This window comes from Amia ocellicauda, unplaced genomic scaffold, assembly GCF_036373705.1.
Source record: "Amia ocellicauda isolate fAmiCal2 unplaced genomic scaffold, fAmiCal2.hap1 HAP1_SCAFFOLD_38, whole genome shotgun sequence".
Lineage (NCBI taxonomy): Eukaryota > Metazoa > Chordata > Actinopteri > Amiiformes > Amiidae > Amia > Amia ocellicauda.
In genome coordinates, this window is record NW_027102952.1 from 498,325 (window position 1) to 570,413 (window position 72,089).

The following is a 72,089-nucleotide window of genomic DNA, read 5'->3' on the forward strand; positions in this document are numbered from 1 at the left end:
GGGAGCGGGAGGAGGAGCGGGGCGACGCGGGGAGGAATAGAGACACCGGCCCGCAGCCACAGATGCAGCGGGCAGACAGAGATCGAGCCCCGGCGGAGGAGACAGTCGCCGGTCGGACCGATGGTACCACTGATGCCGTGACGGGGGAAGAGCTGCCCGGAGGCGATGACGCACAGCTGGGGGACGGGGTCGAGGCAGCGGGGGATAGTGACGACCGAGACGCCGGGGGGAGATGGTGTTGAGGCGGTGCACGGGGCGCTGGTTAGTGACGAGGAACAACCTCAGCAGCCAGCAGACGGGCGGACAGACACACAGGGTGTAGCCGAGGAGGAGGCAGGGCCAGGCTCGGCGGTACAAGCCGAGGCGCCGGGTGGAAAAAACGCACTAAGAAGGTGCTGGGAGGGAGCACGGACGGTGTTGGTAAATAGTGGCAGTAAAAGAAGTGGTGGCACAGTAGTGAAGCTGGGGTAGCGAGCGGCTTGGTGGGGAAAGGTCCGGCTACACGCTGGAGCATCGCGGCTCGGAGTGACAGTGAGGGCGGCTTCACGGATTCCTCTCTCGCCTCCTCGTCCTCGGTGAGTCAGAGCTGCAGTGAAGGATATCAGGAGGTTTTTAGAGAAAAGGAAGGGAAAGAGGTCTGTTGTAGTGGAGCAGTTTTTCCCAGATCGTGCACGCCTGCTGGCCTCTATTAAGTTTTTACAGAAACCCTGACCTATCAATTTGTACAACACTCACTGAAAACCATGGTTGGGGTCAATTCCTGTTTTTCAATTCCAATTCCTCCTACAAATCAATTCAAAATTGCAATTACTTTTTGCATTCACAGAATATTCTTTATTGGAATTGAATTGAAAAGGGAATTAAAAATTGAATTGGAATTGACCCCAACCCTGTTGAAAACAAAACAAAAAATACAGATCTGGTTCTTCAAATCTTCACTCTGGTTTCATTCTGTGTCGTAGTTCATTTATCTTGCTGTTAATTGCACCACCAATTACACTCTTTGGGGTACTGGGCAATTTTTTCAAGGTAGCCCCTAAAAAACATGTATCACATAGATTTAATGACTTGCACATAGATATATAAAAATCTTTTAATAAACATACCACATATCTTTGAGAAGGGTTCATTAGTTACATATTGCCACAGTAAATCAACATTTTTGTGTGTGGGTGTATTTAAACGTTTTGGTGTATGCTCTTAAACTTGTCTTACACTAGTTCATAGTAAAATCTGTACTTGGCGAAGCAGCTATGCAAAGGCAGTCTTTTCTCCATTAATACCTTGCTTAAGCATTACATTGATGTGGCACAACTGGACTGAAATGTGAAGTATTTGCTCAAAAGTCAAATTTAAATGAGACATGAAAGTTTATATTGTCAAGGATCCCATGGCACTATTCATTATTATTATGTATTAATATGTCTGAAGCATTAATCCAAGGTGATTTACAAGGTGTTGTTGAAAGAGTGACGTGGCTGAATTCTAAGTCAGGCTTCCCTCAATCAGGTCCAACAAATTTGTTATGACTCCACCTTTACTGCTGTGTAGTAATCTGCTGGTACAAAATGGCTGCACCCCAGAGGGTGGTGGGTGAAGTGAGTCTGTAGAGCACTTTGGGATCTTTCCAGCTGCTACATGTAAGGTATTATTATTTATTAATAAATTAACTCTAGTCTCTGAAACTAAAACAAAGGCCAAAGGAACATTTCAAATGCTAACCCTTTGTGTTCTATACAGTTAAAAAGGAGAGTTAGAAATTTTGTACAACAGCATTTACATACCATATATGGCTTCCACCTTTAAGCGATCCAGAGGTGTCTTTTTCTCCGAAGTTGGATCTCTCTTGCTGCCACCACCACGAAGATTGCTCTTTAATAATGTTGGAAAGTCAAAGACAGCAACCGTCAGGGTTCTTGCATATGACGTATTCGTGCTGCACCTCTCTGCAAGGATCCAGGACAGTTTGTCAATGTAAACTCCAGTGCCTGGGAATATTTCCACCTAAAAGACAATGGTAAATAAAAAACAAGTTTATCCCCAAACTATTCTTATATTATGTTAAGTGGAATACATTATCAGTAAGGCTGTGATTTTGTTACAGAAATGTGTTATTAAAGACCACAGTATGTCTCAATTCTAAGTTTATTAATTTACAGACATAATAAAGTGAATCTGTGACACCCATAATTCAATTACATTCTTATTATCAACTATAACTATGAATATAACTGATAATGTAGCATCATTAGATTGTTTACAACCAATATTTGTTTTCAATATATATATTTTTACCTTGTCTTTGTAATATTGTAGACCAAGAGTGTTATACCTGTTTTGGTGATTCTTTGTCAGATTCAGAACAATTTGCTGTGGGGCTGTCAGAACCACTTGATGGTGACACACTTTTGTCTTCATTGCTGATCAATGTGGCTTTTGTTACAATTTTTTTCAGATTGTCCAAAAGGTCTGGAATCTCTGGAGAAAAAAACCTTAGTATTAAATGATAATCATTTCTAGTAATATATTTAATGCAAAGTGAAAACAAAACCATCAATGCCTGCAATTATACTTGAGAGACTTGCTCTATGTTATTGGCAAACTGACCTTTTTGTGGGTCATTAACATTAGCTACGAAAAAAATAAAAAAGATAAAATACAAGAATTTCCAGGTCTAATGTAATGCATATAGTCATTAATGTAGGATTATGAAGTTATGTTGAAAAACTTTATTTAATAATCAGTATTATTAAACTATTAGACAGTGCACATTAAGAGTCTGTATTGTGGTTCTAGATTACTTCAGTATGATCAACTATAATACATTACTCTGGAATCTAAATTACTGAAGAATAACATTTATCAAGGTAAGGAATTATTTGCTATAAATAAAAAAACTTACCATCAACCATACGGTTTCGAAGACATTGGTTTTCATTTTTAAGTCTTGTGTTTTCCTTTTCGAGCTGCTTAACGTTTTGCTGTAGCTCAACTTCACTGGACTCTTTAAATGTCTGTAGAATATGACGGGATCTAATTCTTGAAGCTCCATCGGTTTTCTTTCTTATTTTGTGCTGTATTCAGAGAGGAAAAGAGTTTAAAATGAAAATATATATATATATATATATGAATATGATTAAAAAAAAACAATCCTGCAATACATTTATTTAATATTTGCAGTAATTATCTCACCGGTAACTGTGGTTCATCAAGGTCACTATCATCTGAAATTTGAAGTTTTTTGTTTGGTTTAGGTACTCTCTTCATTTTAGGACAGGGCATTTTTGTTAGGTCATTAAGTTTTCTTCTTAGTTCGCCTTCTTTTCCTAAAATAAAAATAAAATAAATAAAACCCTGCATTATGTCCACAGATATTTGGGGATTATATTTATTTGTCATAAAAATACTGTGCTTTGACCATACAAATTAAGATGAACAGCCAACACTGAATCAAAACTGAAGTTAAATTATATCTGGTTTAATTTATTTTGTGATTTGGGGGATTTTATTGTAAAGCACAACACACAATAAATCGTTCTTACAAATGCCAGTCAAGTATGACGAGTTTTTAGCGCCCTCACCACCACCTACCATGTTATAAGAGTATGTTAGACGTACAACACATTAATAACTTAAACATTCATTTCAAATATACTGTGATTGTATATATCAAATAGCATGTAAAGACTTTAATGTTTTTTTTTTTAAATAAACATTGTTACCAGTCATAATGATCTGCGCTTCATGGACAGGCCATCCACCTTTTGGAGGTTTGTTCGTGTCTCTCCACTCTGCTCTGAAGTTTCGAGTCGTCTCTTCGTCATCATCAGCAATGCTGAATAAATCAAAATTGCGAAAGCAAGCAGTGGGAATCACGCTGTAAGAGTCTTTGTCGACCCCGCTTTCCCACTTCACCAACGCGTGCATCACCGCCATACTACCTTCACCTTCTCGTCCGTTTTTTCTGCGCCTTTTTCCCCCGACAAGTCACGGCACAAAAAACAGTCCCGCTCTGCATTCTGGTACTTGGCGTTCTTAATAACACCAACAGGGTGTAATCGCATAGACCACTCGAGTATAAAGTACTACATATCCCATCTGTTACAGTTTTTTTTCTTCTTCTGAAACTGCAAGCGCACTACATAAAGTTTGGCAAATGAAGAAATTTGGATGATGAGTTTACAATCTTATAAACAGTATTTAAGTAAACCTAGATATGCAATTCCAAAAAGAACAGCATCGAGATGGAGAAACAGGATACAAAAATAATAATACAATGTTTATACTTTTTGTATTTTAATTACAGTATGTAATTATTGCCTTTTGATTTACATTTACAGAAAAAGAACGGCGGCAAACGTGGACTACCCAACAAGAAGCAACAAAGTTACTAAAATATCAGATTCTCAGGTAAGCTTCATGCAGCCATACATGTATAATTATAAAATCAATCCAAAAAATAGACCTTGTTTACCCTACAACTGATTTGAGTGTTAATTCTATTTAAGATATAAAAAAATATTTTATTTTCTGAACTAATAATCTGTGAACATTCTATTATCTCTATAATTTTAATTAATACATTTATTTTATTATTGGTGGAACATTATGTTTTTCAGCTCAGATGATTTCACGTACCATCAATTTTTCTGTTAATAAATGTGCAAAAACAAATCAGATGGATAGGCCCCTACATATGAACATTAAGTTAAAGGCCTAGAGTGAGTGTTCTTCACTTCCAGTCATGGCGGGCCACAATCCAGCTCTTTGTAACTCATCAACAACCAAAGACCTGGGAAAAGGGTTAAATGGCTTCAGTTAAGCCAATTAGGTAATTAAGAGCTCAACTGGAAAAAAAACAGCAGGCATAGGGGTACTTTAGGACCACAGTCACTGATATAACCTACAATGTTGTTGTAATGAAAATCAGCAGACAGTGGGCCTCCTCCAGGACTAAGGTTGAGAAGCACTGGTCTTGAAGACCACAATAACAATCGACCTCAAGGGCTAGGGATATTCGAGGTGATGCTAAACCAGTCCTGAATGTTTAAATATAATGTTATTTTCTTGTAGTGTGCCGTTGCTGTTAATGCAACCAGTTATATTGAGCCATCAAATACAGAAGCTGACGAAAGACATCAACATGTAAATTTAGTTGTAAATTTAAAGTGTGTGTGAAAAGTATTTTGTATATGGAGATTAACCCATAGTTTCACAGATAAATTGTGGACCAGTGATATTCAGGATCTTCAAAACAAGTCCTGAATGCTCAAACTTAACACTTCTTTTTTTAGAGTGTCGTTGCTGTCAATCCAGCCAGTGATGTGGAGCCATCAGATACAGAAGCTGATGAAAAACAACATGTAAATTTCCTAAATTAATATGGTGCATCAAAATACTTATTTAGCACTTTCAACTGTTTCTTTGTGATTCCTAAAATTACTTTACAGGCTGGGGCTGGGGGAAGACACTGCGCCCGCCTGGAGAAGCCTGTACAAGCCCCCCTCAATAAGAGAGCTGGCAATCTGCAGTGGAGGGTGTTACACACCATTATTGCTGTCAATTCTTTTATTACTGTTCTTAACCCTGCTGTGTCCGACGCCTGCCCATTCTGTGCTCAGAGAGAGACCGTGTTTCACTGTTTCAGCACTTGCTCTCGGTTGTCACCCATTTTTAGTCTTTTAACTCGTCTTTTTACTGATCTTAACCTGATTTTTAACACAAAGGTTTTTATTTTAGGGGCGCGATACACCAGAAAGACCAAACATGTGGACCAGCTGGTAAACTTCTTGCTGGGCCAGGCTAAAATGGCCGTCTATAAGACTAGGAAGAACAGAGTGTGTGGGGAGGGCAGTGAGGATGCAGTGAGAGTGTTTGCCATGCTGGTCAAGTGCAGAGTCAGACTAGAGTTTAACTATTACAGGCTGATGAATGATTTGGAGAGTTTTGAACAGGTCTGGTGTATTAATGATGCCCTTTGTGAATTGTATGACGGGGAGTTGGTTTTTATTATGTAATTCATTTATAGGGTTTAGTATTTGATGGTTGTTTTGTTGTGTGTATTGGGTTGCTTTCTTTAAAAGTGTACAGATCAGTGGCGGAGTTAATGCTTGTTGGGGGGAGACAAACAAAGGGGAACACTATTTTTTATTTATTTATTTATTTTCTTTTGTATGAATTATTGCATGTTGCAAACAGGCAATGAAGTCTGATAAAAGTCAAAAAGTCTCTCTCTCTCTCACACACACACACACACAGCCAGCAAGACACACAGAGCCAGCCAGCTCAGCGATGACATCACAAACATCTCTCTCAGGTGACTCCTATGACATCACAGAGCACGTACATTCCGTTGCTTGCCGTCTGTCAACCACTCAGTCACTGCCAGCCAGACTGGCTGGCTGACTGGATGGTGGGGCTGCTTGCTGCTGCTGCGTACCTTAGCTAGCTTATTTGCTTGACCGGCCTTCCTCCTCCGCCCACATGCCCACCTATGTCCGATCTGCTGTTCACCTGGATCACAGCTCCGCCCCAACAAGGCAGAGCCTCCCAAGAATGGTACAAACTCACCCACGATCCCCTCCACGGAAAGCTATAGCAAAAGGCAAAAGCATTATACGTAATGAAGAGGAACCCGAGTCCAAGACGCATCCGACCAGCCATACATATTTGTGTGTATTAAAGATCACATTTTATTACATTTAGATTTTCTGTACTTTATTACATCTTTTTGTGATTTTTAAATGTATTGTTTCTTTTCCTTATATATGTATGTATGTATGTATGTATGTGTGTGTGTGTCTGTGTGAAAGTGTATGTGTTTGTGTGTCTCTGTGTGAAAGTGAGTGTGTGTGTGTCTGTCTCTGTGTTTGTGTGTCTGTCTCTGTGTGAAAGTGAGTGTGTGTGCGTGTGTCTGTCTGTGAAAGTGTGTGTGTGTGTGTGGGTGTGACAGTGTGTATGAGTGTCTGTCTGTCATGTAACTCGCACATCTGTGAGGGCACCATTTTTGCAGAAAGAGATGTACACATTTTGGAGCAACATATGCTGCCATCCAGACATCGTCTTTTCCAGGGACATCCCTGCATTTTTCAGCAGGATAACGCCAAACCACATTCTGCCCAGATTACAAGCGCATGGTTGCGTAGGCAGAGAGTGCGGGTGCTAGCATGGCCTGCCTGCAGTCCTGACCTGTCTCCGAATTGAGAATGTGTGGCGCACTATGAAGTGCAAATTAAGACAACGAAGGCCCTGTGCAGTTGCGCAGCTGAGGAAATGCATAATGGATGAATGGGGGGAAATCCCACTTGCTAAACTTAACCAAGTGGTGTCTTCAGTGCCCAAGTGCTTAATAAGTGTTATTAAAAGAAAAGGTGATGTTACATAGTGGTAAACAGTCGACTGTCCCAACTTTCTTGGTTTCTTTTCACTGCTAATGAGATGCTGTAGAGTGAGTTAGTTATATTGCTTTCAGGAGCTCTAATCGTATTGATGAGTTCATGCAGCATTTGTAATTGAATTTCAAAAAGAAATCCTTGCTGTCTGGCCTGTGTGTATGAGATGTACTCTGTCAATCTTTGGCTAACAACTGAAACATTGGTAGAACAGAAATGGCAACATAAAAAAGAAAAGTACATTTTAAAAGAGCACATTAAATAGGATGAATATACAGTTTTTTACAATCACTTTGTCACTAATTTCAGAACCTTGATGTCATTTTTCAAAACTCTAGACACAAAACTCAAAACGGTCATCACTTGTAACACAGGCTGTCCAATGTTCAAAACATTGCATTGTGCATTCATATCTTTAAAGAAACCTTGCACTTGCAGACTTGTTGGTTCAAATAATTCATTTATCATGAAATACCATAGTAACATTTATTTAGATCACCCACACAGAAGATACCGATAGTTTCACTGTGTAGTTGTTCGTACAATCATTAAATATTGTAGTACAAAATATGTGATACATGTTTCATTATGGTACTACACATAAATACATCACTGTAAAAGGACTAGTAGAGAGAATACTACAGACACAGTGGAATCATTGAACAAAATCTGAAATGTATTGATGCAATACAATCAAATCACACCATAGGTTTCTTTGAAGCCATGCAACAATAATTAGCTACAAAAAAGAACAAAACTACAGTAAAATGTCAACTGCAGTGTTCCTCACCTGGCTTAGTGTAAAACAAAGGATTGATTACTGTACTTCTGAATTTCCATCAGCCCTGTGTTCAGGTTCAGGTTCTCACAACCATTTTTCACAAGAGGCATCTTGAAACTGAACATACCTGAACATACTCAGTCATCAGCTGCTTCACTCTGTCTGCATTTCTTTCAAAAGGCACACTATACTCTGTGCTACACATTGGTATGCAGTATACAGTCATTTGACAATTGAGAGTAGCCTAATGTTTAGTGCATGCTGAAGACTTGCCGCTTCTCAGTACGGAAATTTCTGATGATTGAGGCCACAGTTGATCCTGAGTTGATTCTGAGGTTTGATTGAATCATTGTAGCTGCCTCAGTCATGGTCATGCCATGATTTACAACATGCTCTACAACTATTTCTCGGATTTCACTGGACACTATTTGCTGTTGCTGCCGCTGTCTGGTCCGTGGCCTTGTCCTCTACCACGTTCCCCCAACACCTCTCAAATGAGGCCCATGGCTGCCTCTCTGGTGAGGCCTAAGCCCTCCTCTATGACGAGGCCCACGACCACCTCTCAGAAGGGGTGCATGTCCCCTTCCATTCCTTTGACCACCACGTCTTCCTCCTCCCACTGCTTGACCTCTATTGTGACCTGGATGACTTGCCGGCTCCATGTTATCACTGTGTTGCTGGGGTGGATAGCACTCATTTCACTCGATACTCGTACCACAATGTGAAATCAATCATCAATAACCAGTTGGCAGTATTGGAAAAGCAATTACAAGGGCCTGCATACATACAGTAATGTCAAATCTGATGTGGAAGAACAATCATCTTCAACCAGGTTGGAGCGTTAGTTGCAATGCCTTTAATACACGCAGCGTGGAGAGGAACAGTGACTCAAGTAGATCCCAAAGTCGCTCTGCCTTCATTTTAACAGTCAGAGCTTTTATACACAAAAATCAAAGAGCTGGTTATAATCAGAAAGTCATTACTATGTTATCTTAAAAGTTAGCTAAGCAGAATTTATATCATTATAGGACAGAGTTCATAGATCAACACATGGATTAGGGAGCAGGCACTTCAATCATACTGTTTGACATTGTCTCCAAGATTCTCATCGTAAATAACAAGCAGAAATCAAACTACCTTCTGGCCTGACCTTCTAGCTTGACCTTATCTTTCTTAAGTATACAAGAGAGAAAAACAGGTATTAGAGAAAAAATTTCTAACTTTCCTTCCACACTGCAAACATGGTGTGGAAAAGTGCTACATGATGATGAATGATGATGAAATATTACATCCATAGATAATGTAGTCCAACTGGTTCATGCTCCTCGTTTATTGATGTCAATGGATCTCATTATCCTGAAACTTTCATGATCGAAACATGGAATATTGTTTGTCAGTTTCCATAAAATTATGCATTAAGAGTAATGCAACAGTCACTTATCATTTTGAGCAGCTGTATCAATTGATAGTTAGATCTTTGTAATGAAATGAATAGACAGTGATCTCAGATGTAATGTGTGAATTGCATTTTGAAATGGTAATACTTTGATGTTAAGTTGTGTCATTTTAGTTCAATGAACAAATGATCTGAGGTTGATGTGTATTGTATCCAAGCAATTGTAAAAAAGTGTTAGAGTTTTGAAAAATGTGCATTTTGATCATCGGGTGTGAGTTTAGTGTCTAGAGTTTTGAAAAATGACATCAAGGTTCTGAAATGAGTGCCAAAGTGATTGTAAAAAAGTGTAATATCAGGGGACAGTGGCTATTAGAGATCTGGCCTCTGTATTAATGTAACAGGTCACATTGTATGTGTACACTGATACTTGATAGTATAATATAGTACAAGTAAAAAACATACATAGGTATCATAGAAGTATTTTGCAGAAATGATTATGGATAGTTATCAAAATGGAGAGGAAATGCTAAATCCAGTCTCCCCAGGCTGAGCTTCTATTGCTGCACCTGCTGGCCCCACTATATGGATAGAGCCACACCAAGTACAAGAGTCTCCCCATTGCTATTTATATCTCCCTATCCAGTCTTCTATAAGTGTCAGGGTGGGTGCCTATTCCCCTGCATGCTTTGAAACCTATAGCACCTGGGACGCACACTTGGGATCCGGTTCCTCTGCCCCTCACATACACATGAGGAATCCCAGGTGCTCAATACGTCATACTGTCTCTTTCATCTCATGTGTAAACTATGGACAAATACATGACTAAACGTGTTTAGTTGCTTTTCCCAGAATGCTTTGCGATATGCAAATAACGGGGACTATGATTGGCTCCCTGACATTACCCACACTGCGACTGATGCTACCCATTTCACTACCCAACAAAGACCCATAATATGTGTGTGTCTGTCTGTCTGTCTGTCAAAGTATGTGTGTGTGTGTCTGTGTGTGTCTGTGTCTGTCTGTCTGTGTGTGAAAGTGTGTGTGTGTCTGTCTGTCTGTCTGTCATGTAACTTGCACATCTGTGAGGGCACCACTAATGCAGAAAGAGATGTACACATATTGTTTATTTTCCATATATATGTATGTATGTATGTATGCATGTCCAATTGCTTTGACAATACAAATGAATTGAATTGAGAGGGAGAGAGAGAGAGTAAGAGAGAGAGAGAGACAGACAGACAGACAGACAGAGAGACACACACACACACACACACACACACACAGAGAGCCAGCCAGCCAGCTCAGCGATGACATGACGAGCCTCTCTCAGCTTACTGCTATGACATCACAGAGCACGTACATTCCGTTTAACAAATCGTTAAACAAAAAAGGTTATAAACACATTGACTACAATACCGGTTAGTAAGACGAAGGTGAGTCTCTCGTTAGTATTGTTAGTCAGACATTAAATAACTACGCAGGTTAGTATTTATGTCAGGTAACTTCTCGTTATATATATATCAGTCTCATTTACGTTTAGGCGCCGAGAAAGATCCTATTTGTTACCACAATTTCCCTTAACTGATTATTATTCAATGATTAAGGATAGGCAGGGCCACCAATAATCTAATGTCTATTAACTTGTGTCAATTTCAGACTAAACAGTTAAACAGGAATGAGAAGATATTTCTCGGCGTTGACAGATTTTATTTCTAAAATTATCAACAAAACAGTTTAATGCAACTCACATTTATATTTAAGAAAACTAAATGATATTACACATTCTAGAGTTATGAATCACAGATTAACATTTCTAATTGATTTCTCAAATGTCATGAATCACAAACTCCAAACTGTTAAACTTATGTGAACTTCGTCGCAGAGAGGCCTGTCTGGCTTCGGGCTCAGATAACAGCACACGGCACGAGGTCCGTGTGGTTTGGAACAAAGGCAGTCCGGTTCGGCTTTGTCCAAGAACTTCCACTCAGTCGATGCACCTGGAAGTTGGGGTTTCGCGAATGTAGAGTCTTTTCCAAACAGATTTTCCATTGGTTTGAAGGCTCCAAGGTTGTGCACAAAATCTTCTTTGTAAGCATGGTTCCACCGTAGTTACTTGAAGACGAAGTCTTTGAGGAAAGCAGGGCCCTGTTTGTTCCAAGGGTCAAGTTTCTTAAGACTCAAATAGCTATTTAAGTGACTGACACTTTCGTATTCAGTCGACTTAGTCAATTGTCCAGCTGTAAAACTCCACTGATCAGGTGGGTCTGTGAAGTTATTTATTTAATAAAGTCCTTTAAAAGTATTCTTCGTACGGCTCAATCTCCTTCTCCCAGTTTAACTCTTCTGTTGCCGGCAAAGACTTGGTTGGTTTCTGATTCCGGTTCTGGCAACAGAGCTACAGGTTGAGCTGTGGCAGTGAGTTTCTGGTTCAGGTGAGAGAGAGAGAGAGAGAAAGACTGTCCGCTGTTCCTTATAGTCTGTCAGATCAGTAGGTGATTGGTCCCTGAGTTCTTGAGATTGGATTTCAGTTTCAGCCCCCAGTGTCCTATTGGAGGGAGGCTTTATTTATGACTGATGTCAATCCATGCCATCTTTTGGAAATGACGGTTGGCCTGGGTTCGTAGCTCTATGTCGGGATTTCAGCTCTCATCCACTTCAAAGAGTTTTTATCACCTACAGGCCCCTTTCTCCAGACATCTCATAGCAGAATTCCAAACTATTTGGCCTCTTCTCGGTGCCATCCTCCCCAAAACTGTCACTTTGATGCAAACCAGTTCCAAGCTGATGAGCTAAGGAAATCTGATAACTTTGGGGGGGGAGAGGTCTTCTTTAGATCAGTGCTTCAGCTCAGAGCCCAAATGCTCTTATCCAAATACACCCAACATAACGCTACATATGTATGTATGTATGTATATATGTGTAGAAGGAAAATTAGAAATTATTTTCTTACACCTGTTTTTCTCTCTTGTATACTTAAGAAAGATACGGTCAAGCTAGAAGGTCAGCCCAGAAGATAGTTTGATTTCTGTTTGTTATTTACGATGAGAACCTTGGAGACATTGTCAAACGGTATGACCTACGTGCCTGTTCCCTAAAACCATGTGTTGACCTATGAACTCTGTTCTATAATGATATATGTTCTGCTTAGTTAGCCTTTAAGATAACATAGTAATGACTTTCTAGCATGTATGGATGTATGTATGTATGTATATATATATATATATATATATATGTATGTATCTATGTCCAATTGCTTTGACAATACAAATGAATTGAATTGAGAGGAAGAGAGAGAGAGAGAGAGAGAGAGAAAGAGAGAGAGAGACAGACAGACAGACAGACAGCTCAGCGATGACATCACGAGCCTCTCTCAGCTGACTGCTATGACATCACAGAGCACGTACATTCCGTTGCTTGTCGTCTGTCAACAACTCAGTCACTGCTAGCCAGACTGTCCCTAAGACAAAGTGTACAATACTTCAATTATATCTCCTCCAGACAGATAAAGAGTATTAAGAGCTACGATGAAGTTACCCAGGAGACGTAAAAAGCTTGCATCACCTGGTATTTCCTGGAGGTCACCCATCCAAGTACTAACCAGGCCCTGGCCCGTTTAGTTTCCAAGGTCTGACGAGATCGGGCACGTTCAGGACGGTGTGGCCGCAAGCCGAGATGCCTGGCTGCATGATGTCTCTTAAAGGCTGGCGGGTATTGACGGAATTTCCAGCAAAAAATAAAAAATAAAAAAATAAAAAAATGGAGGGAAAAATAACAGTGCAGGAAAGGGTGTTGAAAGTAGCCGGGTACGTGTTCATTTCTTCAATTATATCTCCTCCAGACAGAAAGAGTATTAAGATCTACGATGATGTTACCCAGGAGACGTATAAAGCTTGCAGCACCTGGTATTTCCAGGAGGTCACCCATCCAAGTACCGACCAGGCCCTGCCCTGTTTAGCTTCCGAGATCTGATGAGATCGGTCGCGTTCAGGACGGCGTGGCCGCAAGCCGAGAGGCCTGGCAGCATGATGTCTCTTAAAGGCGGGCGGGTTTTGACGGACCTTCCAGCAAAAAAAAAAAGAAAAAAGAAAACTGGAGGGAAAAATATCAGTGCAGCAAAGGGTGTTGAAAGTTGCCGGGTACGTGTACATTTCTTCAATTGTATCTTCTCCTGACAGAAAGAGAGTATTAAGAGCTACGATGAAGTTACCCAGGAGACGTAAAAAGCTTGCAGTACCTAGTTTTTCCAGGAGGTCACCAATCCAAATACTGACCAGGTCCTGCCACGTTTTGCTTCCTAGATCTGACAAGATCGGGCGTGTTCAGGACGGTGTGGCCGCAAGCCAAAAAGCCTGGCTGCATGATGTCTCTTAAAGGCTGGCGGGTATTGACGGAACGTCCAGCAAAAAAAAGAAAAATGGAGGGAAAAATACCAGTGCTGCAAATGGTGTTGAAAGTAGCCGGGTACGTGTACAAATCCTCAATTATAACACCTCCAGACAGAAAGAGAGTACTAAGAGCTACAATGAAGTTACTCAGGAGACTAAAAAGCTTGCAGCACCAGGTATTTCCAGGAGGTCACCCATCCAAGTACTGACCAGGCCCTGCCCCTTTTACCTTCCGAGACCTGACGAGATCAGGTGCGTTCAGGACGGTGTGGCCGCAAGCCAAGAGGCCTGGCTGCATGATGTCTCTTAAAGGCTGGCGGGTATTGACGGAACTTCCAGCAAAAAAAAAACAAAAAAAAAAGGAAAATGGAGGGAAAAATATCAGTGCAGGAAAGGGTGTTGAAAGTAGCCGGGTACGTGTACAATACTTCATTTATATCTCCTCCAGACTGAAAGAGAGTATTAAGAGCTACGATGAAGTTACCCAGGAGACGTAAAAAGCTTGCAGCACCAGGTATTTCCAGGAGGTCACCCAACCAAGTACTGACCAGACCCTGCCCCTTTTACCTTCCGAGATCTGACGAGATCGGGCGCGTTCAGGACGGTGTGGCCGCAAGCCAAGAGGCCTGGCTGCATGATGTCTCTTAAAGGCTGGCGGGTATTGACGGAACTTCCAGCAAAAAAAAAACAAAAAAAAAAGGAAAATGGAGGGAAAAATATCAGTGCAGGAAAGGGTGTTGAAAGTAGCCGGGTACGTGTACAATACTTCAATTATATCTCCTCCAGACAGATAGAGAGTATTAAGAGCTACGATAAAGTTACCCAGGAGACGTAAAAGCTTGCAGCACCAGGTATTTCCAGGAGGTCTCACATTCATGTACCGACCAGGTCCTGCCCCGTTTAGCTTCCAAGATCTGACGAGATCGGGTGAGTTCAGGATGGTGTGGCCGCAAGCCGAGATGCCTGGCTGCATGATGTCTCTTAAAGGCTGGCGGGTATTGACGGAACTGCCAGCGAAAAAAAAAAAGAAAAATGGATGGAAAAATATTAGTGCAGCAAAGGGTGTTGACAGTAGCTGGGTACGTGTACAATTCTTCAATTATATCTCCTGGAGACAGAAAGAGAGAATTAAGAGCTACGATGAAGTTACCCAGGACACGTAAAAAGCTTGCAGCACCTGGTATTTCTAGGAGGTCTCCCATCCAAGTACTGACCAGGCCCTGCCCCGTTTAGCTTCCGAGATCTGACGAGATCGGGCGCGTTCAGGATGGTGTGGCCGCAAGCCAAGATGCCTGGCTGCATGATGTCTCTTAAAGGCTGGCGGGTATTGACGGAACTGCCAGCGAAAAAAAAAAAGAAAAATGGATGGAAAAATATCAGTGCAGCAAAGGGTGTTGACAGTAGCTGGGTACGTGTACAATTCTTCAATTATATCTCCTGGAGACAGAAAGAGAGAATTAAGAGCTACGATGAAGTTACCCAGGACACGTAAAAAGCTTGCAGCACCTGGTATTTCTAGGAGGTCTCCCATCCAAGTACTGACCAGGCCCTGCCCCGTTTAGCTTCCGAGATCTGACGAGATCGGGCGCATTCAGGACGGTGTGGCCGCAAGCCGAGAGACCTGGCTGCATGATGTCTCTTAAAGGTTGGCGGGTATTGACGGAACTTCCAGCAAAAAAAAAAAAAAAAAAGAAAAATGGATGGAAAAATATCAGTGCAGCAAATGGTGTTGGCAGTAGCTGGGTACGTGTACAATACTTCAATTATATCTCTTCCAGACAGATAGAGAGTATTAAGAGCTACGATGAAGTTACCCAGGAGACGTAAAAAGCTTGCAGCACCTGGTATTTCTAGGAGGTCTCCCATCCAAGTACTGACCAGGCCCTGCCCCGTTTAGCTTCCGAGATCTGACGAGATCGGGCGCATTCAGGACGGTGTGGCCACAAGCCGAAAGGCCTGGCTGCATGATGTCTCTTAAAGGTTGGCGGGTATTGACGGAACTTCCAGCAAAAAAAAAAAAAAAAAAATAGAAAAATGGAGGGAAAAATATCAGTGCAGGAAAGGGTGTTGAAAGTAGCCGGGTACGTGTACAATTCTTCAATTATATCTCCTGCAGACTGAAAGAGAGTATTAAGAGCTACGATAAAGTTACCCAGGAGACGTAAAAGCTTGCAGCACCTGGTATTTCCAGGAGGTCTCACATTCAAGTACTGACCAGGTCCTGCCCCGTTTAGCTTCCGAGATCTGACGATATCATGCGCGTTCAGGACGGTGTGGCCGAAAGCCGAGAGGCCCGGCTGCATGATGTCTCTTTAAGGCTGGCGGGTATTGACGGAACTTCCAGCAAAAAAAAATGAAAAAAGAAAAATGGAGGGAAAAATATCAGTGCAGCAAAGGGTTTTGAAAGTAGCCGGGTACGTGTACAATTCTTCAATAATATCTCCTACAGACTGAAAGAGAGTATTAAGAGCTATGGTGAAGTTACCCAGGAGACGTAAAAAGCTTTCAGCACCTGGTATTTCCAGGAGGTCACCCATCCAAGTACTGACCAGGCCCTGCCCCGTTAGCTTCCGAGATCTGATGAAATCGGGCGCGTTCAGGACGGTGTGGCCGCAAGCCAAGAAGCCTGGCTGCATGATGTCTCTTAAAGGCTGGCGGGTATTGACGGAACTTCCAGCAAAAAAAAAAAAAAAAAAAAAGAAAAATGGACGGAAAAATATCAGTGCAGCAAAGGCTGTTGAAAGTAGCCGGGTACGTGTACAATTCTTCAATTATATCTCCTCCAGACAGATAGAGAGTATTAAGAGCTACGATGAAGTTTCCCAGGAGACGTAAAAAGCTTGCAGCACCAGGTATTTCCAGGAGGTCTCCCATCCAAGTACTGACGAGGCCCTGCCCCGTTTAGCTTCCGAGATCTGACGAGATCGGGCGTGTTCAGGACGGTGTGGCCGCAAGCCAAGAGGCCGGGCTGCATGATGTCTCTTAAAGGCTGGCGGGTATTGACGGAACTTCCAGCAAAAAATAAAAAATAAATAAATAGAAAAATGGAGGGAAAAATATCAGTGCAGGACAGGGTGTTGAAAGTAGCCGGGTACATGTACAATTCTTCAATTATATCTCCTCCAGACTGAATGAGAGTATTAAGAGCTACGCTGAAGTTACCCAGGAGATGTAAAAAGCTTTCAGCACCTGGTATTTCCAGGAGGTCACCTATCCAAGTACTGACCAGGCCCTGACCCGTTAGCTTCCGAGATCTGATGAGATCGGGCGCGTTGAGGACGGTGTGGCCGCAAGCCAAGAAGCCTGGCTGCATGATGTCTCTTAAAGGCTGGCGGGTATTGACGGAACTTCCAGCAAAAAAAAAAAAAAAAAAAAAAGAAAAATGGACGGGAAAATATCAGTGCAGCAAAGGCTGTTGAAAGTAGCCGGGTACGTGTACAATTCTTCAATTATATCTCCTCCAGACAGATAGAGAGTATTAAGAGCTACGATGAAGTTTCCCAGGAGACGTAAAAAGCTTGCAGCACCAGGTATTTCCAGGAGGTCTCCCATCCAAGTACTGACGAGGCCCTGCCCCGTTTAGCTTCCGAGATCTGACGAGATCGGGCGTGTTCAGGACGGTGTGGCCGCAAGCCAAGAGGCCGGGCTGCATGATGTCTCTTAAAGGCTGGCGGGTATTGACGGAACTTCCAGCAATAAATAAAAAATAAATAAATAGAAAAATGGAGGGAAAAATATCAGTGCAGGACAGGGTGTTGAAAGTAGCCGGGTACATGTACAATTCTTCAATTATATCTCCTCCAGACTGAATGAGAGTATTAAGAGCTACGCTGAAGTTACCCAGGAGATGTAAAAAGCTTTCAGCACCTGGTATTTCCAGGAGGTCACCCATCCAATTACTGACCAGGCCCTGCCCAGTTTTTCTTCCGAGATCTGACGAGATCTTGCGTCTTCAGGACGGTGTGGCCTCAAGCCAAGAGGCCTGGCTGCATGATGTCTCTTAAAGGCTGGAGGATATTGATGGAACTTCCAGCAAAAAACAAAAGAAATAAGAAAAATGGAGGGAAAAATATCAGTGCAGCATAGCGTGTTGAAGGTAGCAAGGGTACGTGTACAATTCTTCAATTATATCTCCTACAGACTGAAAGAGAGTATTAAGAGCTATGATGAAGTTACCCAGGAGACGTAAAAAGCTTGCAGCACCTGGTATTTCCAGGAGGTCACCCATCCAAGTACTGACCAGGCCCTGCCCCGTTAGCTTCCGAGATCTGATGAGATCGGGCGCGTTCAGGACGGTGTGGCCGCAAGCCAAGAGGCCTGGCTGCATGATGTCTCTTAAAGGCTGGCGGGTATTGACGGAACTTCCAGCAAAAAAAAAAAAAAAAAAAAAATGGAAAATGGAGGGAAAAATATCAGTGCAGCAAAGGCTGTTGAAAGTAGCCGGGTACGTGTACAATTCTTCAATTATATCTCCTCCAGACAGATGGAGAGTATTAAGAGCTACGATGAAGTTTCCCAGGAGACGTAAAAAGCTTGCAGCACCAGGTATTTCCAGGTGGTCTCCCATCCAAGTACTGACCAGGCCCTGCCCCGTTTAGCTTCCGAGATCTGACGAGATCGGGCGTGTTCAGGACGGTGTGGCCGCAAGCCAAGAGGCCTGGCTGCATGATGTCTCTTAAAGGCTGGCGGGTATTGACGGAACTTCCAGCAAAAAATAAAAAATAAATAAATAGAAAAATGGAGGGAAAAATATCAGTGCAGGACAGGGTGTTGAAAGTAGCCGGGTACATGTACAATTCTTCAATTATATCTCCTCCAGACTGAATGAGAGTATTAAGAGCTACGCTGAAGTTACCCAGGAGATGTAAAAAGCTTGCAGCACCTGGTATTTCCAGGAGGTCACCCATCCAATTACTGACCAGGCCCTGCCCAGTTTTTCTTCCGAGATCTGACGAGATGTTGCGTCTTCAGGACGGTGTGGCCTCAAGCCAAGAGGCCTGGCTGCATGATGTCTCTTAAAGGCTGGCGGGTATCAACGGAACTGCCAGCAAAAAAAAAAAAAGAAAAATAGAGGGAAAAATACCAGTGCAGCAAAGGGTTTTGAAAGTAGCCGGGTACCTGTACAATTCTTCAATTATATATTCTCCAGACAGAAAGAGAGTATTAAGAGCTACGATGAAGTTTCCCAGGAGACGTAAAAAGTTGGCAGCACCTGGTATTTCCAGAAGATCTCCCATCCAAGTACTGACCAGGTCCTGCCCCGTTTAGTTTCCGAGATCTTCCGAGATCGGGCTCGTTCAGGACTGTGTGTCCGCAAGCCGAGAGGCCTGGTTGCATGATGTCTCTTAAAGGCTGGCGGATATTGACGGAACTTCCAGAAAAAATAATAAAGAAAAAGAAAAATGGAGGGAAAAATATCAGTGCAGCAATGGGTGTTGAAAGTAGCCGGGTACGTGTACAATACTTCAATTATATCTCCTCCAGACAGAAAGAGAGTATTAAGAGCTACGATAAACTTACCCAGCAGACGTAAAAAGCTTGCAGCACCTGGTATTTCCAGGAGGTCTCCCATCCAAGTACTGACCAGGCCCTGCCCCACTCAGTTTCCGAGATCTTACGAGATCGGACGCGTTCAGGATGGTGTGGCCGCAAGCCGAGATGCCTGGCTGCATGATGTCTCTTAAAGGCTGGCGGGTATTGACGGAACTGCCAGCAAAAAAAAAATGGATAAAGAAAAATGGAGGGAGAAATATCAGTGCAGCAATGGGTGTTGAAAGTAGCCGGGTACGTGTACAATACTTCAATTATATCTCCTCCAGACAGAAAGAGAGTATTAAGAGCTACGATGAACTCACCTAAAGGATTATTAGGAACACCATTCTAATACTGTGTTTGACCCCCTTTCGCCTTCAGAACTGCTTTAATTCTACGTGGCATTGCTTCAACAAGGTGCTGAAAGCATTCTTTAGAAATGTTGGCCCATATTGATAGGATAGCATCTTGCAGTTGATGGAGATTTGTGGGATGCACATCCAGGGCACGAAGCTCCCGTTCCACCACATCCCAAAGATGCTCTATTGGGTTGAGATCTGGTGACTGTGGGGGCCAGTTTAGTACAGTGAACTCATTGTCATGTTCAAGAAACCAATTTGAAATGATTCGACCTTTGTGACATGGTGCATTATCCTGCTGGAAGTAGCCATCAGAGGATGGGTACATGGTGGTCAAAAAGGGATGGACATGGTCAGAAACAATGCTCAGGTAGGCCGTAGCATTTAAACGATGCCCAATTGGCACTAAGGGGCCTAAAGTGTGCCAAGAAGACATCCCCCACACCATTACACCACCACCACCAGCCTGCACAGTGGTAACAAGACATGATGGATCCATGTTCTCATTCTGTTTACGCCAAATTCTGACTCTACCATCTGAATGTCTCACCTCTTTTTCCTATTTGTAGTGGAGATGAGTGGTACCCGGTGGGGTCTTCTGCTGTTGTAGCCCATCCGCCTCAAGGTTGTACATGTTGTGGCTTCACAAATGCTTTGCTGCATACCTTGTTTGTAACGAGTGGTTATTTCAGTCAAAGTTGCTCTTCTATCAGCTTGAATCAGTCGGCCCATTCTCCTCTGACCTCTAGCATCAACAAGGCATTTTCGCCCACAGGACTGCCGCATACTGGATGTTTTTCCCTTTTCACACCATTCTTTGTAAACCCTAGAAATGGTTGTGCGTGAAAATCCCAGTAACTGAGCAGATTGTGAAATACTCAGACCGGCCCGTCTGGCACCAACAACCATGCCACGCTCAAAATTGCTTAAATCACCTTTCATTCCCATTCAGACATTCAGTTTGGAGTTCAGGAGATTGTCTTGACCAGGACCACACCCCTAAATGCATTGAAGCAACTGCCATGTGATTGGTTGATTAGATAATTGCATTAATGAGAAATTGAACAGGTGTTCCTAATAATCCTTTAGGTGAGTGTATATGTATGTATGTGTATGTATGTCCAATTGCTTTGACAATACAAATGAAATGAATTGAGAGAGAGAGAGAGAGAGAGAGAGAGGAATATGAGCTCCTAAAAAACATTTGTTTTTATACATAAGCGGATTTAATTTGTGATTTACAAATGAATATATAGCACTATAAACATACACAGAAGACATGGAATAGAAATTCAGAAGAAAAAGTATTCAAAAAATAATAATTTTAAGAGAAACACAAAAAGAAGAAAGCAGAGAGACAGTTCAGGAAGAAAAGTCAGAAAAGAAAAGCTGAAGACAAGAATTGGAGGTAAGAGACAAATAATTAAACAAAAAAATATGTATTAATAAAATAAATAAGCATTCTCAGTAGTTGACTCAGCCAATGAAAATGCAGAGCTCCGATTTGAATAGAGTGACAGTAGGAGAGAGCCCAACTGCCACTGAGACTGATAGAAATCTATCGAACAGCAGTCTGACTGCAGAGCTGCCTTTTGAAATCCGATACCCTGAAGACATTCGCTCTGCACAGGCTAAGAAGGACTACAAACAAGCTGTGATGAGAGCATCTCCTTAGACCCTCATCCTAGACTACACCGGTGAAGGAGAAAACAGGGTCAAGAACAATCTACTGTTCTACACCGCCTTTCACAAAACCCTGTGCCAGACATACCCCAATAACAACAAGAGGGGCATTAGCAGAGGCAGGCAGATCTCAGTGCTGGTAGAGAAAGACACAGACAGTGTGATGCTCACTTTTAATGTATACCACAACGGGACCATCATGGTGCAGGGCAGCGAGAGCAGCCTGGACCAATTAGCTCTCGGCTTCCACACCTCAAAGCAGCAGACTGAGGTAGAGAAACAAGAGCCAGAGCCGGCCACCCTGCAGTCTGCCCCCAGCCACACGGAGCCAGACAGTGCCCCATCTCCCACAGACTGCCCCCCTGTCTCCCCAAAACTCTCCAGCAACATTAAAACACTAAAGGAATGCCTATCAGTGCTGGAGCTGGAGTTTGCGGAGTTCAGGGAGCAGACCTTGAGCACCCTGGCCCAGACCTCCTTGTGCGATCAGCTCCGGGATGAGATGCACAGACTAAAGATGCAGCACAAGGCTGAGATCCATGAGCTGAGAGCAGCAGTGAGAGACCTGGAGGAGCAGAGCCAAACCCTGAGGACGGAGCTGTGCAGAGCGAGGGAGGAGCTGACCAGGACACCCCAGCACAGCCAGCTGAGGAGCCTGCAGAGCCAGCTGGAGGAGCTAAGAGAGGAGCTACACATCACTGGAGCACAGAGACTGCACTGCACTGACCCCACAACACCTCCAACCCCTGACGCACCCACTGATCCACCCACACTCCCCACCACTCCTGACACACCCACTATCACCAGACCTGCCACTAATACACAACCCCCTGAAACGCCACTCCCCCAAAACACACCCGCTGCCCCCACCACTCCCGACGCAAACCCGGAGTGGCAGGTCAACGCAGAGGTGGTCATTCTGAGCGAATCCAATGGGAAGTTCCTGGTTGAGAGGCGCCTCTTCCCTGGGCGAAAAGTGAAAAAGCTTTGGTGCTCCACAGCACAGAGAGCCCTGGAGCTGCTCTCCAAGAGGAGGCTTTGCCAAGTCAAACACATCCTCATCCACACCGGCACTAACGACCTGAGTGCCCGCAGGGGCGATGTGGCCTCAGCCCTGAGACAGGTAGCAACGAAAGCCACAGAGGAATTCCCAACTGCCAAAATTTCCATCTCCACACTGCTGCCCCGCACAGACGTGCCCCTGCACATCATCCAGGCCATCAACGCAGAAGTGTCCCGAAGATGTGCCCTCCTCCCCAACGTCCACCTGGCACACCACTGAGACATCCAGCCACATCACCTGTATGACCACGTCCACCTCAACAAGACGGGTGTGAGGATCATCTCAAAGGTCCTCAAGGACACAACCCTGGGCCGAAACCCCACACACCCCCACCTCGAGACCAGGAGCAAACCCCCCAGCCCCCGGCCACATCCCCAGCCACCAGCTCCACCCCAGCCCCAGCCCCTGAGACCCCGCGGCCCCATTCCCCACCCCCCCATCCCCAGAGGGCCCGTCCAGCACAGCAGAGCGGACAGCCGGGGACCAGCACAGCCACACAGCCACGCAGCAGCGGCTTCCAGAGCCTGGAGGCCCGATGCTGCCCAGCTGGCCCAGATAAGGCAACTCCTCAGTGTCATCTGTACCACACTGCTGAGTTAACTGAGCCTCAACACACATATATATGGTTGTGGAGATGGAGAGTAAGAAAAAATGTGATTTAATTATTCTGATATTTTGATGCAAAGATAAAATCTTTGTGTGATTATTATGTATATCCATATATAATTATTAATAGTAATATAATATCAGTTGTAGACCACAAATTAAACTTTCTTATGTAGAAGAGACAAGTATAATAAAATATATTAACATGTCCTTTAAAATAAGCAGTTGGAATATGCAGGGTTTACGCTCCTCAACTTTTGGAATGAAGAGCACAGGCCCTGAACTGATCAACACTGTAAATAGTTCAGATGTTTTCATTCTTGTAGAGACTTGGTGCTGTGCAGATATGTCTATACACTGGATGGATACAATGGATACAGGGAGCTGATTGTGCCCTCCTATAAAAAACCCAAAGTCAGGTGTGGCAGGGCCTCGTGGGGGATTATCGTGTGGTACAGGGAGGAGCTCCGAGCAGCCCTATGCCCAGTACAGAGAGGAGACACACACCTGTGGATGAAAATCAGAAAAGACACCCTACAAAATAACACAGATATATACCTATGTGCAATTTATATGCCACCCGCAGACTCCCCCTACTATAATGAGGAAGGCTTTCATGAGCTTCAAAACGAAATCTGCCACTTCCAGACCCTGGGCTCTGTACTGCTGTGTGGCGATCTCAATGCCAGGACTGGCAGAGAGATGGACTACATCAATACAGAGGGGAACACACACCTGTTCGGAGACTCCCCGCTGTGCCACACACACACCTCCACACTGACACAGCCACGACAGCGTGGTAAACAAGAGCAGGAAGCAGGTAGTGCGCCTATGTAAAAGCCTGGGTCTATATATCATCAATGGCAGGACCAGGGGGTACTCTCTGGGGAGATTCACATACTGCTCGGCTCTGGGCAGCAGTGTGGTGGACTATGCCATAACTGACCTGGACCCACAAGCCAACAATGCGTTTATAGTCAGACAACAATCTCCACTATCAGACCACAGCCAAATAACACTTTACCTAAAAAGATCAGCGCAGCCACAAGTCAGAGCCAAACTTCCCACAAAACTGGTCTCCCTGCCACCCAGTTAGAGATGGTCAGAGCCCAGCACAGAGAACTACACAAGAGCCCTGAATAGTGATGAGATTGAAAACATGTTAGACAGATATCAATCCTCACACTATCAAATAAACCAAAACGGAATAAACTCAGCCACCAAAACACTGAATGAAATATTTGAGAGACTGGCTTTAAAATCAAACATTAAAACAATTAAAAACCAAAATATGAAATCGTCTAAAAGAAAAAAAGAACAGTGGTGTGACCAGGAGTGTGAAACTTCTAGGAAACACCTGAGACATCTCTCCAACACTAAACACAGAGAGCCCGACAACCAGGAGGCTCGCCTCAGCTACTGCCAGGCCCTGCGGCACTACAAGCAACTCCTCAGTAAGAAAAAAGACCACTATATGGGCAGAATAAATACCCCAAAAACAAAAAATGAAATACCAATTCAAAATGGAGAAATCTGGAAAACACACTTTGAAAAACTTTACCAAAATGTTGAAAACAATCCAAAGCCAGAACAGGTTAAAATATTAAAAAACCTAAATAAATTGGAAGAAATCATTAAGAATAACCAAAATCCCTTAGATAACCCATTTACAATACAGGAACTAAAACATCAACTCAAAATCCTCAAACCCAGGAAAGCCAGCGGCCCCGACAGCGTCAGCCCAGAGATGCTGAAGCACAGCAGCCCGCAGCTGCAGGAGGCTCTGCTCAAACTCTTTAACCTGGTGCTGAGAGCCGGGTGTTTCCCTGAGGTCGGGAATCAAGGATTGATCACCCCGATTTTTAAAAGTGGAGACAAATTAGACCCCAATAACTACTGGGGCAGCTGTGTGAGCAGTAACCTGGGGAAGGTGTTCTGCAGTATCATCAACGCCCAGATACTGGCCTTCCTTACCAAGCACAGTGTCCTGAATAAGAGTCAGATTGGCTTCCTACCAAAACACCGCACAACCGATCATATTTACACTCTACACACCCTCATAAATAAATATACCCAAAACAATAAAGGAAAAATATTTGCCTGTTTTGTAGACTTTAGAAAGGCATTTGACTCAATCTGGCACAAGGGATTATTTTATAAACTTCTACAGAGTGGTGTAGGGGGTAAAGTTTATGACATCATTAAATCAATGTATTCTGAAAACAAATGCGGAGTTCAAATTGGCAACTCAAGAACAGAGTTCTTCACTCAGGGGCGGGGAGTGAGACAGGGCTGCAGTCTGAGTCCAACACTGTTCAACATCTACATCATCAAGTTGGCCACAGTGTTAGAGCAGTCTGACGCCCGCAGCCTAACTCTCCATGACACAGAGATCAAGTTCCTGCTCTACGCAGACGACCTGGTGCTGCTGTCGCCCACAGAGCAGGGGCTTCAGCAGAACCTGGCACTGCTAGAGCAGTACTGTCAGAAATGGGCCCTGGCAGTCAATCTGGACAAGACCAGAGTTATGGTTTTCCAGAAAAAAGCCCCATCTCAGGGAAACAGGTACCGCTTCACTCTGGGCAGCACTGGATTAGAGCACTGCACCAGATACAACTACCTTGGCCTGACCATCAGTGCGTCAGGGAGCTTCAGCCTGGCTATAAACGCATTAAAAGACAAGGCACGCCGGGCATTTTATGCCATAAAGACACAATTTGGGAAAACAACAATACCAATAACTATTTGGATTAAAATATTAAACTCCATCATCCAACCAATCCTGCTATATGGGAGCGAAGTGTGGGGTCCCCTCATGAACCTCAATAACAACAATTGGGACAAAAGCCCCATGGAAATATTCCACCTAGAATTTAATAAAAACATCTTACACGTACACAGAAACGCCCCCACGGCTCTGAGGCTCACAGAGCCCGAACACACAATGACCAAAACAACAACAATTGGGAAAATTGACATGTACCTGAAAAGCAAATACACAAAAGATTAGAGACACGAATTAGAATTACAAAACAAATTGGAATGCTACCGGGCCCTGAATAGAAACATTACATTGGCTGAATACTTAAAAATCCAAAATATAAAAGAGAGACAAAATCTAACTAAATACAGGCTCAGTGACCACAGCCTCGCCATTGAAAAAGGCCGCTACAGAAAATTCTGGGTTGCCAGAGAAGAGCGGCTGTGCAGCCAGTGTGACCTAGGGGAGGTCGAAACACAGGCGCATTTCCTGCTGTCCTGCCCTAAATACACAAAAATCAGGGAGACATACTTTAAAATATTAAAAATGCATATCCCTGAGTTCAGCATGATCCCCGATTGCTGCAAACTCCCCGTCCTGCTGGGAGAGGAGGAGCGCACTGCCTTCTTAGCAGCGCAATATGTATCCACCTGCCACAGCCTGCGAGACAGTGTGTAGACACCAGCCTGTGGCACTCCATTTGCAAAACAAAATAAAAACAGTGATTTTTCTGATGTCATGACACAAATTTTGATACAAACAACAAATATGGTTTATATCCTACTTAATTTTATTTCAATGTGTACTATATTTGTTCCACTGAATCTTGTATTGCAATGTTTTGTCTTGATTGATAGAACATTTGTATCTGCTTTGGCAATATTGTGATAGATCATGCCAATAAAGAACCTTTGAATTGAATTGAAATGAATTGACAGACAGACAGACACACGCACACACACACACACACACACACACACACAGAGCCAGCCAGCCAGACAGCCAGCCAGCTCAGCCATGACATCACGAGCCTCTCTCAGCTGACTGCTATGACATCACAGAGCACGTACATTCCGTTGCTTGCCGTCTGTCAACCACTCAGTCACTGCCAGCCAGACTGGCTGGCTGGCTGGATGGGGGGGCTGCTTGCTGCTGCTGCGTATCTTAGCAAGCTAATTTGCCTGACCGGCCTTCCTACTCCTATGCCTAAATGCCCACCTAAGCCTCGTTTGTAATGCATGTCATTGTATTTCAAAAAGGAATCTGGAAATAGTAAACCTATTTTCTTTATTTGAATGTATTAAAGATCACATTTTATTACATTTTCTTTTTCTGTACTTCATTACATTATATTGAGATTCATAATTCTATTATTTATTTTCCGTATGTATGTATGTATGTATTATTGTATGGAAGGAAAGTTAGAAATGATTTTCTCAAACCTGTTTTTCTCTCTTGTATACTTAAGAAAGATAAGGTCAAGCTAGAAGGTCAGGAGGCCATAAGGTAGTTTGATTTCTGTTTGTTATTTACGATGAGAACCTTGGAGACAATGTCAAACGGTATGACCTACGTGCCTGTTCCTTAAAACCATGTGTAGATCTATGAACTCTGTTCTATAATGAAATATGTTCTGCTTAGTTAGCCTTTAAGATAACATAGTAATGATTTTCTAGCATGTATGTATGTATGTATGTATGTCCAATTGCTTTGACAATGAATTGAATTGAGAGGGAGAGAGAGAGAGAGAGAGAGAGAGAGAGAGAGAGAGAGACAGACAGACTGACAAACACAAACAGACACACACACACACACACACACACACACACACACACAGACACACACACAGCCAGCCAGCCAGCCAGCCAGCCAGCTCAGCGATGACATCACAAGCCTCTCTCAGCTGACTGCTATGACATCACAGAGCATGAACATTCCGTTGCTTGCCGTCTGTCAACCACTCAGTCACTGCCAGCCAGACTGGCTGGCTGGCTGGATGGGGGGGCTGCTTGCTGCTGCTGTGTACCTTAGCAAGCTTATTTGCTTGACCGGCCTTCCTACTCCTCTGCCCACATGCCCACCTATGCCCGATCTGCTGTTCACCTGGATCACAGCTCCGCCCCAACAAGGCAGATCCTCCCAAAAATGGTACAAACTGATCCACGTTCCCCTCCACGGAAAGCTTTAGCCCAAAATAAGGGACACATTCTGCCCAATATGTCAGCGCCTACCACAGCCTGAGGGACACAGTGACACACGAGCACCGGCTGTAAATATAATGTAAATACTCGTTTGTAATGCATGTCATTGTATTTCAAAAAAGGAATCTGGAAATGGTATACCTATTTTCTTTATTTGTATGTATTAAAGATCACATTTTATTACATTTTCTTTTTCTGTACTTCATTACATCTTATTGTGATTCATAATTCTATTATTTATTTTCCGTGTATATGTATGTATGTATGTATTGTGACAAACCAAGGGGCAGGGTCATACATGGCAGATATGTCAGGCCAGGTCTGCTGCAAGGTGTGTACTCTAGGGTAGAATACCGACCCTAGGCAACTACACTCTCCAGAAACCCTCAGGCAGCCATTCTAGCACCTAATGTGGTCACTTGGTGTTACTTCCTCAATTATTCACCAGGTATATAAGGCGGGCCTGAGAGAGAGAGAAGTGAGAGACAATAGGGTGAGGTATCTGGAAAACAGAGGTAGCTCATAAGGAGAAAGCCAAGACTTATTTATTCCAGACTTTGTTTAAAATAGAATGATTATGTAAGATTAGTTACAACTCCAGTGTGAGTTAGGTTTTGTTTTCAGATTTGTTTTGTTTGAAGTAAACATACAGGCACAGCCCTGTATTTGCAACCTCCTCCCTGGGTCATGACTGGTTTTTACTCCTAAGAAGATCACAGAGAAGACCCGCACATGTGTACAGCCAAGGCGTTTTGTCACATTTGGTGTAGAATGCGGGCAGCACCTCATGAAACCCAGACTGGCTGAGTGAATTTTTTTATCCAAAAAAAAAAAACTACAGGCTGTAATAGCCCAACAGGAAGCGACCAGGGTGCAGCAGGTGGCTCACCAGGATGCTATGCGGATGCATCAGGAAGCACTGCAGGTCCAGCATGATACAAATAAAATGTTTAGAGAAGAGCAGGAAAAGCCTTCCTTATGACCTTTGAGAGGACAGCGGAGAGAGGGATGGCCAAAAGATTCCTGGGCAGGGCTTGTGGCACCTTATCTGGCAGGGGATGCACAGAAAGCGTACTTTGATCTGGAGCTGAAGGACGCCCAGGACTATGATAAATTGAAAGCGGAGATAATGACCCGATTGGGCGTGACCACCGCAGTGAGGGCACATCGGTTTCAGCAGTGGGCCTACCAACCAGGACAACCAATCTGAACACAGATGTTTGATCTGATCCATCTGGCCAGGAAATGGCTACAGCCAGAGGTCCATTCATCAGCCGAGGTGGTGGAGGCCATAGTCCTTGACAACTACCAACGCTGTTTGCCCAAGGACGTTCGACGCTGGGTTGGCCAGAATGAGGTGCTGTCCGCTGACACCTTGGTGGCCATTGTAGAGCGGTTCTATACAGCCGGAGCAGCAGAGCATGTACCGGAGGTTAAAAACTCGTTCCCCAGGCCATGACGAACCAGCGGACCGGGTAAGATGGTTCCAAAGTACTCTGGGAAACATGACGCGCTGGATTGGAAGAAAAGAGCAAGACTGGGGGGGGCAAAGGTGGGGCCTAAAGCCGAGACTAAGGGTTATAGGGGGTCACCATCACAACCAATTGTCTGCTACAATTGTGACAAAGTAGGACATATTGCGGCCCACTGCCCAGGTAGAGAGGAACCAATGCAATGTAATGTGTGTGATATGGGGAAAGAGAAACCGGTATTTTATGCCTGCCCTGTTGGGACGGATGTTTTCATAGGCGGAGTACCTAATCCAAAACACATGTGTACAGTGATAGTCGATGAGAAAGAAGTGGCTGCTCTACTCGACTCTGGCAGTATGGTTACACTGGTCACAGAAAAATTAGTAGCGACCAACAAGCTGGATAGACATCAGGAGCTCAGTATCACATGCACACATGGTGACACACGCCCCTATCCCACAGCCCTTGTAAACATACAGACAGAGGCCGGGAAACTAGATTACGAAGTCGGTGTGGTACCCAACATGCCATATGATGTGATACTGGGACGATATTTTCCTAATTTTGGAAAACTAGATAGAAAACATAGTAAATTGGAAATGCACACTGAAAACTGTAAGCCAGAAGTTGCCTCGATCCCACAACTAGAGCTAAAAGTAGACCTGGTTCCAGTTGAGTCGACAGTGAAGGTTTTGGTTGGGGAAAATTAAACTGAAAACATAGGGGTGGAATGTAGTGACGTAGATGACCCTATGGAGGGTGAGGAACCCAGCACTAGCAGGGTGGGTGAGAATCCATTCATAGAGACCCCTGAAGCTGACAATGTAGAAGTGTCAGTGTTAGAGGGACTCCCCACTGATTTTGGCAGCGCACAGGTGCGAGATCTCACTCTACACTATGCTAAAGAAAATGTGAAGGTAGTAAATGGGACCCCTATGACTACTGCAGACCCGCCAACAGCTTATCCTTATTTTATGGTAAAAAATGACCTATTGTACCGTGTAAATAAGATAGGGGTGGACATTGTGGAGCAATTGCTAGTTCCCACCCCATTCAGACGAACAGTTCTCAATCTGGCACATGGGCATATCCTGGGGGGACATCTGGGGATGGACAAAACCAAGGATAGACTCCTGAGGAGGTTTTACTGGCCAGGCGTACATGCAGACGTGACAGAACATTGTAGCTCATGTCCTGAATGTCAACTACATGCTCCTAAACCAGCCTTCAGAAGCCCACTGGTCCCTTTGCCCATCATAGAGACCCCCTTTGCTAGGATAGCTATGGATGTGGTGGGACCTCTCCCGAAATCAGCCAGAGGGCATCAGTATATACTGGTTATTTTGGATTATGCCACCAGGTACCCAGAAGCCATTCCACTGCGGACCATGGCTTCAAAAGGTATTGCAAAAGAGCTAATTTTGATGTGTAGTAGGGTGGGGATACCGAGGGAGATATTAACAGATCAGGGCACACCCTTTATGTCTAAGGTTATGACCGATCTGTGTAAATTGTTGCAGGTTAAGCAGTTGAGAACATCAGTCTACCACCCACAAACAGATGGGTTGGTTGAGAGATTTAATAGGACCCTGAAATCCATGCTAAGAAAGGTAATCGATAAGGATGGGAAAAATTGGGAATTCATGCTGCCCTACTTGATGTCTGCCATTAGGGAAGTCCCACAGGCTTCCCTGGGCTTTTCGCCTTTTGAACTGTTATATGGGAGGCACCCCAGGGGGATATTAGACATAGCCCGTGAAACGTGGGAACACGAGTCCACTCCTTTCCGGAGTGTAGTTGAGCACATCAATGCTATGCAAGAGAGAATAGCCACAGTCACTCCCATTGTGAGAGAGCACCTAAGGCAGGCACAGGAACACCAACAATTCGCCTATAATCGTCAGGCTACACTGAGGGTGTTCCAGCCTGGTGATAGGGTGTTGGTGTTGGTTCCCACTGTAGAATGTAAATTTCTGGCTACGTGGATGGGACCTTATGAGATTATAGAGCGAATACGGGAAGTGAACTATAAGGTTCAGCAACCCGGCCGCCGACCCCCAGAACAAATATATCATGTCAACTTAATAAAAGCCTGGAAGGACAGGGAAGTGTTGATGTTGACTTACCCCCCTCAGCCACTAGGGACACCGAAGGTGAATATTGCAGCTGCCTTGTCACCTGACCAGTTGAAGGAGGTGAACGACTTGATAATACGTAATAGGGAAGTTTTCTCAGGCATACCGGGGCGTACCCATTTAGTCTCTCACAACATTGTGTCTCTCCCAGGAAAGAAGGTAAATATGAGGCCTTACAGGGTACCAGAAGCTCGCAGGAACACTATTAGAAATGAGGTTAAGGAAATGCTGGAGGCAGGGGTTATTGAAGAATCCCACAGTGAGTGGTCCAGCCCTATAGTCATGGTTTCCAAACCTGATGGCTCCTGGAGATTCTGTAATGATTTTAGAAAGGTTAATGAAATTTCAAAGTTTGATGCATACCCAATGCCCCGAGTAGATGAATTGTTAGAGAATATTGGGAATGCTCGCTATATTTCAACTATTGACTTAGCCAAGGGCTACTGGCAGATTCCCTTGACCCCGGGTGCCAAAGAAAAAACAGCCTTTGCAACCCCAGATGGTCTGTTTCACTACACAGTGATGCCCTTTGGCCTGCATGGTGCTCCTGCCACCTTTCAAAGGTTGATGGACCACATACTTAGACCACACAGGACGTATGCGGCAGCATATTTAGATGATGTGGTCATTCACAGTCCAGATTGGGAATCACATTTGTCTCAGCTCCAAGCGGTATTGGATTCAATACATGCAGCAGGCCTGATGGCTAATCCAACCAAATGCAATTTGGGGTTGGAAGAGGCCAAATACTTGGGCTATACAGTAGGGAGGGGTATGGTGAAACCCCAAATATCCAAGGTTGAAGCCATAAACTCTTGGCCTAGGCCTGTCAATAAAAAGCAGGTTAGGGCATTTTTAGGGTTAACTGGGTATTACCGGAGGTTTATTCCCAACTATGCTACCTTAGCGGCCCCTCTGACTGATATGACTAAGGCTACAGAACCCAATATGGTTAGATGGGGTGATACAGCAAACCGGGCTTTCCGGAGCCTACAGGAGGCGCTCTGCCGCAACCCCGTTTTAATGGTACCTGACTTTCAGAAAGAATTTATAGTCCAGACGGACGCCTCTGAGGTGGGGATCGGAGTGGTTTTGTCCCAAAGAATGGGTGATCACGAACACCCGGTGTTGTTCCTTAGCAGAAAGTTGGAATCCAATGAAATAAATTATTTGGTAGTTGAAGAAGAATGTTTGGCAGTGAAGTGGGCTTTGGACAGTCTTCGATACTATTTGTTGGGCAGGCACTTCACCCTGATCACTGACCATGCCCCCCTCACTTGGATGCATCGTTCGAAAGACAGGAATGCCCGTGTGATGAGGTGGTTTTTGAGTCTCCAACATTTTCATTTCACCCTGCAGCACAGGCCAGGGAAGGCCATGGGGAATGTTGATGGGCTGTCCCGGGTGCATGCTTTTTTGCGGCTGTCGCTCGACCTATGGGGTCGCAGCTGGGGGGGAGGATGTGGGACAAACCAAGGGGCAGGGTCATACATGGCAGACATGTCAGGCCAGGTCTGCTGCAAGGTCTGCACTCTAGGGAAGAAAACCGACCCTAGACAACTACACTCCCCAGAAACCCTCAGGCAGCCTAATGTGGTCACTTGGTGCTACTTCCTCAATTATTCACCAAGTATATAAGGCGGAAAGATAGAGTCAAGCTAGAAGGTCAGGCCAGAAGCTAGTTTGATTTCTGTTTGTTATTTACGATGAGAACCTTGGAAACAATGTCAAACGGTATGACCTACGTGCCTGTTCCCTAAAACCATGTGTAGACCTATGGACTCTGTTCTATAATGATATATGTTCTGCTTAGTTAGCCTTTAAGATAACATAGTAATGACTTTCTAGCATGTATGCATGTATGTATGTATATATATATATATATATATATATATGTATGTATGAATGTATGTATGTCCAATTGCTTTGACAATACAAATGAATTGAATTGAGAGGGAGAGAGAGAGAGAGAGAGAGAGAGAGAGAGACAGACAGACTGAAAAACAGACAAACAGACACACACACACACACACAGACATACACACACACACACACAGAGCCAGCCAGCCAGCCAGCTCAGCGATGACATCACGAGCCTCTCTCAGCTGACTGCTATGACATCACAGAGCACGTACATTCCGTTGCTTGCCGTCTGACAACCACTCAGTCACTGCCAGCCAGACTGGCTGGCTGGCTGGATGTGGGGGATGCTTGCTGCTGCTGCGTACCTTAGCAAGCTTATTTGCTTGACCGGCCTTCCAACTCCTCTGCCCACATGCCCACCTATGCCCGATCTGCTGTTCACCTGGTCACAGCTCCGCCCCAACAAGGCAGATTCTCCCAAAAGTGGTACAAACTGATCCACGTTCCCCTCCACGGAAAGCTTTAGCCCAAAATAAGGGACAAATTCTGTAACAACATAATGGATGCCCACCCAACCTGTGACAAAACTGAGAAAAAAGAAAAACGCCAGTCCTCCTGGGGGAGGGACACACAGCCACCCTGGCTGCCCAATATGTCAGCGCCTACCACAGCCTGAGGGACACAGTGACACACGAGCACCGGCTGTAAATATAATGTAAATACTTGTTTGTTATGCATGTCATTGTATTTCAAAAAAGGAATCTGGAAATAGTAAACCTATTTTCTTTATTTGTATGTATTAAAGATCACATTTTTTTACATTTTCATTTTCTGTACTTCATTACATCTTATTGTGATTCATAATTCTATTATTTATTTTTCCGTGTAGATGTATGTATGTATGTATGTATGTATGTATGTATATGTATGTATGTCCAATTGCTTTGACAATACAAATGAATTGAATTGAGAGGGAGAGAGAGAAAGAGAGAGAGAGAGAGAGAGAGAGGAATATGAGCTCCTAAAAAACATTTGTTTTTATACATAAGCGGATTTAATTTGTGATTTACAAATGAATATATAGCACTATAAACATACACAGAAGACATGGAATAGAAATTCAGAAGAAAAAGTATTCAAAAAATAATAATTTTAAGAGAAACACAAAAAGAAGAAAGCAGAGAGACAGTTCAGGAAGAAAAGTCAGAAAAGAAAAGCTGAAGACAAGAATTGGAGGTAAGAGACAAATAATTAAACAAAAAAATATGTATTAATAAAATAAATAAGCATTCTCAGTAGTTGACTCAGCCAATGAAAATGCAGAGCTCCGATTTGAATAGAGTGACAGTAGGAGAGAGCCCAACTGCCACTGAGACTGATAGAAATCTATCGAACAGCAGTCTGACTGCAGAGCTGCCTTTTGAAATCCGATACCCTGAAGACATTCGCTCTGCACAGGCTAAGAAGGACTACAAACAAGCTGTGATGAGAGCATCTCCTGAGACCCTCATCCTAGACTACACCGGTGAAGGAGAAAACAGGGTCAAGAACAATCTACTGTTCTACACCGCCTTTCACAAAACCCTGTGCCAGACATACCCCAATAACAACAAGAGGGGCATTAGCAGAGGCAGGCAGATCTCAGTGCTGGTAGAGAAAGACACAGACAGTGTGATGCTCACTTTTAATGTATACCACAACGGGACCATCATGGTGCAGGGCAGCGAGAGCAGCCTGGACCAATTAGCTCTCGACTTCCACACCTCAAAGCAGCAGACTGAGGTAGAGAAACAAGAGCCAGAGCCGGCCACCCTGCAGTCTGCCCCCAGCCACACGGAGCCAGACAGTGCCCCATCTCCCACAGACTGCCCCCCTGTCTCCCCAAAACTCTCCAGCAACATTAAAACACTAAAGGAATGCCTATCAGTGCTGGAGCTGGAGTTTGCGGAGTTCAGGGAGCAGACCTTGAGCACCCTGGCCCAGACCTCCTTGTGTGATCAGCTCCGGGATGAGATGCACAGACTAAAGATGCAGCACAAGGCTGAGATCCATGAGCTGAGAGCAGCAGTGAGAGACCTGGAGGAGCAGAGCCAAACCCTGAGGACGGAGCTGCGCAGAGCGAGGGAGGAGCTGACCTGGACACCCCAGCACAGCTAGCTGAGGAGCCTGCAGAGCCAGCTGGAGGAGCTAAGAGAGGAGCTACACATCACTGGAGCACAGAGACTGCACTGCACTGACCCCACAACACCTCCAACCCCTGACGCACCCACTGATCCACCCACACTCCCCACCACTCCTGACACCCCCACTATCACCAGACCTGCCACTAATACACAAACCCCTGAAACGCCACTCCCTCAAAACACACCCGCTGCCCCCACCACTCCCGACGCAAACCCGGAGTGGCAGGTCAACACAGAGGTGGTCATTCTGAGCGACTCCAATGGGAAGTTCCTGGATGAGAGGCGCCTCTTCCCTGGGTGAAAAGTGGAAAAGCTTTGGTGCCCGACAGCACAGAGAGCCCTGGAGCTGCTCTCCAAGAGGAGGCTGTGCCAGGTCAAACACATCCTCATCCACACCGGCACTAACGACCTGAGTGCCCGCAGGGGCGATGTGGCCTCAGCCCTGAGACAGGTGGCAACGAAAGCCACAGAGGAATTCCCAACTGCCAAAATCACCATCTCCACACTGCTGCCCCGCACAGACGTGCCCCTGCACATCATCCAGGCCATCAACGCAGAAGTGTCCCGAAGATGTGCCCTCCTCCCCAACGTACACCTGGCACACCACTGAGACATCCAGCCACATCACCTGTATGACCACGTCCACCTCAACAAGACGGGTGTGAGGATCTTCGCAAAGGTCCTCAAGGACACAACCCTGGGCCGAAACCCCACACACCCCCACCCCATATCTTGTTCATTTTCCAAAATACTTCAATTTTTGCCCTCTATCTGTTTCACTTCATCCTTTATTGACCTCTTGCAGTTGTAGTATTGAAAAAAGCTCTTTGCATTCGTTATAGAGCTATGTTTCTTTCTATTTCCCTCTTTGCTTTCCTGATCCCTTTCTTAAGATCTATTTGCAGTTCACCATATTCTTTGTATTTTGTTTAGTCTCTATCCCTTTTGTATGCGCTATACCACATTTTCTCTCTCTTCAAATTTTTTTGCATACTTCCATTAAACCATTTTGGCCAATGTTTTTTGGTCCTCAATTTGCTAAGTTTTGGTATAAATTTCTCCTGAGCCTCAAGTAGTATATTCTTAAATATACCCATCCATTTTCAACTGAATCTGATCCAGTGTGCTCCAGTCTACCTCTTCCAAGTGTCGCCTCATACCTTCAAGGTTTGCTTTTCTAAAATTGTAGACCATTGCTTTAGACTTGGGCCTTGTTTCTAGAAAGAATGCCTCAAAGATGACCATATTGTGATCACAGTTTGCTATTGATTCTATAACTAATGTCCCTCTGACTCTATCTAACATCTCGGTTATTTGAAGGGAAATCTGTCAAGGTCACTGTTAAGGTACAACGCTTCAGTTGAAGCAGCCCTTCGGATCCCAGTGAATCGGGCAGTCAGGCCAGTCAGCGTTTCAGCTACAGGGGAGACTTTTCAGCAGGAGACGAGCGCTCGGGAAGAAAAATGCACAGACACAGAAGTAGTCCGTTCGTTTATCTTCAGTTTATTTAAAGTTTCACACAGCCTTTATACAGTCTAACAAACATCTTCAGTGATAGTTACGGGGCAGTTCCGATATGTAGTTACACACCATAATAGTACTGATTTTGCAGTGTTCCCACAAGCAGGTACACATGTCATGCCTCGTGGGAATGTTATTGTCCGAGGATGTGTGTAACCCATAATATATTTGTGTTTCGGGAAGGGGAAAATGTAGCACATACTGTACGAACAACATGTTTTGTGTCTGCCACAGCTGCTTGGATTACAAGCAGTTCTGCAAGCTATTTCAGCAGTGTGCATAAGACATAGATAATAAGTAAAGTTATGAATAACTCACAGTTCCTAACTAGTAACTTACTGGAAAGTTTCCTATATTTTCTAACAGTTATACAGTGGGTATATACAATACATAGGAGGCAATTTTACCCCAACAGTCACCGTTGACAATTGGAAACAGCTCCTCAGTGGAATATGCCAGTAATGAGGACATAAGTGTACAAACATAAAGAAAGTCCTGCTATTACAAACTGCCAGCAAATGCATGCAATGCATTACTCATCTATTCAAAATACCTAGTTTACTGCATTACTATGATTATTATTATCCAATATAGAAATATATTAACACATTAGTCTCAGTAATGTGCATTTTTCACCTTTAATTGTGTGTAATTTCCAGGAAAATAGTGTTGATACATTTTGAATAGTCAGTGAAACATATCAATTTTCAAAGACTTCATGTCCCTCTTAACAGCCCTAGCAAACAATGCATTTACAGCATATTAATAAATAAAGAATACTTTAAGGGGGATGGTGTAAAACATCCATAGGAACAGCAGAGAAACTGTAAGTTAAACATGAACCTGAGATATTTCCACAATGTTTCTGGGTTAAAAAATAGGATCACCAAATAAATAAGCAAGTAAATCTTAAAGTACAGCTATAGATAATTCATTTTTGTAAGGATATTATACATTATTGACAATGTTTACTGTATCAGTTGTTAAAACCCCTAAAAAGAGCACATTATAAATGGTCAATGTGATATATTTCCAGCACACAATCCCCAAAGAAATGACAGGAATTTAGGACTGAGTTGTGGAAATACCATTTTAACTTGTATAAAAGGAAAGCTTTAAAGTTAATCTCTACTTTCTTTGGGTCTCAAATATTTAATTCTTAATTCCCCTAACTGGTCTTGGTTTGTATCGTTGAAATGCAATTTGATCACAGAATTTATCTATTTAACATGTCAAACAGTAGGTGGCAGAGTTTACATTACATTATTTGTCATTTAGCAGACACTCTTATCCAGGGCGACTTACATTTATTATTATTATTATTATTATTATTATTATTATTATTAATATTTTTATTTCTTGGCAGACACCCTTATCCAGGGCGACTTACAACATAACTGCAAAAATACAGTGAAGTACAATCAATCAATCAATCCATTTTTATTTGTATAGCGCCCTTCGCAGGGTAGCCACAGAGTGCTTTACAGACTGGTAAACATACAACAAACGTACAGCAAAATAAAAAACATAAATACAATAAAATCAAATATAGACCTGTAAACATTTTACATGATCTAGAATAAAGTGAGTGAACATTTAAGTAAATAAAGCATTTAGGAACGGAGGAGAGAAAAACAAGAAAACTCCTAAGGATGGCATGTAGGAGAAAATGAATCTCTGGGGGTCCACGGCCTAGGGCCTAGGCCTAATGGTTGCCTCCCCTCCAGGCAGTATACTTATTACAGCAGCAAGGAGATCAGAAAGTTCTTTATCGGTGCTGCTGGCTGTGGTCTTCCCTGTGGAGGAGGCCTCTCGCTGGCCATCGGGGGTGGAGGGTTTGGACCATCAATAGGCTTTGGGTTGCGATGGCTCATCAAACCTTGGGTGTGGATGCCCCGTTGACCCTCCATTGTGAGGTGCTTCTGGGATGGGTTGTGCCTCATCAGACGGGTAGGGAGGTGCCAGTCCCTTTAGTGCTTTAAATGTTAATAAGAGCACTTTAAAGTCTATCCTGTAGTGCACGGGCAGCCAGTGAAGAGAAGCCAATACTGGAGTGATGTGTTCATGTTTTTATGTTTTTGTTAGGATTCTTGCAGCAGCATTTTGGACTGAAGTGCACAAATAGCTCTGTTTGTGCTGCCTGACAGAATGGCATTACAGTAGTCCAATCTAGATGTAACAAATGCGTGTATCAATTTCTCAGTGTCCTGTAACGAGAGGAATTGTCTTAGTCTAGCAATGTTTCTAAGCTGGAGGAAGGAAGATCTCGACACATTCTGAATGTGTGATTCAAAAGATAGATTATGATCACAGATGACACCCAGGTTTCATGCCATCCCCTTAGGGGAGAAATTAAAGTTATCATTACTCAGTTTTGTTAGTGAATGATGAACAGTTCGATTTTTGTCTCCTAAAATTATGACTTCTGTTTTGTCAGAATTAAGCATAAGAATTTTTTTTCTCATCCATGTTTTAATCTCAGACAGACAGCAGATTCGTTTTTCTAGGTCTATGGTGTTGTTAGGATTTACTGACAGATATAATTGTGTGTCGTCTGCGTAACTGTGAAAGTTAATATTATGTCGTCGAATGATATCACCTAAAGGGAGCATGTACAATGAAAAAAGTATAGGTCCGAGGACTGAGCCCTGTGGGACTCCGTACTTAACCTCAGTAAAATTTGAGTGGTTCTCGTTAATCTGTGCATATTGGAGTCTGTTTGACAGATATGATTTAAACCATGAAAGCACATTGCGAGATAGGCCAATACGGTTTTCTAAGCGGTGTATCAAGATTTTGTGGTCGATTGTGTCAAAAGCCGCACTTAAGTCTAATAAAATAATAACACTGGTGTGCCCTACATTGGAGGACTGAAACACGTCATTCAATACTTTTAACAGGGCCGTTTCTGTACTAAGGCCGGAACGGAAGCCTGATTGAAATTCTTCATAAAGATGATTATCGGTTAAAAAAGCTTGCAGTTGGTTTTCAACTACTTTCTCTAGAACCTTAGAAAGGAAGGGAAGGTTTGAGATAGGTCGATAGTGTTTAAGTTGGTTAGGGTCGACACTGGGTTTTTAAGAAGTGGTTTAATTACAGCTATTTTAAATGATTCAGGAACAGATCCTGAGAATAAAGAGACATTGATAATATTGTGTATTCTGTGAATAATTCATGGCAGAGATTGTTTTAGCAGTTTAGTGCGTATAGGGTCTAGTGCGCAGGTTGTTGTTTTCATTTTAGTAATTAAGGAGACCAATTCCTGGTGATTTACTACGTTAAACGAGTCCAAGGTAGGCAGGGGCTGTGAAGGACTGCATGTGTCAGCTATAGTATCTGTGTATGTTTCCTGTTCTATCTGTTTTCTAATGCTGTTAACTTTGCTATTGAAATGATCCATGAAGTCACTACAGGTGAAATTGGGGGGGATGACCTCTGAAGGCTTTACCTTCTGGTTAGTAAGTGTCGCTATTGTATTAGAAAGAAAACGCGGGTTATTCTTATGCGTCTCTATTAAATTGGAGTAGTAGGCAGACCTAGCAGAGGACAGGGCCTGCTTGTATCTTATTATACTGTCATTCCATGCCATGTGAAGACCTCTAGTTTTGATTCTCTCCATTTACGCTCACATCTACGGCATTCTGTTTTAAGTGAGCGAGTGTGTTCGTCAAACCACGGTGAGTGTTTTGTTGGTTTTTATTTGTCGTGTCCTTAATGGGGCTACTAAAGCAGTGCTTAGTGTATTGTTGAAATTATTTAATAATTCATCTGCAGATCCTTCTTTTGATAAAGCTAGCATTTGGCAACAGGGTAGTGAATTTATGAATAGCAGTGGGATTTAGGCAGCGAGTTTCTATGTTCCTTTCCGTGTGTCTAATTCTACTCTTCCTACAAGGCAATCAATCATTACAAATTAAATTTAGCTAAAACAGCAATTCAAAATAATACATTTTACAATTTTCAATTTACAATTTACACAAGTACAGTAAGTGACATCCTACATCCTTGACAGTGAAAGCTAAGTGCTGTCAAGATGTAGGGTCACAGTCAAGGGCTACGGGAAAGGGAGCAAGGAGGAAAATAATCAAGAACGCGAGAAGCATAATACAACTGTGAAGTGCTATCTAGCAGGGATAGAGGACTAATATTACAAGTGCTGTCGGAAGAGATGCGTCTTGAGTAAGTGCCGGAATGAGGTCAAGGACTCTGCTGTTTTGACTTCGGTGGGCAGGTCGTTCCACCATTTAGGTGCCAGGGATGAGAAGGAGCGGTTCTGGAGGAGGCAGAGTTGGTCTATACAACTGGGTATTTTACTGGAGCAATCTAAGTGAAGTACCTTGCTCAAGGGTACAACAGCACTGCCCCACCTGGGATTTGAACCCAAAACCCACAATATGAGTCCAGAGCCCTAAGCACTACTCCACAGTGTTGCATTAATCACAGACTGTACCAAGGCTCCATGTGATTCTTTATTGCACTTATACTGTTATTATTGTTTATTTGATTTAATTTTAATTATTCACTGATTGAGTCGTGTTCTCAAATTGTTTGTTTTCATTGATTGTATTCACTGATTGATTGACTTTAATTGATATTCACTATTATTGAACAGGCAGAAGCTTTGATCCCCGATGCGGCGCACCTGCATCACTGAGCAGCGGCCGCCTTCCCTCATGGCCACTACACCTGTGGACACTCAGCTGGAGATAAAGGCTGCCCTGCCAGAACAAAGGGGCACGGCGGAGCACCAGCAGGGACAGTGACTGCGGGACGGGTTACAGAGGAGAGGATATCGGCTGTGAGGGTGCCAGCCGGTAGGCACTAACTCCTCGCAGGGTCGGAGCGGGTCCCTGCAGATCGGGAGCTGCCTGGAGAAACATTAGCCGCTGGACGCAGTGACTCGACAGCGACAAGAGGATCTAAGGGACTATTACTGGCCAGAGACATTGACTTGGCTTCTACAAGACTGTATTCCTGGACTTGCCTTCTTGGCTCTGCGGTTTCCAGCTTCTCGGCGATAGACGGCACTTTGGGGCTCCGGACCAGCAGCCGGAGGGAGAAGCACATAGCGGACGGGTGAGAGGGACGCGCTCAATATCCCTGTGAGCTTGTGATCGCAGCACTTGCCAGTGAGCGAGCGTGTCCTCCTCCTGAGACTGCTCTTTGTCCTGGATTGGGGCTGCTTGTGCGGACGAGCTGCTCGTTTGTGAGGATCTCTAGCCTGGGACGGAACCGGAGGCCGAGCCGGGTTGGGACTGTGTAATTGAGACCATTCTCTCGCCATTCTCCATCGTTTCATACATACGTTTTTTGATTGTGAATATAGGGGGTATTGTCTGGGCTTAGTTTTATTTGGGAATTTAGTATAGTTTATTATATTTTCAGCTTTTGTATAGGTTTCTGTATTTTTATTTTTGCCCAGGTGATTAAAGGCAATTTTAATTGTAAAAAAAACATTGAGAGAACGGTCAGATTTCGTGCCCTGCTAGTTGCCCCTGTTGTATTGTACATGCTGAATTTTATTTAATGGACTAGAATAAGACCTTTCTTATTTACTGGTGACGTCTGTCCTGGGACCTTACCTGCAGGGGGAAATAAGTGAGTGGGAGCGAGTCCCCACCTCGCGTAACTCAGTTGGGATGGCGTAGCGAGACTTCATGCGACCCAGTCAGAGGTGATTCTAGGGTATGTGGGGGCCCCAGGCAAAATAAATCCTGATGGTGAAGCCAGGGAGAGCATGGTGGGGTTTCCCATTTGCGACACCCCTGGACCCACTGTTCACTGCCACTCGTGACAATTTTCAGGTTTTTCTGAATGCTTAAACACTAACAGTGATTCTTGAAGTACTATCTCTGAAATAATTAACACTTTTAGGCAATGTATTTAACAAGTGAGCAATGGGTTCAATCAAATATGAGCTGTTATACTGTTGCAGGTATAATTGGGATATTTTGAGATGGAAACCGGTAAGTGCTGTAGTCTTACTGGTACAGTAATATGTACTGTACTTTCATAATGAGAAGGATCTCTCACTACAGTTTCTCAGTCGTTTATACACTGTGACCGAAAGCATGCACAGAGTGATCCGAGGTTCAAGCTAACATCCCAGAACCACTTCTGCAGGACTATGCACACCTTCACCTTGCTTCAACTCAATTGGTGAGTCCAGTTCACTCATGTTGCAAAACATTACTCGCAACTCTCAATGTGTTGGCACAATTGTCATTGAGAAAACACCTGTACCTTTTGTGCAATACATGAGTCATCAGACAAAACTCAAAGTGCTAATGTACTACAACACACTTCACGTCTGCAAACCCATCCATCCATTTTCAAAACACACAATTCCTGTGAGGGTCGCAGGGCAGCCAGAGCCGATCCCGGCAGTGATAGGGCACAAGGCAGGAATACAACCAGGACAGGATGCCAGGCCATCGCTGGGCAACATATACACAGCAATTTAACATAACCTAAACTGCATGTCTTTGGACAGTGGGAGGAAACTGCAGAGCCTGGAGAAAACCCACACGGCACATGGCAAATAATGCGATTAGACTCAGAGAAATCCAAACGTGTATAATAGAGGATAATGGGATGTTTCAGAACATAGACCATGTTTCAATATCCACTATTGATCGTTTGCTGAGAAGGCACAGGATGAGCATGAAGCAAATATATCGTGTACCATTTGAGAGGAACTCTGATCGTGTGAAAGAGATGTGCTACTTTTACATGCAAGTGAGTATGAAACTGTTTCCAGTACTATTGTGCACTTAGAAGAGACAGAGGTCCAGGAAGTGCAGTAATGCACCATGTTCTAATCACTGTTCCTACATGGTCAGAGAATACTCAAGCTTGATGCCAGCGATGACCACATTGAGTTCATCTATGTGGACGAGGTAGGATTCAAGAGGCGGTGCTGGGGAAGGAACATCATTGGCCAGCAAGCAGGTCCCTGGCCAAAGGGGTGGAAACATAACCATGTGGGCTGCTATCAGTCATTGCATTTTGTTGCTTGTTATATATAAATACATTGATAATTTTTGGGTAGGCAGGATCATCCATGCATCCATCCATTTTCAAAACCACTTAGGGTCGCAGGGAAGCTGGAGCTGATCCTAGCACGCATAGGGTGCAAGGCAGGAACACACCCAGGGCAGGATGCCAGGCCAGCACTGGGCAACACACACACACACACATACAGGGCAATTTAGTATGGCCAATTAAGCTAACCCACATGTCGTTGGACGGTGGGAGGAAACCCACATGTACCCGGGGAAAACATGCAAACTCCATACAGACAGGCAACCCAAGCTGGGTCTTGAACCTGGGACCCCTAGAGCTGTAAGGCAACACACCACTGTGCCACGACTGGCCAGGATCAAACATTGTATAATATAAAGTTCTTTACTGTCTGTGTTGATGGATTCTTTTTGTTTTCCTACATGAATCTTCCATTTTGAGGAGAGAGTTTTATTTTTCTAAACACAGTGTATTCTTAATGCTCAGTGTGAGAAACAGATATGATGTAGGTGTGTGTGATTCTGACCCAATTCTTTGATTTTGAGGGCTGTGTATATAGTTTTTAGGCCAGAATTTTCCCCTGTGTGTGTTTAGCAGATGTGACTTTTTATTATGGGCATTGTGTTAACAGTTTAGGAGTATTGTGGTATAATAGTGTGTATGCAATTGGGAAAAACTATAAAACCATTCAAATGTTTTTAGAGAACTGCAAGAAAACCAGTATCTGGTCGACTGTTCACCCCAGAGCAGGAAACGCACATTGTAAATATAAAATAACTGCATCACACTCAGAGAACTGCAGGACCACATAATGGCAGATAACACACATTCCACAACATCAACAGAGTGAGTCTCTCGGCACTCTCTCGTCTACTGAAACTTAATAGAATTGGGATGAAGCAGCTATACAGAGTTCCTTTCGAACAAAACTCAGACCGTGTAAAACAACTGAGATATGAATATCTGCACGTAAGCTATACTATCCTATCATTGGTACTGGATCTGGAAGTGCACGGTGCTACATCATATTGACTGATCCCTGTCTTTTCATACTGTGCTACATTGTTTTGTCATGGAGCTAGAAGCAGATTCAGTGCATCGTGAGCTAATATATGTGGACAAGGCAGGTTTCAATCTTGCAAAAACAAGCGGCCACGGCAGAAATATCATCGGACACCGTGCAATCATCAACATCCCAGGACAACGTGGTGGCAACGTAACAATGTGTGCGGTCCTTCACCATCATGCAATCCTTGGCCCATACAACACTGCACACATCATCACATTTCTGGACACCCTCCACAAACAGACTAATCCCTAATGACTGGGTGCCAGAAAAGCCCAGGTACGTTATCATCTGGGACAATGTTAGTTTCCACCGGGCTGCTGTGGTCCGCAATTGGTTCACAGGTCACCCACTTTTCATCAAACTCAATCGCCCCCATAATCTGCGTTCTTGAATCCTATTGTAGAATTCTTCTCTGTATGACGTTGGAAGGTGTATGATCGCCAGCCCCACCAACGCATACCCCTTCTACAGGCAATGGAGGAGGCTTGTGGAGACATCGATCAGGGGTCATGCCAGGCCTGGATATGGCACTCCAAGCGATACTTTCCATGCTGCCTGGCTCAAGACAACATCGCATGTGATGTGGATGAAGTCTTATGGCCAGACCCACAAAGAAGGTGAGATGTAGCCTAATTTTTTCTGTTCTTTTTCCTAGCACAAATGTCTTTTCTTCTACTGCATTTTTGTTGTTTGAGGAGTGTTAGAACATTGAGAGAAAGAAAAAAAAACATTCCCCTTATTTGTATTGATAATGGGTTACAGTGAGGGAAAAAAGTATTTGATTCCCTGCTGATTTTGTACGTTTAAGAGAGTGCTCCCTTTAAGAGAGTGCTCCTAACCTCAGCTCATTACCTGTATTAAAGACACCTGGGAGCCAGAAATCTTGCTGATTGATAGGGGATCAAATACTTATTTCCCTCATTAACATGCAAATCAATTTATAACTTTTTTGAAATGCGTTTTTCTGGATTTTTTTGTTGTTATTCTGTCTCTCACTGTTAAAATACACCTACCATTAAAATTATAGACTGATCATTTTTTTGTCAGTGGGCAAACGTACAAAATCAGCAGGGGATCAAATACTTTTTTCCCCTCACTGTATGTTCGGGAATACACATTATTAGTATTATTTTTATTTCTTGGCAGACGCTCTTATCCAGGGCGACTTACAAAATAGAAGCGCAATACAAAGTGCAAGAATACAATTCAGTACAAGGCATCAAACATTACAAATTCAAATTTACATTATACAAGGCAATTCAAAACATAATACATTTTACAACTTCCAATTTACACAAGTAAATACAATAAGTAAAGTCATACATCCTGGAAAGTGAAAGCTAAGTGCTGTCAAGATGTTAGGTCCCAGTAAAGGGCTACGGGAAAGGGAGCAAGGGGGAAATCAATAATACAAGTATTAGTAATACAAGGCAAGAAGCATGGTAAAATGTTGTGAAGTGCTACCATACAGGAGAGTAAAGGGACTAATATTACAACTAATATATCCTTCCGGCGCTAACTCAAGACATCTTTTCAGACAGTACTTGTAATATTAGTCCCTTTAATCCCCGTTAGATAGCACTTCATAGCATTTTGTCATGCTTCTTGGATTATTGATTGATTTTCCTCCTTGCTCCCTTTCCTGTAACCCTTGACTGTACCTTACATCTTGACAGCACTTAGCTTTACTTTCCAGGATGTATGTCCGCACTTACTGCACTTAACTGTATAAATTGGAAGTTGTAAAATGTATTATATCTTGAATTGCTTTGTTTAATGTAAATTTGAATCTGTAATGTTTGATGCCTTGTATTTAACTGTATTCTTGCACTTTGTATTGCACTTATTTTATAAGTCGCCCTGGATAAGGGCGTCTGCCAAGAAATAAAAAAAAATAATAATAATATTGTGTCGGTATCGGGAGCCAGTGGCAGGAGCGGAGCAGTGGAGTAGTGTGTGCGAGGGAAAGAGATTACCAGGCGAGCCGCAGAGTTCTGGATGAGCTGGAGCGGCGGGTAGTAGTTGCAGGCAGGCCGGCCAGGAGGGAGTTGCAGTAGTCCAGGCGGGAGAGGACCAGTAACTGGACGAGCAGCTGAGTCAAGAAGTTGGTGCGGAAGGGACGGATTCGGCGTATGTTGCTCAGGAAGAATCTGCAGGTGCCTTTCAGTGTGGTGATGTGCTGGGTGTAGGAGAGCGCAGGATCAAGAATGACTCCTAGATTTTTAGCGGAAGAAGCAGGAGAAAGTGTGGTGGATTCCAAGGGGATTGAGATGGGGAGATCAGCAGAAGGTGAGGAAGAGTGGGGGAAAAAGAGGAGATCCGATTTAGAGAGGTTGAGCTTGAGGTGGTGTGACTGCATCCAGGCGGAGATAGCAGACAAACAGGAAGAGATGCGAGAAGGGATGAGAGGGTCAGAAGAGGGAAAAGACAGGAAGATCTGGGCATCATCTGCATAGAAGTGGTAGGAGAAACCATGGGATGCGATGAGGGGGCCCAGGGAGCGAGTGTAGAGAGAGAACAGGAGCGGGCCCAGGATGGAGCCTTGGGGTACGTCTATGAGGAGAGGTTGGGGGGTGGATGAGGAACCTTGCCAAGTCACTTGGTAGGTCCAGTCGTTGAGGTAGGAGGAGATCCAGGTGAGAGCAGTTCCAGAGATACCGAGGTCAGCGAGGTAGGAGAGGAGGATGGAGTGATCGACAGTGTCAAATGCTGCAGAGAGATCAAGGAGGATGAGGACTGAGGAGAGGGAGGCCGCCCGAGCACACCGGGGGGAGTCAGTGACTGCCAGGAGAGCCGTCTCGGTGGTGATTCTGAGTCTGAGATGTCCAGGGGTGTCACGAAGAGTTGCGAAGGGGAACAGCCTCTAGACAAGATGAGGTCTAACTGGCAGCCTGCACTGTGAGTGGGTGGAGACGGAGAGAGAGAAGTTAAAGGAGTAAAAGAGAGGAAGAAATCCGGCAGAGTGGGAGGGTTTGGAGAGGATGGTAGGTGAGGACAGCGAGGGGAGGGAGGAGAGAAGAAAGTCGAGTTCATCCAGGAAGGTGGTGAGTGGACCAGGAGGACAGTAGAGAACTAGAAGAAAGAGGTGAGAGGGAATTCAAAGCTGTTGGAGGCGATAGAGGAGAGAGAGGGGGGTAGCACAGAGAATAGCAGAGAAGGGGAGAGCAGGAGCCCTATTCCCCCCCCACCCAGTAAGACAGGGGGAGTGGGACAGGACAAACACAGAGGATAAGGCAGCAGGGGTGGATGAGTTCTCCGGGGAGATCCATGTCTCAGTGAGAGCGAGGAAATCCAGAGAGTGGTGGGAGGCGAAGACGGAGATGAAGTCGGCCTTGTTGGAAGCATACTTTACACATTTGGATGCCTGTGTGTATGTGTGTTTACTACATGTATGAATAAACTTTATTGCAAACTGCTATGCCCTGTACATGAAAAAGCAAAAGCCACAAGTGTTTTTCATTTATACTATCATTCATGCTTAGTTGGCGCTTTGTGTGCCTATTCAAATAATGGTTTGTGTGTACTGTATTGCATACGCAACCTATCGTTATCTTTCAAGTCGGAGGCACTGCCCAAGGGGGAGGGGTTGCTGTATAACAAAGCCGTCGCAGGGGCGGAGGCAGCGAGCTGATAAGGGAGCCTGCCACGAGGTGCACCGCAAGGGTGCCTAGGCAACACAACTCCAGACAGTTACCTCAGGGATCCCGTAGGGCCGCACCTGAGCCGTCCAGGAGCGAGGACCATAGTCACGCTCTACCGGGAGCTGTCTGCTATCAGCATATACAAAGCGGGGCTACAGAGGTTAACTCTTATGCCCTCCACTTACAAGAACAAGGCCGGCTGCTCTACTAGTGCAGCTAGGAGCGAGGCCGTAATCTACTTGCACAATGTCTGGTGTAGGCAATCAAGCACTTGTGCGGCCTCCGCGCAATATCATGGCAGTGGACCCCTGATCCAATAGGAGCGGGTCACAGACCCAATGAGAAAAATACAATATAATACATAGCTGGCTAATCAGAAAGAGTAGCCGAGCTGAACAATATACAATATAAACATATCGCATGACAGGAAGACAGGACAGGAAAACTTCGGAGGTTTCAGGAGAAGCATGCAATCTGCCTTAATGTTTCAAAATAGCCCTATTGTAAATATAAACCAAAGATATTAAATGTTGTAATTTCCAAAACAGGGCAGTTGCCATAATATCAGGTACTGTCAAATGTTCTCTAGCCGAAAACTGTTTTTTTCAGTTTGTTACGCCATGGCGTCCAACTCGTAACACCTTTTTTCACTATGTCACCATAGAGACATTTCAAGCCAGGCAGTTTATTAGGTTTACAAATAATAATAAATAATCTAACTGCTGTTTGACGTCTCCCATGTCAGCTTCTCCTTGTACTGCTTCGAGACAGGACAGAAGATTGCTTTAGTTTCTATGTCGCCACAGTTTCAATGAAGGCACTGTTCCTCGGAAGATGTCACAGAAAATATACAGTATCCTCTTGGACTGGGGCTGGTATTGCGAGACCATGACCGTGCAGGCCCCACACCCCCATCTCCACAGCCATACTTCGTCCCAGTCAGCCTCACTGCGGAGACAAAGGAGTCAAGGAAAAACATCCTTGGCAAGAATTCATGAGCTCGGCAGGATGACACAAAGAAGGAAATACTACAGAGTAACGAAACAATCACCAATCTAGATGTACACGTAATGTCACTTAAGGAAATATTGAAAGTTTAAAGTTCTTAAATACTGATTATCCCCCAGTCCATTATACTGTGGGTGCAAATATTATATTTCCTCATAGTTTACATTTGCTTACTATAGTATGTTTTTCCAAGGTTTTGCATGTAAACAATACATTAGCTGGTCTTCTCTTATAATATTATTATTGTTATACTGTTTAAAGTTATTGGATCCTATAGGGTATAAAGTTAAAAGTCACACATAAAAGAAAACAACAACATGCCAAAAAATGCAACGAAGTATCCCATAACCACAATATGTAATCTTTACATGCAAAAGTTAATAGAAACAAGAATATCGAAGTTGCCATGGTAAGAATACATAATGTCTCCGTATAGAATAGTATTCAAAGTTATACAGTATATCTAACCTTTAATTAGTTATTTTAAATCAAACTTATGTGTAATGATTGTAGGCTATTCATATTGCAGATATTAAACAACTAAAAACATGATCCTAAGTCAAACTCACTAACAAGCCATTCAGCGGTGGTTCTAGCCCCTTTCATCTCGGGGGGCATGGCTGGGGCCAGTTGTAATCGTAGCGGGGCCATCATCGGGGGGGTGTATTGTCCATGATGTTAGTGGTGGGGAGGGGTGCTGACAGTGTTTTGTCCACGGTGCCAGTTAGGGGGGCCACAGGGGGTATGTGCCAAATTTGAGGTATGTGCCTATCCTGCGTTTTGTTTTCTTTCTTATTTCTTTTTTTTTACATACCAAAGTAAAGCTGTGACCTTATTTGGCAAAGTAGGGTTCAGGATTTAAATTCACAGTGGCTACCTGAACTAACAGTAATGGGGCACACAACAAGTAAACAGAGAAAATAACTACACTATTCCTACCCTCCCAAATCTTACAGGACAGGTGAGATGCCCCTACTCCAAGATACTTATACAATAGAAAAACTATGGTAATAATAATATAGCCCAAGACAAAAAATATTAATCTTTCTAGACTGTATTAAAGTTCAGCACTTCGGAAAAATAGAATTATTTTGTATTTCAATAAAACAAAAATAATTACTGGTATCCACACACCCAACCAATGTAAATGTCACGGACGGTGTTAATTAGCTCCTTAATCACCATTACTTATTATATTTATATTTCACTTCACTTTATGCAATATGGCTTGTGTATTTTGTTTGGTTCTATATTGCCATTATTTTGTGTGTTGATTATCTTTCACTTTATTGTTTAATTTGTTATTCACTTAGTATTATTTTGATTGTTTGCACGCGTGCCTTATTATTTGTGTTTCTTTGAGCCAATCACCACCGCACAACTCACCTGGGTCCACCTGCACTCTTCACACGCGTCCCCACTTAATCACCCTGCCCTGGGAGAGGAGAGGAGGGAGCGTCTGATACGAGCCGCAGAGACCTCCCACATTGGAAAGTGGACTTCAGCAGACAGGAGGGGAGGTGGCAGACCTGGGAGCAGGACCCAGATCAACACGGCGCACAGGGACAGAATAGTGATGTCGTTCGCGAATGTGCCGGGTCCCGTCTGAGAAAGGATGTCTGTTCTTATGTTTTTATTTCTTATAAATGAATACAAGACAGAATAAAAGTATGAATGTTGTGTTGATGTGCTGCGTATGATGACATTGTCCCGGTGCTCCCGTTTGGTGCAGCACACACACCTCAACACAACATTCAGTCAGTGCGAGTGGTGCGGCCGAGCAGTGTGGCGAAAAGTTCATCTTTAATTACGGGTCAGAAAACAAGATGAGTGACAGGCACAAACGAAGTAGCATTTGGATGCATTTTGATAATATAAACAACAAAGGCAGAATGTAAAAATTGTAAAGTATCATATCAAGCAGGGTCTACTAACAACCTTCACAGACACATTAGAATTATAAATCCATCAATGCAGTTGGAAGAAAACAGGCAAGCTAGCATGCCTGCTACTGAAAATGAAAATACCTGTGCGATTACTGGAACCATTGCTGCTGCAGTGCTCACAGCCACCCCTCAGGCATCAGGTACTGTGACCTATTGCAACCCATAGTTCTATAAGCCAATTTATGCCAAAGGCCATGACCCCAGCAAGACCAAACACAATTGATGAGGTATTGGCTAAAATTATTGCAAGGGAATTCCAACCATTCTCAGTCGTGGAGGACAAGGGATTTAGAAGCTACACCCATGCTCTCAATCCAATGTATGTTCTTCCAAGCAGGAAAACACTCTCCCAAACAACTATTCCAAGACTGTATGACAGACAATGTGCTTCACTGCAAGAAAGGGTTAAAAAGGCTACAGCAGTTTGCCTGACAACTGACTGCTGGACATCCAGAGCCACCACTTCCTTCATGTCTGCTACATGTCACTTCATTGAAAATTATAAAAAATGGTGTCCAATCTTCTGGACTGTTTTGAGTTTAGTGGCAGACACACTTCAGATAACTTGGCAGAGGGACTGCTAAGAGTGCAAAAAAAGGGTGGCAAGTAGAAAACAAAGTGGATTGCTGTGTTACTGACAACGCAGCTAACATCACCAAAGCTTTTTAACATCTTGAAATGGACCCACCACCCATGTCTCGTGCACACAATCAACCTGGTTGTAAGAGATGCCCTGAAGGTGATGAAGCCCACTGTGAACAAAGTGAAGGCGATGCGGGAATTCTTCCATAAGAGCACAGGAGCCACAGAGAAGCTGAAGTCTTCTCAACGCCAGATGGGTATGCCTGAGCTGAGGTCCAAACAAGAAGGTGGAATTCAACATTTCATATGCTGAAACGGGTTCTGGAGTCCAAGGATGCAATCATCTCTACCTTGGCCATTATCAATGCACCTGTTGATGCTCTGAGCCGAGAAGAGTGGGAGGAAGTGCGAGAGACATGCACTGTTCAGGAACCCTTTGAGCAGTCACTGTGGAGATCAGTGCAGACAGGTACAATGGACAACTGTTTTTACATTAGTATTACATAATTGCATATTTGAGGTGCATATTAGAGGGGAATGGCAGTAATAATAGACAAGAATAAACTGAACAAAGTCCATATACCACATAATAAAACAAAGCATAATTCTGAGTTTTCTCTTTTTTTTCAGCTACGTGACAGCCTCCAAAATGCTACTCCTGTGCAAGGGTCTGCAGAGAATAACAGCCCACCACCAGACAGGAGGAACAGTAACCAAAGGGAAAGAGAGAGAGTTGGTGACTGCTCTCTGTGCATCTATGGAAAGAAAGTTCCACAGAATGGAATACAATACCGTTCTCTCAGAAACCACCATACTGGACCCAAGGTTCAAACAGCTGTCCTTCAATGACAACAGAGCTGTTGATGAGGCACCTCAAAGAGTAACAGCAGCAGCAAGATGCAGCCCCAGCAGCCAGCAGGCTACACCACTAGGAGGCCAAGAGGGAGAAGAGGGAGCAGGGGCACTAGAAGTGGAGCCACAAACGTCTGCTGTTTGGAGGTTCTTTGATGAAAGAGCAACAGGAGACACTGCAAGAAGGAATCCCACAGCAGATGCTATACTGGAAGTAAGATCCTATCTTGAAGAGCCCCTTATCCAAAGAGCCACAGACCCGCTGAGCTGGTGGGAGACCGAGGCTTCAGTCTACCCACGACTGGTCAAGGTGATGGCAGGGAGACTCTGCATCGTAGCAACATCAGTCCCTTCAGAAAGAATCTTCTCCAAAACAGGGCAGATAATAACAGAAACCGGATCAGCCCCTGTAAGCTGAGGCACTTAGACTTTCTTAATGCCAGTCTGCACTAAAGACAAGGTCACTGGTAATATATACATCTAGAACTGTTGGATGCTGCCGTTATGCGCATTGTAATTCATTTTTTATTTGTTATATGGTTCCATTTTGAGTGTGGTTTGCTTGGAATGGTTTGTGTTTTGGATAGTTCAATATAAATAAAACGTTCAATACACATGTGTAATAGTGTTTGATGTTTTCACATGATTTACGTTTTTTTTTTAATACAAAACATGTAAATTATGGTATTCTGGAAATTATAAGATTAAGTATAATTACATTGAATAAGTGATGTATGTGCACACATACCAATCATAGGTCCAAACATTGCTAAATTTGCCTGAATTATAAAAGCCAGAAGTGGTACTAAATGAAGAGCCATTTGGGAGCCGAAAGAGCCGGCTCTTATTGCTGAATTGAGCCAAATGGTCTGGCTCACTGAAACCAGCCGGAATTCCCATCACTAGGACAGAAGCAGAGAGAGATGGATTCCTCTGGAGGCTACAGTGAGTGCACCTTTGGTTTCGCTGATTTCCATGGAGTGTGGAAACGTAGAGAAGTTTAAGACGCCAAGCTGCGAGTGATTTCCTGCTGTGCCCACCCCTCTCCCCTCCTTGGATTATAAGCGATCGAGGAAAGACATTGAACATTACAGTGTCTGTTTACATACTGGACCTACTAACCTGGGCGCTGTGTTGCTTGGGTATTCCTCCATGCAGTGGGCAGGGCAGCTGGAAACCGGCAAACAGGGAAACCGGCAAACAGAGAAAGCGAGAAGAGGGTTAACATTAACGTTAACGAGGCTGACCCGGCAGTCCACTGTCCAGATTCCGCCCTGCAGTGAGATGGTGCTGTGGGCACAGGTGCCAGAGTTCCCCCACATAGCGGAATACTGTGTCCTGATCGAGGCTTGGGATGAGGAGCGAGAGCGGCAGGTGGCACGGACCATCACGTGGGTATGCCAGGGTAGGGTCCCGTTGCCAGTGTTAAATCTTTTCCCCTACCCTGTAGATGTGCCCCAGCGCTGCCCACTGGCTAGACTCTCCCGTATAGACCAGCAGGACATTATCACTGAGGATGAGGCGACATTCCAGTTCCGATATCCAGACATGGTAGAAGTGGGGGTCCGTCCGGTCCAGACACAGGGGGCGACAGGGACCGTGGACTGGACAGGGGGAGCCACCGACTTGTCCAGGGAGCAGTGAGGATGGTTAGGCCCTGTTGCAAAAGTGGTGTTGCATCTAGTAATGTAACCATTCCTTATATCCCAGGACATTAGTTTATAGACACTGTTGCACCATTTGTAGTAGAACACTTGCATTTACTCATAAGGCAGTTCCCTAATCTCAATCCCTTACACTGGTTTATTTATGGACTTCCTGCCTAATTGATAGGGTATTACTGTTTGTGAAAGAACTATTTACATACAGTCAAAGTTTCATGACATTAGACTTTAAACTAACTCATATCTCATTCAATTATTTATTCATTTATTCTACATCAAGTTATATCTTCAGTAACGTCCGTATTTTCCCACGTTTCATTCAATCACCATCAGAAGCTCTCTGTGCTAAAAGTGGCAGCACATTTGTCTCACACACATCAAACTCGCCTTTTCCTGCTTCCCAAGCCTTATCAACTTACTCAGACCCTCGTCAACTTACTCAAACCCTCTTCAACTTTGGTTAACATTGCTCTGCATTCTAACAGCTATTCTTTCTCCTATTCTTAATTTCTTACAAGAAATGTATTCAGGTTTTTTTATCAATATGTTTTATTTATATTTATACAGATGTCACTCCATTATTCGTTTATTGAAGTCATATATGTACCTAACAAAATATTAGCCAATAGGCCATTGATCTCAATAATGATTCCCATAATCCTAGGACACCTTCTCTTTTACTCTTCCTTTCCATTCTTACTTTTCTCCTGTAAAGCATTTTATATTACTTGAGCTTACTTATTCTATAGTTGTAATCTTATACTTCTGCGGTATCTTACCCTTTTCCTACATCACTCATCTTAAAACCATGGTCTACTTTGACTTTCATTTCAGGTATTATATGCTAGGCACCAATAACCAAACATTTTCTGAAAGACTGTAACATGTCACCAGACTGTTTACATTCTCCTGCTTTCACAGGCTGTCAGGGCTGCACCAGGCTCTCTTCTAGCCTTTCGTTTCCTTGAATTTGACTTTTGACAGAGCTTGTCCATAACATGATGTTTAACAAACAAATTCTGGTTCTTCTTGTGGAGACACCATGACTATTTATGTATTACTATTATTATCCATCTGTTTATTCAATGTATATTTTGGATTACTTTTCTTATAATAGTCTTTCTTTCTGATTTCTGATGCTTGAGGCACTCTGTATAGAGCCAAAGATCCTCATGAATATGATAAATCTGTTGTTACATTTTTAAATATAATTCTAAAATGATTGCCAAAACATAGACATTTACCTTATATCACCTTCAAACTATACATATACATAAACACACAAAGCACATACACATTGATATCTAAAGATAATTCAGATATCCGATCTGTGGCATGTTTTATTGACCCTGCAGTGTCTCAAACAGCCCTTATAACTTATTATTTAAGCTTATGATTATTTAGAATAAAATGTCAAATAATCCCACTCGATTATTTCATTATTTCACTATCTCAGTTTTCTTGATCCATTGTGAAAAAGTTCTGTTATTTCCTCCTCATCTGTAGAGGCTACATTAGCCCACTCCCCGGTCTGATATTCTCGTAGTAACTGTATCCAAATGTTGGGCGGACATTTAGCCTTCACGATGATGTGTACATCGTGCGGGTGAAGGAGGTGAATAACCATCTTTTCATCTAGAATATCCCAAAAAGTTGTGTTACCCTGGTTTGGTTTTAATTTTGGGAGGGACGCCCATATCATTTCTTTTTCTCCTGGGGAGAAGGGGACATGGGTTTTAGTCATATAGACTATTGATTGACCTTTCTCTTTACTCTGTCTAGTTTTGACTTGCATGGGTGCAGCTGGGACCGTTTTCAGAGCGGTCAGATCTGGATACAATGTATTATTATAACCAAAATCAGTGATTGATTTATATTCCGGATTATATGGGGGAGGAGCGCTAGCAAAACCTCCTTTTTCATATTCCCATGCTTTGCGATCTAAATCATCCCAATCGGGCCTGTCGTCCTCGGAGTGATCTGTGTCGCGACGCGCTCCTAACACGGCAGCACATCGCGCACCTACACCTTCACCTTTTCTGACCACTTTTCTTGCCCTTCTAATTTGCCTTGTAGTTCTATTAATTCTATCGTATTTTTCACAACTTCTGCTCTCAATTCACATTACTGTTTATGATGATCTTCCATTTCTGTTATTTTCTTTTCTTGATTCTCACCAACCTGACACAATATCACAATTCCTTTCTCTGTCTTATCTGGTTGTTGTTGCTTCCACCAGTCCCGGTGCTCCTTCGAAGACCAGTCTTTCTCCCAACTTCCTTCCAACATTTTCTTCTCTACATTCTGTTTTTTTATTTCTCAAAAAACCAATAATGCTGGTGTCACTCATTGTGACGATTTATCTGAAATATTACATTATTATATATTATAATATATATATATATATATATATATATATTATAATAAAAACAAACACTCTAGTAAGGTACGGACACCCGTACATGACACTGGCTAAGGTAAGGGAACCCATAAACAACCATAAGCACCCCCGGACCTAGGACAGCCTGTAACTTGCTAACTTGCTGTTTTGTTTGCTTCTCATCGTTTGCTGCTAGTTGCATGCCAAACGAGTTCGTTCTGTCCAAAATATAAGCTTTTTTTCTTCTAATAAACTCAATACAAATACAGTGCACTAGCAACTATTTCCCTTTCAAAAGTTGTAGTCCCGTTTCAGTTAAAACAAAATGTGTGCTTCAAAGAAAGAAAATACTATTGCTGCTGACTTGTGTTTCTTTTCCCTCTTTACCTGCTCTTATCACAAAGCTTCTCAACACAATCTCAGGTGCAGGTGCACTCTGCGCTATCCTTTGCCCGAGCTTTGTCCAGGAAAACTCACTGTAGCCATCTTAGTTCAACACGGGCTCTCCTTACCTGCGAGTCACACGGGTCCAGTTCACTTTGCAAGTGAACAGTCTCTTCTCAGAAACAATAAGGAAACTTGGAAAGAAACACAATCCCAGGTCGGTGTTAAAAAAAAGTTCTTTGTTTTCATATTAAAAGAAAACATTTGTATTTTCTCTGCACACTTCACAGCTCCAATTAGCACACTCAACTAATCCCTGCCCCCCTCAGAACCGTCACTAAAGAAAGGTACTCACAGTCATTTTAAATATGACATCCTGTAGTGTTTCATTTCAAAATATGATCTTATTATCACTTGAACCAAATAAATCCTTTGACCCACTAATACCAAATTACAGTTAGGGGGGCCACAGGTGTGATTTGAAAATACGATCTTCCATGTCTTTCTGTTGTGTTTTGACCTGGGGATCTGTAATTGTCCAAGTGGCTACTGCACATGTACTTATTTAATATTAAATGTGTTATTTAATTAGGCTTGGTTCTGGTGAGCATGTACAAGACGTCAGCTTTTTAAATAACTGTGTGTATTGGATCATACACATTTTAGAAATACTCTCTCAAACTTCCCGCATTGGTACCTCACCAGGGAGGTAGAAAACAGCAATAGCATTGAAAAAGTGTGATTGTAGTTCTGCTCTTCTGCAATATATTTCTACAAGATCTTTAACATCTTCTTTAACATTGTTTTAAAGGCTGGGACCAATATGGTGGAATATCTCCAACACACGGACATTGAGAGACTCGACCCCTTTGTGCTGCTGCTCAGAGACCAACTCTCAGTTGTCTCTGAGTAGGCTATGGATCAACTTCCTTTCCTAATATGAAGGAGACAATGGATACAAAACCTATAGGCAACTATGAAAAACAGGTGATTATTGTTATTCTTCTCATTATAAACTACTTAATACATCTCTCCCATAAAGTACAACAGGATAGTGGTGACGTCATTCAGGATTGGATTGCCATTGGTCAAAAGCCCTCTGAGAGAAATTGTGTGGCGACACTCCACACTCTTAGAAGAAATTGTTCTGCACAGAACCATAAAGGGTTCCTCGAGTAATCGCTCTGGTGGATCCCTTTATGGTTCTATGTAGAACCCCTTCAAAGGGGTTACATGAAGAACCCCCAAACATAGCGTTCTACACAGAACCATTCGTTTTAAAATGTTATATATAGAACCCATTCAAAAGGGGGACACGTGCTATACCTGAATTTGTTTTCCAAATACAATCTTTAAAAAATGTATGAGTTCATATATACAAACACACATACACAACGTAGAAATCGCACTACTAGTGAAGTAACTTCATTTACATTATATGCCACAACTCCTCAATTTGGAACGCAAAAATAAGACATCTGATGTAAAAGTGTAAACTAATTACGAACAGCACTTTTGATTTTTATCTTCAATTCAGGGGCTACTTATTCGAACAGTAAACTGTATTCTCTCTTCAGAGTGACTGGAATGTTTTTGCCTACATTCAACTTAAATATGAAAGTTTCCAAAAACGGCATAGTTTTCTTTAAGGCTATTCAATGCCAAACACAAAATTCTCTCTGCTTTCAGTGCTTGTCCTTCAGCACAATTACACAGGTTCATGATGTTCTCATTTCAATACATTGTTTTCTTATTTAAACTATTTGACTTTGAGCTTACATTGAGAATAAAATCACGTTTGCAAGTAAAACCTGGCCAAGAAAGGAAGCAGCACTACAATAAAACAATACACAGAATACAAAGCAGTTCCTTCAAAAGTGAAAGTGATAAAGAGTGATGTCTGTCAGTAAATTACGTTGAGATACATATTGGTTATTTTGAATTAGGAGTCCAACTTCAATATCTTCTATTAACAAGCCAAAATACAGATCAGAATTACGGGTAATTGAAAAGAATATGTAGCGCCTAGGTAAGCTTGGATGTGTTCAGAGAAACACTAAAAACGGATTAGCTTTATTTGTGGAATGCAATCCTGAAGAGTATTTGATATTTTGGGTAATAAGCTGACCGAAAATATTAGGAGAGCCATATGCACAAAATAGTATAGTCTCCTACAGCGCGTCACAGCTCTCACATAAACACGGCATTGCACATGCCTGTAGCCAAAGTCCGTTTTTTTGTCTTCATTAAAATGATCCTTTACAGGAGTATTACATGCGAAGCCAAGGCCGGCCCTATCGGAATAGGCAAATGCTAGGGGCGCCCGAAAGAGTGAACATTTGTACGGAGGTTTGTTGCACTCAGTGCTTGTTATTGTGTGGAACCAAGTCACAGCAATTCCTGGTTATTAGCCAATAGGATGTGAGTGTTAATATGGGATGTCCTGTATAGAGCTGCTGTTAGGGAGTCAGTCAGTGAGTTGCACTGGGCAACAGCGGCACTTTGTACTGTCAAAAACAACACAAACACAGCTATTGGGTTTTGCTGATTTCTATACATAAGCAGCTCAAATTGGACATTGTCAACCTCGCCTCTAAAATATAAAAGTGCGCACACGACCGGGGGTCACGGTGCCATAGCTTGTGTTCACCTAGAAACTCGTCCGGCAGCGGCGGACGCAGCGGATTTCAGTGCAGACGCGTTTCAGCAGCGACACGTTTCCATCACACCCACCGGCACCGCGTCCAGTTTGCATATATAATGTTGCTTGATATGGGATTTTCCGCTGCTGATGTGTGGTTGTGAAGCAAAGATATGTTTGAGTCCAAATCTGCCTGATTTCATGGAGATTTTGAGCTGTTTTTTGACTTGTCTCCAGTTGTTAACATCTTCCCCAGAACCCGCACCCTGAATTACTCAATCGTCTTCGCCCTCATTTTTCAACACTAATTTTGTGCAGTGCACAGTGGGACAAAGGGAAATGGTACAGACTTGAATCTAATAAGACACAAAATGCTTGAAAGTTTCTATTATGTTTATCTATATGACTACAATAATCTTTAACAAATTAAAATGTAAGTGGTCTGAAACCGTTTTAATACAAATATATACATTTATTTAACCAGTTGATTTTTGTACTTTGTGAAATGAATGTACTAAATATAAGCAACGGGGTAAATGACTAATTCACAGATTTAGTCCATGTCTGGACCTTGATTATACCTTGACCAAGAAATGTGGACCCTGACACAACATAATTGACTACCCCTGCTGTAGAACATTGCTACATTATGCATATTGCACTAAGGTGTCTGTAATATCGTTTTTTCGTGCAATACTTTTATAATACTGTATTTATAATTCATTTTATGTCACTTGTTTCTTTAATACTGTTTTTATACTGTTTGTGTGGGGGTTTTGTTTCTAAAATAAAGAAGATCTCAAAGACATAAAGCTATGCAGTCTGTGAGTGTATGAACACAATGACCCTGCGATGCAGGGGGCACCACTTAAAATCTTGCCTAGGGCACCAAATTGGCCCTGTGCGCAGCAACTGACGTTATGCAAACGACATCAAGCTGGATAGTGAGTATGGGGTGAAAAGAGCAGGAGAGACGGGAGAGAAAGCAGGCAGCAGCGTCATTGTCGCAGAATATTGAACATATGTTCAAAAACACTGCCAAACAGGGTAAGGTTGTTATATTTACTACCTAATCTAACAGTTGAGATAGATAACGCTAACTACGTGCTAGCAAACAGTCGTCAACTCCACGCAGAAGGTAGCTAATGTTTTTACTCGTGTGTGTCTGTGTCTGTCAGATTACACAAAAACTACAAGACCGATTTTCACGAAACTCAGTGGAGGGGTGTAGCATGGGTCAAGGAAGAACACAGTAAATTCTGACCATTATCCATCCAGTGGGACTAGCTAGCTACAGTGACCGATTCAGAAGATTTTTACCCTGAATATGTGTGATGTGTCGGCGCTCCATTCACGTGTGTGTGTGTGTGTGTGTGTGTGTCTGTGTGTCTGCGTGCGTGCATGCGTGTGTTTGGACTGAAAAAGGTGGTACATGATCTTGGTAAGCAATTTGACAACATTGTAGTAAATATTTTCGGTGCATCAAAAAGCGTCCTCGTTAAGATACCAGCAGACAAGCTAATCCAGCACAAATTAGTGCATAAAAAGTAACCAAAATGAAGTATTTAAACCTCATAATTGAATACAAAATGAGGGGAAAAACTGCAAAAAGGTCCACTTTTTGAAAAAAAGAACCCCCCTTCCACTAGGCTGGCTACGGGCCTGTTGCAGGAGATGAGTGACAGCAGAAACAGCGCACAGTTAATAGCGCTCTTCCGGGTCTTTCCGGAGTTGCCCGAGTAGCTCAGTCGGGAGCGCGTCAGACTGAAGGTATGAAGCCCCAGGTCCGATCCCTGGCTCTGGCAATGAGCTACACTGTTTCCACTTCCACACTTTTACTCTGCACAACAATCTGACGCAGAGCAACCATGATTTTACAGCAAAGTGAAATCATGGTCACTCTGCTTCAGATTGTTCTGCAAAGTAAAAGCTTTCATTTCATGTTGTGTAAAAAAAGTGCAAAAGTCCAAAAGTGTCTTGACAAGTGTTGAAATTAAAGCTAGACCCACGCTAACGTGATTCTTTAAATCCCAGACGATATTTAAAATGGTGGGCTGCTCACATTTAACGACAGGCAGGATTTCACGGAATTTAGGTCTTTTGCATCATGATGCCCCAAAACAACTATTGTTATTTGAGGTATTTGAATCAATACTTATGAAAGTCAAAATCAAAAACTCAAAATAATGTAACTTGTTTTCGTGGATGTGCTCGACTCTCATTGGCTGCTGCCGGTCTCGGACCCGAGTCGCATCTTTAATATGAATTGTGTTGGATCTACTCGCCTGCCTGGCGAGCTGCAGGTTTGAGCAGAGGGCAGCGGCTCATCGGTTAGGCCCCGACCTGCTGCTTTCTGTTCAACCGGACACTCAATGACTCCATTGAATGAACAACCGGCTTAGATTGTACTTTTCAAATTGTGTAAAAAAGAGTTGGTTCTTTAATATGTTATTCATACAATTCTATGCTTAACTTAAACCCTCTACAGTTAAAAATAATGAAAATGCTCTGATTAAGGTTCAATTAAGCAATCGAGAGCTCTGTTGGAACAGATACCACAGGCAGTGCCCATCTTGCCCATCTTGCCAAAGACTATCAACATCAATATTATTAGCATTAGTAATGTAACTATTCTCAATTTCCCAGCTGAGCTCACAGACACTTTCACTGACCCCCCCCTCCTTCCTGGGGGGTGAATCCCTTCCTAATTGATAGGGTATTTCTGTTAGTGAAAGGACTATTTCCATACAATATCATGACTTTAGACTTTAAACTATATCTCATTCAATGATTTATTTATTTTACATTAAGTTATACCTTCAGTAACTTCCTTATTTTCCCTCATATTCCATTCAACCACCTTCACAACTCTCATGCTGAAAGTGGCAGCACATGTCTTTCACACATATCAAACTCCCTTTTTCCAGCTTCCCAAGCCTTATCAACTCTTAAACCCGTCGTCAACTTCCTCAAACCTTCCTCAACATCGCTCAGACCCACTAAATTGCTCTGTATCCTAACAGCTGTTCTTTCTCCTTTTCCTAATTTCTTACAAGAAAATTCAAGTTATATTTATTGACATGTATTATTACTATTTATACACACATTTCACTCCATTATTTTAACTAAAATATTTACTTAACAAAATATCTTTTAGAAAATAAGCCTTTTAATTGATTTCAATAATGATTCCCAGGTACCTCAGGAAAACAAAGTTTCAAAAAATGTGTCCAGTCAATGATTTCCCCAATGAAGAGTTTGCGTGGGCACTAAGACTGTCCACCTGCGCGGCTCATATGTCCTTATTGTGTCAACTTCCTCCTATTGAAGTCCAATCTACACCGGTACATGTTCAGAAGAACTGTTCCCGAAACTAGGTTGAACTGATCAATAGTTAATTTCTTACCTACACATTGTATTTAGGGATCTTATATCTGGGAATTTCAAAAACTCTTCATTGTGGAACTCACAGCTACCAAACGACCCTTTAATTTCCTGGAGTATCTGGTTATCTATTGAAGACTCTGTATAGGAAGTTGAAGAAAGTGTTTTGTGATAATTATATAATGTTTTATATTAATACTAGCATTAGAAGTAGTTTGTATACAGACTGAGCAGATTAGATTTAGCAGCACAAGTAAAGGGTCAACAAGGTTGATTTGTTAGAAACTCCTGTCAGAAATGAAAGATCACCCAGTGCCGAAATAGCCTACAGATGTCTGCTGAGAATTTGTTTATGACTTAATCGTTTCTCCAGATAGGCAGGAATTGTTTCTGTTAACGAGCGATTGACACTAGGTAAATGACGACCGTGGGATCGCATCTTCCTAGTGCACATCAAAGACGGACATCTGCTTTGGATCCATCACCTCTTCACGGGAGGACAGATCATAAAACGGACCCGGACCTGTATCTTCTGATTGGATGAACGGCCATAAGATGTTACGTCATTTTCCTATAAAGCTGCACTCATGTTGGTAAACATTAAGTTCTCACTGAAGGAATTATTCCTGACGTGGGGCTTCCGAGCGGCTTGATTAAAGTTCTATTTGCTTTATCTCCACGATTTCTCCACTTATTTGCGAGACGGTTCTACATCTATGTATTCATATCTTCACCATATTTTACTGTTTCCTCAGATTCCCATTTCAGAAATTAGCTCAAATTCAATTTTCAACATTTTATTTTGTATTTCTGGGTTGTAAAATAGTATTTTATTTTTATTTTCTCCTTTAAATGGTTCAATGTTAATTTAGCTCACTTCTTCAATGCTTGTCATTTTATATTTCTATAGTATCCTTCAAATTCGTACCCTTTGACTACTTCACTCATCTTAAATCCAAGGTCTAATTTATTTCAGGTATTTTATGCTGGCCCCAAACATTTTCTGAAAATAAGACTATAATATATCACTATTCTGTTTACATTCTCCTGCCTGGATTTTACATTAGGCTGTCAGGGCTGCACCAGAGTGCTGCTCCTGTGGATGTCAGCCTTTCATTTCCCTTTAATTTGACTTTATAGAATTTGTCCATAATATGATTTTTAACAAACAAATCCTTGTCCTTCTGGGTCTTAGACGACACCATTACTATTTATTTACTTTATTATTACTTTATTTTTATTATTTAGTGTATATTGTGTATTACTTTAACATTATTCTCATAATAGAATATATAATTTATTTATAATTTGTGATGCCTTATGCACTCTATATACAGTTAAATGTTTAGATCCAGCCTGGAGCTGAACCTCTGGAGCCACTGGGGAGCTGTTCAGTTGACGGGAGCTCTCTGACTCTATTTTAAATCTATATGTGTTTGTTTGTGGGATTATGTGTATTTGATTACATGTTTTCATTGTTTAAACTTGGTTTTATAGAAGTCCTTGCCCATAGTAACAGTTTCTTTGCTTTAATTTATGAATTTATGGTTAGACTTAAACATACTGCTATTAATCAGTCTGTGTAACAGGGCCAAGTGAGTGATTGATTGATTGGATTTTGCTGATCCTATTAGCTATATTCCAATCAATTGATCTAAAACAGCAATTAACCCGTTTTTTTTTTTTTTTTGGCTTGTTGTGAATTTTGGCTTTACATTGAAGAGTTTGTATTGTGTGCTTTTATAGTTGAAATTGCAAAGTTGTAATTGTGGTAACTTATATTGGTGTGTTTATTGTATGGTTTATCTGATGTTTATATTGTGGTTTCTTTTCACTTACATTGGTGTTTATTGTATGGTTTATTTTAGTATTTCTTTAATGAAGGTCAATTGCGGTTTTATTATAATAATTGGTCGTATGCATTTGAGGGAGAAATTAACTTAACTGTTTAATGGATATTGACTTTTTATGGATTGTTTAGTGATACTGTGATTGTTATTCTATTTGCCTAAATTGCACATTGTGTACCCAGCGTATTAAATTGGTTATTAAAAAGACTTGGTTATATACTTCCTCTTGGCTTTTCACTCTCCCTTTAACATCACTAATTTTAGCTTCCAGGGTTATTCGACCGGACCGTCCGGTAAACCAAAGGTGGTGGCAGCTACATGCTCCTCTGTCAAATCCAGTTAGGACACGACCTTACTAGGACAGGTTTCGTTTCAGTACATATTGATGATCCTGTACTGTTATCCTAACCAACAAAGGCAGATGTGACAAATTAATGCATAACAATAATATTAGTAAATTGGGTTTGATGTATAAGGTGTTGTAGATTATGCAATAGATCTCAACTTAATTTACTGACAGACATCACTCTTTATCACTTTCACTTTTGAAGGAACTGCTTTGTATTCTGTGTATTGTTTTATTGTAGTGCTGCTTCCTTTCTTGGTCAGGTTTTACTTGCAAACGTGATTTTATTCTCAATGTAAGCTCAAAGTCAAATAGTTTAAATAAGAAAACAATGTATTGAAATGAGAACATCATGAACCTGTGTAATTGTGCTGAAGGACAAGCACTGAAAGCAGAGAGAATTTTGTGTTTGGCATTGAATAGCCTTAAAGAAAACTATGCCGTTTTTGGAAACTTTCATATTTAAGTTGAATGTAGGCAAAAACATTCCAGTCACTCTGAAGAGAGAATACAGTTTACTGTTCGAATAAGTAGCCCCTGAATTGAAGATAAAAATCAAAAGTGCTGTTCGTAATTAGTTTACACTTTTACATCAGATGTCTTGTTTTTGCGTTCCAAATTGAGGAGTTGTGGCATATAATGTAAATGAAGTTAGTTCACTAGTAGTGCGATTTCTACGTTGTGTATGTGTGTTTGTATATATGAACTCATACATTTTTTAAAGATTGTATTTGGAAAACAAATTCAGGTATAGCACGTGTCCCCCTTTTGAATGGGTTCTATATATAACATTTTAAAACGAATGGTTCTGTGTAGAACGCTATGTTTGGGGGTTCTTCATGTAACCCCTTTGAAGGGGTTCTACATAGAACCATAAAGGGATCCACCAGAGCGATTACTCGAGGAACCCTTTATGGTTCTGTGCAGAACAATTTCTTCTAAGAGTGTGGAGTGTCGCCACACAATTTCTCTCAGAGGGCTTTTGACCAATGGCAATCCAATCCTGAATGACGTCACCACTATCCTGTTGTACTTTATGCGAGAGATGTATTAAGTAGTTTATAATGAGAAGAATAACAATAATCACCTGTTTTTCATAGTTGCCTATAGGTTTTGTATCCATTGTCTCCTTCATATTAGGAAAGGAAGTTGATCCATAGCCTACTCAGAGACAACTGAGAGTTGGTCTCTGAGCAGCAGCACAAAGGGGTCGAGTCTCTCAATGTCCGTGTGTTGGAGATATTCCACCATATTGGTCCCAGCCTTTAAAACAATGTTAATGAAAGGTACTCACAGTCATTTTAAATATTACATCCTGTAGTGTTTCCTTTCAAAATATAATCTTATTATGACTTGAACTAAATAAATCCTTTGACCCACTAATACCAAATTACAGTTAGGGGGGCCACAGGTGTGATTTGAAAATACGATCTTCCATGTCTTTCTGTTGTGTTTTGACCTGGGGATCTGTAATTGTCCAAGTGGCTACTGCACATGTACTTATTTAATATTAAATGTGTTATTTAATTAGGCTTGGTTCTGGTGAGCATGTACAAGATGTCAGCTTTTTAAATAACTGTGTGTATTGGATCATACACATTTTAGAAATACTCTCACAAACTTCCCGCATTGGTACCTCACCAGGGAGGTAGAAAACAGCAATAGCATTGAAAAAGTGTGATTGTAGTTCTGCTCTTCTGCAATATATTTCTACAAGATCAAGAACGGGCTCTGAAAACACTGAGGGTACAGGACGAGGACAGCGAAGCAATGAGCAACACTTGATACAGGATAAGAGCAACGGATACTTAGAATTTATAGGTGTAGGCCCCGTAGTAAAATATTCCCATCCGTTTTCATGGTACAATACTTTGATAATGACCCCCAATAGTCTTTCAAATGCCTGAATATCTGATAAACATTTTTTTTTCTGAATTGAAAACCCCAGCTGGCTATGCATTCGTTTGGCACCATATAACATTTCGGAATCTGTGCATTCTTTACCCTTCCACAGGCGGTACACACTGGCAGCAAAACATAAATTGTTACCTTGGTTTATGTCTATTATTTTACTAAATAATATACCTTTTAAGCGCCTCCGCGCACCACCACCACCTTGCATATTTCTAATCACAGTGACCGTTATTCGCAAACTCACATGTGATAGAATTTTGTTGTGACTTTGTAGTAAATTAGCTATGCTCTCTAAGAAATCTGCAGCGTCCAGCTCCCCCACATTTCGCCTCCTCGATTAGAAAGGATTATTTAATGACCCCGAGCTCGGTCTCAGCTGTACAAAATCATTAGGACCCACATTGTGTGATATTTCATTTAGCAATCCTTGCACAGCTCCATGCACAATACGGACAGCATTCATATAAGATTGTACCAGATCCAGGTTCACAAACCTGAATTCTTCATAAAACTCCATAGCCCGAAACCTATTAATTTCTCGGTCATAGCGAATAATCTCCAAAAACCCCCGAGGAGGGTCCCCGCCAACGCCACCCTCAGCCATTTGTTCATCATTTTCATTATTCATCTCTAACATTGCAGCATCACCACCCCCGAACTGATTATCATTGTTATTAGCTACCGATGCTAGTTCCTTAGATACATCCTGATCTATATATTCCTGAATTTCCAAGTTTACCGGATGGCCTCCCGTCTGGAGAGTGTGCAACAGTGTCTGTGACCGTGCTAATTGTGACACATTTGTTCTAAATTTAAGCCTACGCAGCATTCTTTTCGCAGCATTAATTTTATTTCGCATTACCCCCCTAATTACACAAGCAGACTGACAGTTTTTGTGCTTCTCCTTTTTCATTGTTTGTCAATTGTTGTTTTCAGAATTGGTTGTTTTTTGTAACAACCCTTCTCGATCTTGCAGAGACTGATTGATTCACAGTGTGAATTACAGATTCATCAAACTCTCATCAGAAACGGGTCAATTCCCTATTTGTTTTAACAAATTTGTCAAAACATGTATTTTGCACTGAGCGGTGTTTAACGCCTCCACAAGCTGACTGCATATCTTGCTAAACACCAGGGCCCTACAATCACCAGGGGTCTGTATGTCAACACAGGGTGATTGATCACATTTCATCTCAGTATCCCCACTAGTGGTGGCTTTAACCGTGCTTTTACCCCGTTTACCTCTTTTTACAGTAGCGGAGCTCGGTCGGTTCACTTTCACACATTGCACCCCCACATCGGTGGTGTCGTGTGCCACCCGGTTTGTCTTACTCAGGGCTTTTCTGGGCGCTGTGTTTCCCCTTTGTGTGACTGGTGGCTGTCTCCCCCGCTGTAGAACGGACCTCCCTTTATCAGCACGATCGGATCTCTTCAGCTGTTTTCCACTTGACACGCCTCTCAAGCAGGGCAATGCAGGCTGTGCCGCATTTTTAGCTATAATAAAACAAACATGTCAATTACACTTTATACAGTGACTTTTCACTACATTTCGAACAAATACAAAATATAATATTATTATTATTATTATTATTATTATTATTAATAACATTGGTAAAAACGGTGAATGTTACACACCTCCATTCAAAGTTTGCTCTGTGACTTGGGGTGGGTGGGGGAGTGTGTAGTTATGTGGGTTAAACAACTGTCAAATCAAAAAACAAACATTGGTCACATAAATGTACACGATATTATGTTTTAGAAGATGTAATTAATTCATAATATGTAACAACTTGTTCTATGGCATACCATGAAATCTGAATAAAACTGGCCATTAAACACATTGCTTTGGCCCACCTTCAGAACACGTGTCTCCTGCGGTTTGGAAGGCGCTGTTCGGGACGTAGGCGTTGGGGGTTGTGAGTTCCACTCTCCGTGGTCCCCTGCGGGGTGCTCGGCCCGACAGTCTCGGCTCTGTTATTCTGTGCTGTAATATCTCGGTTCTCTCTCACCTTAAATTATACAAACCATGAACTATGCATGATATACTAACACTTTTAAACCCAACTCTATTACTATAAAAAACATTCTTACCATCAATACATGATAACGCATTTACTAGCTCTTCCTCATCAAATGGACCCCAGTCAGATGCCATTATGAAGAGTGTGTCCCTTCATATATTATATTGGATGTGTAAAATTAACTGCTTGGAGCGGCTTATTTATGGGGGGGCAAAATGGTATTTCATAATTTTTCTAAGAATCACACAAAATTGTATTCCACATAACATACCAGGAAACCGCCAAAAATGTTGTTCTTATTACAGAATTCAGTTGGGGCGGTATGTTGGGGTGTCTATTTCACTCCGATAAAGTTGATCTCCAACAGACATCTGTATCTATGCGTGCTATGGTCATGGTCTCACGTTCAAAACAACGTGTACACACTGGGTGAGGTGACCATTTGGAGAGATAAATTGTTATCACATATTTGTTATGGACACGAGCCTAATGGGTACAAATGACTGTACCCACGTGGCACCCATACACGCACCCAACTCCGCCCACACTCCTCCTCCTCTGTAGAGCCACTGCCCCCCATTTACCCACGTGTCCCCACACACGCCCCCAACCCCACCCACACCCCGCCTCCTCTGTAGAGCCGCCGGCCACCATTTACAGTATAAAGAGCATGCTGGTAAACACAGAAAACATGTCACCCGTTCGGGACAGAACAGGTCTGCGGTAACTGGTGGAAACCCCCATAGCGCACTATGGCTACACCAGCTAAGAAGACACCCCCTAGCGACCACGCTGCTGATGAAGATGCGGGGGCACCTAACACAAAATTAAGATGGTCGGAAGACAGGGACCCAAAAGAGGTAACACTTTATTTTACTTTAAAAACGTGTTTAGAATATTATTATTAATTTTAAACGTATGCCGGTGTTTACATGCTGTTAGGCCGTATGTGTGTATATATAAATTTCAATGCAAAGTGAATTTAAATGCATGTTTTCTTCTTTGTATGTTTATCAAAAGAATAGTGTCAGCGCTCCTCCTCCGAGCCCCAGGGATGCTCTCCCAATGGCTGATGAAGACGAAGGTGTCAACACTGGTGATGAGTCTGAAGATGATGACAAGGACCATGAACATGGCAGGGAGGATAAAACCTCAGACACTGATGATGGAGTTGGACCATCAATGGAAAGAGAGGTAAATATACAGGTCCTACAACTGTGTTTAGTTGTGTACTTCTTTACTGACCGACACACATTACAGTTTTAAGTGTTATTTTCTTTTCTCTTCATTAGAATAGTGGAGTACCAGACACCAGTGATATGGATTCCTCTGTCAACTCTTTAAGACCCCGAACAAGATTGAACATTGCATGCTTCTGTTCTTGCCTTGCTAGAACCCACAAGAGTTTTGATTCAGACAGGGAAGTTCCGAGATATAATTGTAAAAACTATGATGATCATGTAACACTAGTGATGACACACACCATAAAGGGCATTATTGCGCTAGTGTTACAACATTGTATTGGCCGTGAATTAGTTGATAAGTGTGAGGCCTGTCTGATAGGTGACCCCAGCCAAGCACAGCATCTCTGTCTAACTTTAGATCACGAGCAAGGGAGTGTCTGGAGTAGTGTCGCTCTTATATGTAACAAAATAAGTGTCACCCACTTTCTAAATGTTGTGTTATGTGTTGCACGTGCCCTATGTGGGCTATGCATCACCAGACAGACTGAGAAAGAAGTGAAATCTCTTTTGCATAGCTTAGAAACATGCACAACGGAATTAATGTTTAGTTCCCCCCCCCCGCTGTACCGAACCCATAACGAACCGAGACTTCAAAACCGAGGTACGTACCGAACTGTCAGTTTTGTGTACCGTAACGTTACACCCCTAACAAATGCTGTTAAACGGCATATTTGAAACAATACATTTTTGGGAAACAGTCGCGGCTATCTAAGTTTATTTATTCAACGTTGCAGAACCTGAAGGGGAGGGAGTCATATCTCAAAGGAGATCTGATAACACTTTATTTTAAGGGGCCAGAAGTATGCAT

General features: G+C 42.7%; 9 non-coding genes and 11 pseudogenes across 9 annotated transcripts; all 20 read right to left on the reverse strand.

Moving 5' to 3' along the window:
• Positions 1–6,527: 6,527 nt before the first annotated feature.
• Positions 6,528–6,642, reverse strand: LOC136733984 (U5 spliceosomal RNA). Its single transcript, XR_010810364.1, has one exon. It is a non-coding gene; the product is annotated as a U5 spliceosomal RNA (small nuclear RNA).
• Positions 6,643–13,117: 6,475 nt separating this feature from the next.
• On the reverse strand, positions 13,118–13,236 carry LOC136734232 (uncharacterized; annotated as a pseudogene).
• A 219-nt stretch (positions 13,237–13,455) lies between these two features.
• Positions 13,456–13,574, reverse strand: LOC136734025 (5S ribosomal RNA). The gene has a single exon (XR_010810404.1). It is a non-coding gene; the product is annotated as a 5S ribosomal RNA (ribosomal RNA).
• A 216-nt stretch (positions 13,575–13,790) lies between these two features.
• On the reverse strand, positions 13,791–13,909 carry LOC136733939 (uncharacterized; annotated as a pseudogene).
• Positions 13,910–14,114: 205 nt separating this feature from the next.
• LOC136734127 (uncharacterized) lies at positions 14,115–14,233 on the reverse strand (annotated as a pseudogene).
• Positions 14,234–14,452: 219 nt separating this feature from the next.
• LOC136734180 (uncharacterized) lies at positions 14,453–14,571 on the reverse strand (annotated as a pseudogene).
• A 218-nt stretch (positions 14,572–14,789) lies between these two features.
• LOC136734420 (uncharacterized) lies at positions 14,790–14,908 on the reverse strand (annotated as a pseudogene).
• A 210-nt stretch (positions 14,909–15,118) lies between these two features.
• On the reverse strand, positions 15,119–15,237 carry LOC136734114 (5S ribosomal RNA). Its single transcript, XR_010810467.1, has one exon. It is a non-coding gene; the product is annotated as a 5S ribosomal RNA (ribosomal RNA).
• A 210-nt stretch (positions 15,238–15,447) lies between these two features.
• Positions 15,448–15,566, reverse strand: LOC136734102 (5S ribosomal RNA). The gene has a single exon (XR_010810466.1). It is a non-coding gene; the product is annotated as a 5S ribosomal RNA (ribosomal RNA).
• Positions 15,567–15,782: 216 nt separating this feature from the next.
• Positions 15,783–15,901, reverse strand: LOC136734403 (5S ribosomal RNA). The gene has a single exon (XR_010810494.1). It is a non-coding gene; the product is annotated as a 5S ribosomal RNA (ribosomal RNA).
• Positions 15,902–16,119: 218 nt separating this feature from the next.
• On the reverse strand, positions 16,120–16,238 carry LOC136733953 (uncharacterized; annotated as a pseudogene).
• A 215-nt stretch (positions 16,239–16,453) lies between these two features.
• Positions 16,454–16,571, reverse strand: LOC136734255 (uncharacterized; annotated as a pseudogene).
• A 219-nt stretch (positions 16,572–16,790) lies between these two features.
• LOC136734057 (5S ribosomal RNA) lies at positions 16,791–16,909 on the reverse strand. Its single transcript, XR_010810436.1, has one exon. It is a non-coding gene; the product is annotated as a 5S ribosomal RNA (ribosomal RNA).
• A 221-nt stretch (positions 16,910–17,130) lies between these two features.
• LOC136734386 (uncharacterized) lies at positions 17,131–17,248 on the reverse strand (annotated as a pseudogene).
• Positions 17,249–17,468: 220 nt separating this feature from the next.
• Positions 17,469–17,587, reverse strand: LOC136734058 (5S ribosomal RNA). Its single transcript, XR_010810437.1, has one exon. It is a non-coding gene; the product is annotated as a 5S ribosomal RNA (ribosomal RNA).
• A 221-nt stretch (positions 17,588–17,808) lies between these two features.
• On the reverse strand, positions 17,809–17,927 carry LOC136733926 (uncharacterized; annotated as a pseudogene).
• Positions 17,928–18,144: 217 nt separating this feature from the next.
• On the reverse strand, positions 18,145–18,262 carry LOC136733989 (5S ribosomal RNA). The gene has a single exon (XR_010810369.1). It is a non-coding gene; the product is annotated as a 5S ribosomal RNA (ribosomal RNA).
• A 221-nt stretch (positions 18,263–18,483) lies between these two features.
• On the reverse strand, positions 18,484–18,602 carry LOC136734010 (5S ribosomal RNA). The gene has a single exon (XR_010810390.1). It is a non-coding gene; the product is annotated as a 5S ribosomal RNA (ribosomal RNA).
• A 221-nt stretch (positions 18,603–18,823) lies between these two features.
• Positions 18,824–18,942, reverse strand: LOC136733942 (uncharacterized; annotated as a pseudogene).
• A 546-nt stretch (positions 18,943–19,488) lies between these two features.
• Positions 19,489–19,607, reverse strand: LOC136734324 (uncharacterized; annotated as a pseudogene).
• Between the last annotated feature and the right edge of the window lie 52,482 nt (positions 19,608–72,089).